A 60,587-nucleotide genomic window follows, 5' to 3' on the forward strand; every position below is an offset into this window, starting at 1 on the left:
CAGCAGCCTCAACAGACTTAGAGTCAGAGGTGGGGTCACAAGGAGATTTGAGGCTATTTGCGATCAGCAGCCTCAACAGACTTAGAGTCAGAGGTGCGACCCCACCACCAGTTAAGCTGGGATGGTAGAATGAGACGTGCGGTGGGCATGCAAGTTTTGATGCCTCTTTCATCATGAATCATAGACGAAAAGGACAGGCGTGCACCATTTTAGTGAGAAGAGTGAAGCGGCGGCTGATTCTTCGAGGCAGAAGATTGGCTTTGATTTGCTCTACTGGCAGCAAAGTATCGGCGGTAGTTGGCAGTGGGGACAGGTTACAGTGGATGGCAGAGGCATGTGCAATCCAGCTTCGCAGATACTTAGCATGGAGATCTTCTCCAGGAGGTAAACGAAGCGCAGGTGTCGCCGCAAAAAATCTTCTTTCAAGAATTCTTATTTCCTCCACTTATTATGGTAAAGAGAAAAGATCTGTTTAGGATGTAGAGCAGCTAAAGTGGAACGTGGTTTCCGAGGTTTGGCTTCAACCCAACTTCCGTCTGGAACCGGACGAGAGGCCCGAACAAACTTTCGAGTGTTGCAAGTAGAGACAGATTTTTGATGACAGTTGGCAGTTTCTAATAGAGCTGTTCTCAAAAAAACGAACCTCGTTTCCAGGGTGAGCCCTTTGTCCAAGAGGTGTGGCGTTAGCACCGATCAATATATTGTTGCACTTACTAGAGGGATAAGATTTAGAAAGATCTAAAGGCTGGTTGGAGGGAGGATGAGTGGGGGGTTTAAAAGCGGAGTTGAAGGTGGGAAGAGACTGATTTCTATTTTTTGGGGCGCCAGAGCTTCCCTCTCTACTCCGCCTTCCCCTTTCGCCCCGACTAATGCATCATTATCTCAAGGAACAAACATTCTTCGCTCGCTCTAATTTTGAAGCAACCGCATCTCTCAAAGCAAACATCCTTTTTCATATATATATTTTTAAACCTAATACGACATAAGTCGAATATATTTGAACATAAACTAAATTTTTGATGTAATGCAGCAATGACATCCAATAATAATCTTATAACACACGTAAGTTTTAGAGAGGGGTTATCAAGCCAACATGAATGCCAACCTATTCAAGGATGGCTAGATTTGTATTAAAATATTAAAATTTAAAAATTATTTTAAATAAAAATAGAATTTAAAAATATTAATATTTTTATGTCAAATATTATTTTTTTACTTTTTAATATAGTATAAATAAAAATAATTATGAATTATCTATTCTTGGTAAGCTTATAAGAGAAATTATATCTAAATATATGAATAAACATCCATTAATTTTTCAAATATTTTTATTTGATAACCTGAATACATTTGAATAACCAGAATAGCTCCTCAAATAAGAAAAAAAATGTTGTAGCTTTGTAGTTGAGGACTTGGCATTAAAACAATCCTGGATTATGCAATTCATTTTTCAGAATCATTTTTCCGAATTTTTTACCTGACATCCAGATTCAAGAAGTATTTAAAACAGATGCGGTTCGATTTTCTGAAAGCACTGAAGAATGTTTGCAAAGTAACCAAAATTTATATTTTACCTCCATTAAAGATCTAATCGGTATTGCAGGTACATGCCTTGACTCGACATGTGACACTATATCTGAACATTTTTAAGAGTGAAAATTGCTATACATTCAATGAGCTTAATGACATTCAGGAAACAGTGATGCATGAAAAAAAAAAAAAAAAAAAAATCACATCACAACAAATATTGATCACATACAATTTATTCATCAAACAGCAACGAGAACCAAAAGTATCTCATGTTCATGTCAACTCTCACAATGGCTTCCTGAATAAAAATGTTGCAAATGAATGGTTCAGCTGACAATAGAAATTTCTATCAGTCTTACGACTGATTCTCTGAAATTTTCAAATAACCTGTTGGAAGGACCGAAAACTAGAGTTTCTATCTCTTGTCATGTAAAACCAACATGCAAGCCTACAGCTAACAGCACATGTATTTTCAAGGATCATCCGAGAAAGCACCAAAACATGGAAGATGTACTTAAATCCTTTGATGAACAGCCGGCTCAGTCATTGGTCCCATTACTCAGGTACAAGGAAGATCCTTCCGTCTTTCCGCCATCTCTATCACATAAATTTTAACAAGTTGAACTGCCCATGTGAAATTTTGCAGCAGAGCACTATCTACAATATGAGAGAGCGCACCAGGGAATAAGGAAAACTTTCCTACACCCCTACGGATACTGGAGAAACAATCCTTGGCATGATCAATTCTACCAGGAATAAATAACAGAACGACTAACAGATGATCACAAAACGATACAAGCAAAGAAAGACAGGAGCATCTAGACCAAAATATTACATGAAGCCATTACAGGGAGGGGGGATGGAGAGGGGAATTGGTACAATAGGAGCAAGTATTTTATACAGAGGACAAAGAAGGAAAGAGAACCCCTACTAAAAGGCACATGGGCTTGCAATTTTCAAGAAAAGAGAACCCCTACTAAAAGGCACATGGGCTTGCAATGACAAGGAGACATTTCCTATTTTTCACTGAAAATGATATGATGCAGACTTAAAGGAGAAACATTGGAAATTTAGGAAATTGAGAATGTCTTGAATTTGCCGACAAGTGAGAAACCCAGCTCTTCATGGAAAGAATGTAAATCTCCAGCACTGGAACTCATTTTATGGAGGAACTGTCATAATCCTGTAGTTTAAGGAAAAGAAGAAACCTGCCCGATACTAGAACTGGTATGTGATGCCTCTGCCTCCAAATTTTCATCACCAGTTCCTATCTGCCGAGATTCTGACAGCGAAAGTCGTCTGGAGTCTCTGGGCTTTCCCATGCCAGCATCAGCAGGCCCTTCCGATGATGAGGTTAATGCGGGAGGTCCCGATGATGATCCTATTAGACGCCGAACGGTCGGTACATCAGCTGTAGAGGATGTTGAAATACCATATGTGAAAGTACCCATGGGATGGTCAAATTTACAATTAGGACCGAATTTGCAGATACCATATCGAGAATAAAAGACGCACAAGGGTTCCCCCTGTAGGAAGCAGAAATACAGTAATAACTTACAATGTCCTTCCCAGGAAAAACAAGTACAGAAAGAAATTTCCCAGCATAAAAGAATCATGAATATCAGATCTAAGTCATTATATACTCTAACAAAAAATACTTAAACCCCTTGAAAGCCAAATAAATACAAAGGACTAAATGCATGTTAAATACAAAGAACTAAATGTGTTTTCTATCAAAATAGATATATATAGATGCACCTATAATGCATTTGTAATAGAAGTCACAAGAAGCCTCTGCGTTCCTAGATTTTATTTCAAGTCATTATCCATTACATGTCAGTTTAAAAGCAATTTCAGATTTTTTTTTAAAAAAAGGTACATTCAAACAGAACTTGATTGAGATACAAGAAAACTGCATGGCTAGTATAACTGCAACGTAACCCTTTAAACCTATGATGGATGCACGCTAGTTAGATTCAAGACAATGATGACCAGTGGACTCAAATTTCTCATCAAATCTTTAAGAATGTGTACAGATGCAAACTCAACACCAAGACACCAAATTAAAGATCTGACTCACTGAAATATATGATCATCAAGACTACAAGCTTCATAGAAGAAAATAAGCTGAAAAGGTTAAAAATAACAAGAGCGGTTCATGCAGAAACAGCTGGAGCGGACATAAATTGAACCTTGTGATGCAGATACAAACTTAAATTACAAGTAGTAGACAAAAGTCTTTTTAATATGCAATTTTCAGTATTAACATTAATAGAGCTGAAACTAAAATTAATTGTATAAAATGAGTTTATTCATAAATTATTAAACATCATTTTTATTATGTCAGATCAGCTCTAAACATGAAGATGGCATGCACACACAACACACGCTCATTGAATTGTATGTTGTATTTAGATATCCTCTAAACCATAGAATGCCGTGCCTTGTTGAACCACCTAGTACATCCTATACTGTACCATTCTGGTGTGGTGTCTTGTACCATACTTACACTTGGTACATCATCTTTTACCGTACCGAACCACATACCAACACTCCAATGGGATGGTACCAATAGCGAAACAACGAACCTTTCTCTAAATTATGCAAGCTTATTCATATGCCATTAGTATCGAGGGGGGTTGTGCAAAAAGATACTAACATTACTACATTCCCTAATGTTAAAATTGAGGGACTCACATGTAGCTTGAAATCTGTGAGCTTCCTATGATTATTCCCTGTCAAAACTTGGTAACCTTTTATCTAGTAATACAATTTATTAGGGGATTTCATGCAGGAAAATTGGAGACAAACCAAGAGTGCATCATTTAGAGTAGTGTTTGGTTGGAAATAGCTTTTGGAAGGGACATCCCTTGTATTGTTGAAGAGATAGGCCTATTCTGTAGAATAGATGCATTTTGGCATTTGGCTGAAGGAATAAGTACAAGGAATTAGTAGAGGGAATCAGAAGAAATTTAATAAATATTGAATTTTGATATGCTTTGGATTTTATCACAAAGATGAGATTGCCCTCCAACCTTTTTTATGAGTTTATTAAGTGAATAAGGGTAAAATGATAATTGAAGCGAATAGGGGCAAGCTGCAAGCCTATTCCTCAATATGTCTATTCCACCATTTTGGTGGAACATACATACCGTGTGGGCCTGCTTATAACCCATGGATATAAGACCCTATTCCATGGCCCTTTTTGGTGTTTGGCAAGGATATCCCCCCATTTGAGGGGATATCCCCCCCACTTATTCTGCAACCAAACACCCTATTAGAGAATAGAGTTCAGTTATATAATAGCATAGAAGATGCTACATTTGACCATACTCTAAAACATGAATACTTTGCTTATATGTCATTATTTAGAAGGGGATATTATAGAGAAAGGGTATTAACAAAAACAGGTTAATTTTAAAAATTTAGTGTGCTTATATTAAAGGTTAGACGTGATTATCCACTTGAACACTAAAACAACTTTCGATCTTGTACTGTAATTTGCCAAAGGGTTTGTGGAGGATCAGTGAGGACACCAATCATGCTGCAGATGGCGTTTAGAGTTGCAGTTATAATAAAATAGAAACTAATGAATATTTCACTATTTAAATGCATCCATCTATGTTTTAGAACAAGTAAATCCATATAGAATGAAAAAAACAACTTGCATGCACCTAAATTATGAAAGTACATTGTAAATATACGATCAAATATAATACAGTAGGAAAATATCCATATGTTGTGTCATTTCACAGAACGTTAATGAAAATGGTCAACGAAGTTTGTTCATGTACAGAAAATGATACCAGATAATGTCTTTCACCTATCAAAAGCTAATTAGACACAGGACAAAGACAACGCCCAGCAATGTCATAGATGTAAAAATAAAAAGATATGGTGCTTGACATGCATAGATCTTTCATCAAAGCCTATATTATGAAGGTTCACTGGATCATGTCATTGCATCTATCATAGGTTAAACAGATGTAGGACAAGGCATTCTTCAGCAATATCATAAACGCAAAAGTAACCAGGCATGGTTCTTGACATGCATGGATCCTTCATTAAAGCAGTAGTAAATTGGGGAGGTTTGTGATGAGACTTACTGGGCGCAGAGGAAGGCCCAATGGACTCAATAAACAATTTGGCACAGGAACCAATCTCTCCCTAGGATGATGAAACTTACAGACTGCACCAAACTTACAATCTCCAGTCTTCATATAGAACTGACATTCAGGTTGGTCAGGCCTCTCAGGGAATATGTTCTCCCTCTGCAGGGCATAAACACCCATAGGGATGGAGCCTGGTCGGTAGGATGAAAATGTTCCTTGAGCTCCTGCACTTGTTTCACTTTGGTGTGTTGTACTGTAATACTGAGCAGCACCTGGTGTTTGTTGTTGGCTGTCTGGGGATGAAGACCCCATCTGCCCCTGCAGAGAGATCGATTAATACTAATCATGATGACCTTGCCAGAAAATCACATAGGCAATCTTTCGAATAATATGCTAAACAAAAACATATAACATAAAAACAGTTAAATAGTGAAACTGATAATTACTATTAAACCCCAAAAAGACGACATGAGTAGCAATATATGATGCACCCACCTAGAGAGACCCTTGACCTCTTTATCTATGCAATATCTCCCGTGAGTGGAAATCTTTCTATACATGAAAGGGGAGTTCAGAGCTCCCCTTTCACGACACATATTGCTACTTTAAGAACTCTAAGCTCCCCTTTGTTGGGGCAGTGCTCAAGCCCCCAAAAAAAAAAAATTATAGAGAAGGATGAGGTGAATGTGGGCGTATTTTGGGAGTTTGAACTCCTAAACTCCCCTTTGTCGCCCCCCACCCCCCCACAAACCCAAAAAAATAACTCAATCACCCATCATTCCATCTCCATCATGTCACTACTTTAAGAGATCTGAGCTCTCCTTCATTGGGGCTAAGGGTGTGTAAATGGTTCAGTTAACCGAAAACCGAACCAAACCGTTAATTATTTTGGTGTTTGCTTCGATTTCTCCTGAAAATTTCGATTTTGGTTTAAAACTGAACTAAAGTTTTTTAATCGGTTTGGTCTTCGGTATTTAATTTGATAACTTCAGTTAACCAAAAACCGACATTATCTAATCCTCTTCAATTTAATATTTAAATTTGGTCTGAGTATTACTTGGATCAGGTCCAGTTGGACCGTGCCAAATCCCATGGTAGATAACATGCCATATTACCCCTTGTATTTCACTAATTCCCGATTGCATGCTATCCACCATGCATATGCTCCGAGATTTGCCATGGACCCTAGTTCACTTGGACCTGGTGCAGTAGTGCTAGTATGCAATAATTTCTCCTAGATTTGATGATCCCCTCACCCACTGTTCCACCTCCGATCCACCATCGTGAGGGTTCAATAAGCCCAAACCAAAATCAAACGCCCAACATAAAGAAGCCCAAAACCAAATTACTAAACCGAATCGAACCAAAATTATTTCAATTTGGTTTGTTTGGTTTTAGGCTACTTCGGCTCGATTTTTGATTCTATAAAATGCAAATTCAGAAGTTTGATTTTTCAAAACTTTGGTTCAGTTTGAACCCAAAAAAACCGAATGCACACCCCTAATTGTGATAGTGCTCAAGCAAAAAAAAAAATCCCATCACGTTCCATCTAAACTCCCTTTGTCAAACAAAAAAGAAAAAATCACTCCATCACCCAACATGCCCCATCCCCATCATTTTTTCGAAAAAAACTCCACATCCCATCATGTCCCATCAAGATGTGGAGATCGCCTAGAAAAATAGAAGGGAGTGGATCAGAGAATGGATGGCCATTATCGAATCTCTAGCAAGGGTGGAGAGAGAGAGAGAGAAGCTGCGTACGGTGAAGTACGTGATGGAGCAAGACTGAGAGAGAGTAGTGGGAGTGAGAGTAAGTACAATAAATAGTGTTTGGATGGTGATGCCATCAAATCTAGCAGAGAAAAGAAAGAAATGAGATTATTTATTGATTTTTTCTGCCATTTCCATTTTAGTGCGCTATTCTCGCACTTATATTTTTTGTTTTCGAACATTTTTTTTTAAAATTGTGGTCTTTTTTTTTGATAATTTGTGATCTTTTTTTTTTTTTAACAATTATGCGGCCAGACAAAGATTAGTGTCTAGTCCGTGTAGGGGTGAAAGTGATATGAATAATATCCGTCTGGATTTGTATTCGTATCCAAATCCATCTGAATATGAATAGAAATTTGAGGATCCAACTAATATCCATATCTATGTCGATATCCATCAAAGAAAAATGGATATGGATATAAATAGACAACCATTCAATCCATATCCAAATCTACTTGTAACCCTATATAATTTTATATAGCATATATTATTTTCTAAGAGAAATATACCATCATATAAACATGCTATTAACTTGATTGATCATCTATTTAGTAATATCTTTGATTCTGTAGATATAAAGTTTAATTATCCAACTTATATCCATAATTATATCCATACTTTCAGTATCTGAATTGTATCCGTATCCATTTAAAACAAATATGGATATGAATTTTTGCACCCGAATAATATCCATATTCGTATTTGTATTCATCAAACAAAACAAATATGGATATGGATATGCTGGTATCCAATCCAATTTCAGCCCTAAGTCTATGCCTTTATTTCTTTACATGGAGCTTAGCCAGGTAGATTGTGCTAAGTATAAGGTTCTTGAAAAAGATAAATTTTCATAATATTCATACTCCGTAGGATTAATTAGATTTAACTGTAGAACGAGTTTTAATGTCCTTTTAAAATAAAGGAGATGGTCATAAAGTAGAAGTGAAATCCATGAAATGCACCAATGGATGGACTAACCTTAGGAATCACCAACTTATCCCTACTCTGCCTACTTTTCTATCTCCATCTTTTCTTCTTGGACTTCCCACTGCCCTCTCCATCTCCTCCATAATCCCGAGAAGAATTAATACTCATTTGAACAAAATCATATACTATATGTTCTTTACTTGACAAAATAACTTTCACAATATTTATGTTATTTTCTTCATACTTTATACAGCCCCGCCACGTAGCATGGGATCCACACTAGCATTCATGAAAGAGGAACTCAAAGGATATAGAAGTCATAGAGATGAGGAAAGGATGTAAATTCTCAGATGGATTCCACAATCCAGAACATCCCAAGAGTGAGGGGATCAATGGCCACCGTTGGTACTTCCAACATATCTTGTTCTTCACTCTCACTTCACTACCTCCAACATGGGAGATATCACATGGTTATGGGGATTGTGATCTAAATAGACCCTAAAGGAAGTAAAAGGATTAAGGATCCTAAATTTACAGCAACAGAACTACTTAATTCAGATCGTAAAACGGCAAGACGGCACGACATAAGAAGTCAAAATGGCAAAATAGCATGATACAAAATGTCCAAAATGTGTTAGTTAATGCTTCAGAACATTAATGGATCAACCACATTCATTGGGTTAGTAATATTTAGCCTCATGCTCTTATCAACTAATAACAAAAATAAAAACAGGTCAAAAGATAGGGTGTCAATTTATATCCCTTGGGCATTCAAGAATGGGAATGCAATTTAACATACCATTAATAAACAAAGCAGATCCTATGGTACAGCAATAAGCAGCCCCTTCAGTGGATAGTAAACAATTAAAAACAAAAATAATCAAGCACAAGAGAGTGAGATTAACAAAATTTCAAGAGGGGAAGTGATCGAGACCAAGATTGGGGAGGGACATAATTTAGGGATTTCCCTTGAATTCAGTTTTACTTTTGATTTGCAGTATCTTTCTTTTGTTTTGTTTAATTTAACTTTGGTGGGTCTTATGAGTGTGAGGCTAAAGCCTAAGATTATATGATCTCAGAACCATACTAGATGACTAGATGAGGTGATCACATGGCATGATGTAATAGTAGAAGCCACAACAGCCATCAAGAGGTTAGTAGAAAACTAAACAATGTAGAGACTAGAAAGTACTGCTCACTGCACCGTTCAGACTACAGTAACCATGAATAGCAACCTACATTATGAAGGATATTGTAGGAAGTCCAAAAGACTCGTAAGCATTGTGTAACATAATCAAATTTATGCAACATACGAATAAAAAAGTGCATCTTTGGTTTCTTCTTCCTTCTTGCCGTATGATCTTGTAATGGAGGTGTGGACCTTCAAACTCTAGGTGTGATTCTTAGGTCATCGAGTGAGTCCAGAATTATCCTTCCTCTCCTTTTACTACTTTCTACTGCCTTCAGTTTTGCTCCTGTCCTTTATATTCAATTTTACCATTTTTTACGTTCACTCCTGTTGCTGCTTTGAACTAATCTGCTGCAAGACCAATACTAGACCCTCATAGCCTGTAGACCTAATAATATGGAAAGCTATTTCCTTGCCACTGTGCCACTGCTAGCCATCTGTCGAAGGCAAACAGCCACATGTCAGTCTATTTTCAGGTCATATCAGGGCTATTGTCACAACAGACCATATTCTGGTATTGCAGCAAACCTAGCATCCTTCCATTACAACCTGTTGCTGATTCCCGCAAACCCTAAGCCTGCAGCCGTAACACCAGTTGCATCTCAGATCCACAGTACCATAGAAACAAATCTGCTGTTACCATCTTTGTTACTTTTTCTTGAATTTATCCTTATAAGACACCAAGAGACCCTTCTTTCCAGCCAAAAAACAGCTGATTGCTCTGCTGCATTTAAAATCCCAAACCTATAATTGAAATGGAATTTTCAGCAATCTGTAGGTCCAAGCTTTGATTCCTAGGCCCCATAGACCCCCACAATAGACTGTCCTACGTCAGGAATGAGTAGAAGCAAAGAAAAATAAAAAATCTCTCACAGGTTAGAACACACCCCACGGACTCGATTAACAAATCTTCCAGTTTAAATCCTCGTATCTTTCAAATATGCCACCACTCATGAAGAGAACTGACCTGGATACACCTATAAGAGATCATCCATAAATATGCCTAATAATTAAATACAGTCTATCAATTTGGATCCAAATTATGCAAAAAGTTTATAAATTAGCCTAGTAACATGCCAAAACACAGTAAACCAGCAATGAGACACAAACCAGATTCATATTGCAATCTCTCCCTCTAGCTGAAATAGTAGGGATTCAATTAATAGTCAACTAATATCTCTTCCAAAGGGCCTTGTAAATGAGTCAGTAACCTGTGAATTCTATAATATTCTCCCTTCATTTTGTACCACTATGGTGCCACACCATAAATAATTGGCTCCAATTCATGCTGTTGCCCTAGAGGATCTTTCTCCCCAAATCTTCTTGCCCAAGTAACATAGCTTACTTGGAGATCAGATGAGACTGGAATCCCCATCACCCATTGACCATTGTCAGATCCACTATGGAATGTATGGGTGATAATAAGGTTTGTCATCTCAGTACCAGATTCGATATTGGTAAAATCCTATCATAATGTCGGTATGCGATTCAGTAAGGTATGGTAGTGTTGGTATGAAGCAGTACGGCATAACAGTATGGTACGGTAGGCCCCGTACTGGACGGTATGGGGCGGTACAGCAAACCATAAATAATAATAATCAAAAGGATGTCAATAAAATATAATAATTAGTTGGGGACCAGCAGCAGTAACTTGCAACATAATAAAACCACTCAATTTGAGGTTTAATGAACATCAACCCACCAACGAGCAATCAAACCATCAATCTATGAATCGCCAAAATCCTTTTGACAAAATTCTTAATGAGGCTATTAAAAAAAACAGCAGTGAGAAGATCCATTACTAAATAAGTTTTAAGAAGTTAAAATCAAGGTCTACAAAACTGGTATCCGTTCCATACACACCCTGCACTAAGATAGGTTTCCAAAACTTTTTCTCACTCCTAGCCACCATAACACCCGAAACTGAGCAATACAGATCGGTACCAAGTGGTACAAGGTCATTCTGTTCAATTTGGATATATAGACCAGTTCGGCTCATGTACCAAATCAAACCTCAGTACCTTACCAATATAGTATGAAATGCTGTGTGTAGGGTGGTAGGGGTCAGTGTGGCAGACCTTAACTATAATAGCTATAAACATGATAAATTGCATTCTTTGATCAGATCATACACCTATAAATTATAATATAATTGGGAGATATTGATGTGATTAAATGAGGTAAGATTGTGATTTTCTTCTTCATTTTCTTCCTCTTAAGTTGATGCTAGAGACTGGCTAAGGATGGAGATACTAAAGCCCTTGATCTTCAAGGTCCTCCAGTTGATCAAAGAAGGAGAAATCAAAAAGGCTCACCTGATGGACGGCACAGATCCTCTCACACATCAGCGTATGACAATAGTCCTTACAATGTAACTTCAATGGAGGGGATTGAATTAGCATGGTAGTTTAAATTTAAAATGATCTATCTTCATGTGATAAGGATATGAAGACCAGTTATTACATGATGAACAAAAATTTAGCATAGATAATGTTGGGTTCAATTTGGTGACAATCATGTTGTGGGTAAACATTGGAATAATGCAGTTAAAAGAATTTATGACAATTCATACATACATACATACATACATACACACACACACATGATGAACAAAAATTTAGCATAGATAATGTTGGGTTCAATTTGGCGACAATCATGTTGAGGGTAAACATTGGAATAATGCAGTTAAAAGAATAAAGAATTTATGACAATTCATACATATTAAAATATTAGCTTTCTATTTAGGTCTATGAGTGTTCAGCTGGGACTACACGATTGGGCCAACAAAAAAAGCACAAGAATCTTACCAAGTCCAAGTTGATGTGCACATCAATATTCAGCTATTTGAGCAATCAAATCAAAGTCAAACATCAACAAAAAGAATATGATAGTACCTCTTTTAGAAGAGAATGGATGATACACAGCTATATATGAAATTTCTCAAGATGACTTGAAGATCGTAAAATAAAATATTTGCTTCCTAGTTAGGTCTTTGAGCGTTATCATTAAGTCTAGCACTGTACATAACAGGAGCCAGAAAAAAAAAAGCACAAGAACCTTACCAAGTCCCACTACTATTTGAGCAATCAAATAGAAGTCAACAAAGAATATGATAGTCTCTTTTAGAACAAAACAGATGATACATCACCATATATGAAAGCTCTCAAGGTGACATGAAGATCCATTATGCAAGAACTAGTTGATATTTTAAATTTTACATTATGCATTATGCATATTCTTATACTTATTTTTCTAGTTCCCAGTAAAATGTGAAAGTCTGACAAAAAGTTTCCACTAGACTTCAAAAAACCAAATATAGCTATGCCAAAAAAAGAGAAAATTGAGTATCAAAGCAAGAAAATTATATGAGAGAACATGATAAGCACATGGTAGAAAGTATGCAGATAGCTAACCTTTAGTGGGACACATCTTATCACCTTTCTTTTCCCTTTTGTTTGGTTCTCATTGCATTTTTTTTTAAATTTCTCATTCTTACTCATATTTGTATTCTCTCTTTTCTCTCTCCGTGACTGCGTTTGGACACCAAATAGCTAACTGGGGGGTGAATAGATTTAACCATTTGTAACCACCCCCTAAACAGTTAGTGGCTAAAATTATCTGTTATTTGGTTCACATTTTTAAAAAGTGAAAAAGTAAAGCAAAAAAAGAGAGATGTTGGTAGTTAACCTTATCACCCTTTGCCTAAATATCTTGATCCACTACTTTTAGATGGTGTTTGGCTGGTTAAAGTGATAACCTCCCCTTATTTACCATTTAACTACCAACCAAACACAATCTGTGCATTTGAGATAAGAGAGTTTGGGCAAGGGGAGGGGCGGAGATGGGGAAGTATGCCTAGTTAGTTTAAAAACAAGGCATACAGTTTATAATTGGATTAAATAAAGAGAAATAATCGGACAAATGTAGAATAAAGAAATTCCAGGCAGAAACTATAATGGTTTAAGGTTCAAAATTTGGAGATGTAGAAGGGCATGTAAGCTGCATTGGTAAAGATCATAAACAAATAAAAATAAGGCTTTTCTTTAAAAAAATTCTAAAATGCACCAAAACAGGGAGGGATGTGGGGGGCGAGAGACAACAAAAAGGAATGATTTGATGCCAATGAAAAATTAAGATAGGAATAAACAATGACAAATAATGCACATATGTTGACAATCATTTGTATTCTTTTCAAGGTTAATTACATGAAAAAGGAAAGAAGAAAACTTAAGACATGTTCTAGTCTTCTCCATTGCATTTAATGAAGAGGCAGTGAAGGAAAGGAGTTCTCTTGGGTCTTGACCTTAAAGCGTTAATGTTGACTAGAACTGCAATCACACAACTTGACACAAAAAATGATCTTCAAGTCTAGCATCTCTTATTCAAATTTTTCTAGCTTTATTGAATCCATATAATCGATTATTTTGTGGCTTTGGCACTATTATTATATTTCAGTAAGCATGAAGGTTGGAGAAGCTGACAAGCATAAACAGATTAGCACAAGAGAAACATGCAGATGAAGAATCTTCTTGGAATTTTACACATCCAGTTCATACCAGAGACAACTAAATGGTGGTGAATAATTTTGTTGTTCCACAGTCCTTGACATCTAGGTACTTCTAGAACATGACATACTTAAAAGTTAAAACCACTTGCCAATATAGCTGCCATGAAGTTTAAAGGGGAAAAGATAATAAAAAAGCAGAACAAAAAAGTAATCAGATAATATATCATGTCTCTCCTCATGAATCATGCATTTTTAAACAAGCAGAAGAAAAGGCCGAGAAAGACTTACAGGATATGGATTCCACCCAGGGACTTGAACCAACCCCTGAGGAAGAATCAGTTGAGTATAACTTGAAGGATCTTGCCATCGAGGGCTTGGAATGAAAGAAGTTCTTGACAAGGACCAGTTTGTCAATCCCCCGGGATAAGATTGCTGCCCAGGGGTTGTCGAAGAATGTACAGGAGGATAAACAGGAGAGCCACGTAAAGCAACCATCGCATTAGATGGTTGTGGATGGTGAAATTTACAGGTGTTCCCAAACTTACACTGTCCAGTTCTTATGTAATATGCACATTCCTTCTCATTCTACAACAGGAAAATCCAAAACAAATGGTCAACAACAACCAATTATGACAAAGAAATATAAACATGCAAGGTAAAATAGCATATGATCAAAAGTAGATACACACAAATCATCACTGCCACTTAAACACTACTAGTACACTTAAATGATAGAAAAATAGGCAAGCAAAAGCATAAAAGATAAATCAAATAGTGCGCACAAACCGGCCGAAGTGGATAGCCTAAAATGTTTAATTGAACTCGCCCAGCAATTCCAGCTTTATCTTTCGGGTGGTGAAATTTGCATGTAGCTCCAAATTTGCATGTACCAGTCTTCAAGTAATACTGAAAAGAGTGGATAGAGGGGAAGTTATATTTCCTGCTCAATATGAAAAAGCCACAAGCAAAGCCAACCCACGATGTAGAAGAGATCCAACTAATGCGGACCAAAGTCCAACTTATTTGGATCAGCATCAAAACTCCATACTCCATAGTAAGAAAGAAAAAACACACCAATTCAAAACAATCAAAATCCTATTGCAATATTTGCCATAAACAAATTAGAAAAATTTATTATCTATTTATATTTATATAAAGCTTGAAATTTAGACCAACCTATACAAAACTTGCCATTCAAACCATTCAGAACATAACATTAGCATTTACCACATGAAAATTGCTATGCATTACTTGCAAAATATGTAACTCAGAGATAAAATCAACCAAGGGTCACGAAGTTTTAGCATATATATAAGTTTACATGACATAAACACAAAATAAGGTGGTATTTTGCTAGTGGGATAACACCAACTTTGGTTGACATTGGTTTGATAACATAACACACCATGTAAATATGAAGGGCTTGCATCTAATGTAAAGGTTATCATCAATATCACATTCCAAAGTATATTACTAATTAGTTTTGCTTAAAGCTTAAACCTTAATTTCCTTGCTGATTCTGGAGTAACAATTTTCAGAACAAAATTTTATTAATTTTTCCCAAGCATAATAATTCATGCAATTTATTATAAATTTTACGACTTCTAGAATGAATCTGATAATCTTCCAAGTTCCAACATGTGTGATGATTCCTTTTTGTGATAGATTTGCAGAAATAAGCAAACAATAGTACTAGCAACTTTCACCAACACAATAAATTCATGTATATGCTTGGTGTGGACTATGGTAAGAGTGATTTTGAATCCAAAATCCAAATAATTGTCTGCATGCATCAATTTCCATAGTTCAAAATATTCTATGTTTAGTGAAGAATACAGTACCATCTCAAGTAGGATTATGTAGTTGGAACGCCATACTTCTGCAGAGAAAACAAACACCAGAAAATCATCTATCTGGAGAGGATGGGAGGTGGTCCCCCACTGTCAGAACACTATGTTTGAATCTTTTTTCCAAGCTTTCAGCAATCCTTTTGTTCACAAAATTCTCTTTCATTAAAAATATTCACGAGGTGCACTGAAATTTGTATTATTTTAAAATATTGAAATATGTGGTTTGCCAAAGATGCTTATGAAAGCATCTAGTGGAGAGGATCCATAAAATATGATACCTTTATAAAAGTACAAAGTGCGTCCCAAAAGTTTAATATGCTATGGTGCTCCAAAGATATCAAATGACAATTTTTCCCCTAACAAATACTACCCATCCATTTAATTATAGACAACCAAGATGGATCAAAGTTAGACCTATAGATAAGCTGTAGTAGCCGGTTTCCAAAGCAACTACTGTTGACAACTGCAACAATTTAAACAAAATGGAAAGGCTATTTTGAATGAATCGTTAAGAACTCTCTACTGATCCCCCCCCCCTTCTAGATTTCATAGGAAAGGTGATGGAAGGCTATTGTTGGTACATGGGGCTATTCTCCTGCTGCTCCACCAATTCTCCCACTTGTTCGGTGGCTGCCATGCTCACCAAGATGCCCTGATGGCATCTACCACCTCTTCCTTGTAGGGACAAGTTGGCACCAGATTGCTTGGATATCGAGGGCCATAAAAGCATGGGCAGCAGTCATGGTAGAGGAGGTAGCAACACCGCCGCAAGCAGCATTTGCCGCATCAAACTAAGCCAGGTGGTTTGACCTATATTGAACTGAATCAACATGAAATCTGCACAATTTGGTCATTCTAGTTGATTCGGCTTATAAAAACCGCCCAACCCTTCAACCGAAGGCTTCAACTAGTCTCCCCCCACCCCACCCACCCAAAAAAAAAAACACACACACACATACACACACCAACTGATGCCTACCAATGCCATCACCCCAAGAATGATCTTGAAGATGACATCACCATCCTCAAACAACGTCGAAGATGACACCACGACACTTGATCAATGTTGAAGTTGACACCATTGCCCTCCATTATGCCATAGGGGCCCTCGCAACATCTCTAGCCCCGATCGATAATAATGGTTAGGGTTTGGGGCTTCTATCTGTCGCCACCAATGAGGAAAGCCCCTCTCTTCCGCCCTCCCTCCCTCCCTTTTCCTCCCTCTCCCACCTATCTATAAGCCCTCCTCTCTCTCTTTCTCTCTCTCTCCCTCCATCCCTTTCCTTCTCCCTCTCCCCCTCTCCGTGAGGCACTCTCCCTCCCTCCCTCCTCATCTCTCTCTTCCTCCTCCCTTTCCCCCTCTTCCTCTCCCTCTCCCTCTCCTTCTACTTGGTTCAATACACCTTAGATTGGTATGGCATGTATACGTACCATATCCAGTAGGTCACCAGCAGATATAACCTTGGTACTAGTAACCTTTACTGCAAGAAGTCTAGCACTATAGTGGTGGTAACCTAATAGATTGTGTGAAGGAGCGAGTGGCATTGATGGAGCTAAGGGTAGTGGGGCTTAAAAGGAGGTAGTGGGGTTGGGGGTAGTGTGGAGGAATACCGCATAGGAAGGGAGGTGAAATAATACCCTTCCATTGCCAGAGGCAAAGGGAGTGGAAGTTGAGAAAGAGAGGCAGTAAAGCATATTGTCAATGGCCTAGATTGAATGAAGGCGGCGAAAGCTCATCACGGCGGCCAAGGAAGGGGAACGAGGTGGAGATGGAGCAAAAATAGAAGTGCATAACCAGTGGAACAAATTGGAAACCACAGAGGGGCAATAGCAACAAATACAAATAACAATGAAGTAGAGGTGGAGCAAAGATAGAAGTGCATAATGAGTGGAACAAACTGAAAACAAAAGAGAGGCAATAGCAACCATACAAATCACAATAAAAAAATAGATAAAAAGGTGAACGGCCATCAACCAATTGCTTGTTTATTTCCTCCACAAAATTACATCTAGGATTTATCAAGAAAATTTTATTAAAAATAATAAAAAAATAATGTAACTAAACCCAAGTTTAAGACATGTCTTACGATTATATAAATGTACAATATGATTTAGATTGACAATGACTTCAAGGACCGCTAAACCCAGTGCTGTTAAAGGCCCTAGGTGCACCTAGGCATTAGGGGTCCCTGAAGCTTAGGTACAAAGCGCAAGACGCAGGCATACACCTGACAGAAGTCAAGCACCAAGAATAGAAAAATAGAGAACTAGCTATAGACAAGAATTTTAGCAAGTAAAAACTAGCACCCTATTATTAAAAAGTAAAAATAGAAAAAGATTTAACTATAGGCAAAATGTCCAGCACGTAAAAACTAGCTCTAACCTAAAAACAATCAAATAAATGCTTTCTAAATTCCTAATTGACTAATCCTCCTCATCATCATCATCAAGCAAATCAGCTTCATCATTTTCTTCTTGTTCCTCTCCGATATCTTTCTCATACTCATCATCTATCTACTCTAATTCATCTACAAGCTGCACTTGGGACGGTCTACTAGATTTTGATCTTGATGATGAAGCTAAAGCTCCTCCTTTGGAAGATGTTTTCACACTAACTCTAGTGCGATAAGCAGGCTATAAGCTCCAGAAGCTTCAGCAACAAGATCCTATGTCAAACCATCATCACTATCACTAAATACTTATTCTTGTTTATCATTTCCATCTGTATGAACTCGCTTCATTCTTCTAGTCACCTAATCATTGCAATCATCAATATCTTTTAATGATATAGGATCCATGTGATTTCGTCTACTATATCGATGCATCCATGCCCGATTATACTCAACAAACACTAGATAATTCAAACGTTGTTGAGCACGCCTGGCTAAAAAATAGAGCAGAGCATGTTAGAAGAAGAAGAAAAATAAGAAGAAAAAGAAGAGGTGGATCGGAGGAGAGATGATTTACATGATGTTAGACGATGAGATGAGATGGAGGTGCTTCTTAGGCAATGAGATGAGATGGAGTCTGATGGAGACGCTTTAGCTTTTGCCTTCTGATTCTTTTAAGCAATTCCAAGAACCTCATGTACATTTTTAAAGTCCATTTGACTTTCAATGATGCCTTTCCAATCCCTATTTACTATAATTGACCTTTCCTATTTTCTAAAAACTAAAAATTAATACTTGCTAAAATCCTGCGCCTCTAAACAATGCAAAGACGTGCGCGTGAAGTGCCTAGACTGCACCTGAGGGCTGTCACCTTACCTAGAGGGTACAAAGGCAATGGTCCTTGCGCCTAGCACCTTTTATGCCTAAGATGCATTTTTAATAACACTGGCTAAACCAAAACCAGACCTTGTACCGACCGATCGATGGTACGGTTTGATATGGATCCGCACCTATCCATGCAGGACCGAACCAACAGGACAGAGAAGAAAAAAGAGAGAAGAAAGAGAGGAAGAGAGAGAGGAGGGACAGAAGAAGATGGAGAGAAAGAGAGGGCCTCCGATGGTCGGAGGCCACCAGAGGCCATCCAAGCTCTTGCCAAGCTCAGTAAGGGTGGAGGGAAGGAGAGAGAGGAGGAGATGCTTACTAGATCACCGAAGGCCCTTAGAGGCCTTTGGACAGACGGCGACGCCGCCGCGACCTCTTTGATGGCCAGCGAGCCAGCACCGAGGGAGGCTGAGGGCGGACTTTCGCTCTCCTTCAGTTCAAAATAAGGGTTTGCTCTTGTTTCATATTTTTTTTTATTTTTATCGGACGAACTGTATTTCAACCGCCTTCAACCTCCCTCAACACTAGCTCACCGACTGTCGAAGAGGTCGCCACAACGTTGCCATTCACTCGAAGGCCTCTGAGGACCTCCAGGGACCCAATAAACATCTCCTCTCTCTCTCTCCTTCCCTCCCTCTGCCCTTACCGAGCTCAGCAAGAGCTTGGATGGCCTCCGACGACTGCCGAAAGCCCTCTCCCTCTCCTTCTCTCCCCCCTCTTTCTCTTCCTCTTTTTCTTCTCCCTCCCTCCGAGATGGCCATTGAGCCATTTTGTATGCTAGAACCAAACCGATATCCAGTCGGTACCACTCAGCACGGCCTGAATAGTCCGATTCGAGATGGTTCAATGAATGCTGGATGACTTTTTTAGAAAATTACCATCATATACCAACAAAACTAACACAAAATCATTTATGCAATGCCACCCAATCTAGACATGACCCACCTCACCTGATCCATTACATTCACCAGGGGGGTCAATGTCCAGCAAGTCTAACATGCTAGCCGGTTGGGTTAGCTTTGGGGCAAAGAAAGAATTGTTTCCAACAGCACTCTGAATGCTTGGCCAGGCACTCGAAAAAGGCAAGGTTAATAACCCCTAGGTGAGACATTGTGAAGTGACACCAAGCATTTTCCTAGGCCAAAGAGGAAGCTGTTCAATTGAGCACCTCCCCCAACACCATACCTTGTATCCCTTTTACACCCTTGCTTTGAAAGTTATGTTAGTTTTATTTTGAAGGCTACTTTGGACTAGTGAAGGCCATACAAATGAAGGACAAACAGAGGAGGCTGGTCTAGAAAGGAGACGAGGAGAATGCTGATTATTAATCTAATGGAGATGGAAGTGACGAGAGTTCAAGCGTTGATTATGAGGATGATGCTTGAAGGCTTGAAGCTACTTTAGGATGTCTAGTGATTTCCCTTTTTTGTTATGTTTTGCTTAGGAACATATTTTGAAAAGAGATATTTGGGTGATGCCATGTTTAAACTTTGAAGCTACTTTACGTTGTAAGCTCTTTAACTTTTGTTCCCTTAAATTATATGAAAAGTGGCATCTTGATGTGATGCCTTGAACGATGTACAGTATGATATTTAATCTCCTAAATGATTATGATTTAGGATGTTAAAACTTGAATGATTAATCTTATAACAATTGTGCTCTTTCAAATGCAAATGTATTTATTTATAATGCATTTGTACAATTTTTCATAACTTAATACCTTGCTTTATTTAGACATGCACCTTTTTGGTGAGGTTCTATTCCCTTGAAACACCTTTTGCTTTTGGCATCCTTAACAACGAGTTCTAACATGATAGGTTAGAAACCTTTAACATATATAATTTCAAATATACATAAATATGCCACCTTCAATGATTATACCCCATCAATTATCAGCTCACGTTGGTAAACAAGAGACACATGCTAATAAAATTAGAAAATAGGTGATTACTAATCAAGTCCGTAGATCATCAAAAACTCTTTAGTCAAATGACTGATCACAAACCATTCATTTGTTGCTCTAATGCTAAATCCCCAATCTCATTCCAATTTCAACAATCCCCCCTCGATCCTACAGAAATCTTCTCTCAACTACCCCACCTCTGGTTTGCCCTTTTCTTAACTGCTTCTCTCCCATCTCTTTTATTCTCTTTTTCCTCTTTCATCTCCCCATATATTACCCTCTGCTCTTCCATGTCCACCTCATCCCTTCCCCTCTACCCTATGCACCTTGTCTTCCTCCTTCCTTGATCCGGAGGATCATCTAACCTGCTGTGGACTAATTTGGCCACTTCAAATAGATCTACATAGGGTTGGAGAGCAAGATTCGCCACATCAAGAACTCAATCAAGTACCGAAACTTTAAGAAGCCATAACTCGGAAAGAGTTTAATGCTGCGACTAAAGATGAAGTTATATAGAAGTCAAGATCTAGCTTCTGCCCAAATTTGAAAATTTTTAAACATTTTCATTATTTTGATGATCTGCATCCTCTTTTAATTAAGAGGGAATCCAACCCGATTTGGGTTGGACTTCACTACCATAAAGAAGAAGTTTCCATCCTCTTCTCACTAGAAAAGGAATCCGATTCAAATAAAGAGTGGACCTCTATATATCAATATAGAACTTGCACCTTTTCCTTTTTTTTAACTAGAAGAAGAATCCGACTCAAATAGGAAGGGTCACACAAGCATAAAATAGACGGTGTAATGCTATGGTTTTAGATAAGGGGAATCAATGGAGCAAAATAAAGACCATAAACTCTACTTTCCCTCCACTAGAGCCCCAACATAGAGACCGAAACAAAGAACATAGACTCTTACTTTCCGTCCATGATATATATGTAGCAAATTTGCGGATCATAAAAAGTCACGGAAAGTAAAGGGATTAAAGCCCTGCTTTCTAAAATTCTTATTATTTATTATTTCATTCAATAGATTTGAGCTAAGCAAGTAGAAAAGAATTCTTCCATCTCCCTAATTGGATCATTCCTCTCCTTTTCTCCTCATCTCCAATCCTAGCATCCCACATGAAGGCCCATTCCCATCACCTCATCAACATCCAACATGATCATCCATGAGGCTCATTGCAATGCTGCCTTATTCTGTGTCTTCCCACCAGTCCCCCTGCCCCAACAGAAGGCAGTCAGGTCAAGGTCAGCAGATTCAGACTGAGAATTCCTGCCCCAAAGGCAGGTCGGTTTTGCTTCAGGTTAAGTCGCTTAGCCTCTGATAGTGCTCAGCAACCCAGCTCAATTTATTGCCATGCTTAGCAATATGAACCAAATGTCAGTTTGACATGACATAATGCCCATACCGTGCTGATTATTAAGCAACATAGGTATGACATAATGTGCCTAGAATTTTTATTTTCTATACATATTAAGCAACATAGTCATCATTACAAACTAAGATTTATCCTAAATCTTGACCAACAAGCCTTGTCCCATTACCGGGTTGATTTTATATATCAACAATGATTTTTCGTAGTTCAAGAATCTCCATAGCCAAGGCAACTTAGCACAGCAAAAGGGCTGGACAGGAAACCAGAGGATAGTTGGCAGGATGGGAGTCTGTTTTTTTTCTTTTTTATACACATTTTGATCTCATGCAGTCAGGAAAATTGTACAAGAATCCCTAAAGAACATATTAATAGATAAAACAAAAGAAAAAAAAGGTTCTCTGATGCAAGTCAAACCATATAAATGTTCAATTAAACTTTATAATATGTATACAACCTTGTCAAGAATATAATTGTTCCATTCATAAACATCTGTGCATCATGTTGTGAGAAAATGCTGCTAAACATGTAGCTCACAAGTTTCTCAATATTCGGCAGCCTATTTACCTCTCTATGGATGCCCATGGCATCATGAGATAACTTCAAGGTCCCGCATAAATAAAATCAATCAAAAAGGCAGCTGAAGTATTTATTCTGTTTATTTTGACTTGAAAAGCTTAAATAACATGACATAACTAAAACATGCAATTAAGCAGTTTCAGGATTATTAATAAATAATGTAGCAATCCAGATCCATCTGAACATATACGTAAAATAATCATTTGCAACTTAGAATAATATAAAAGCTATAGAGCAGCAAGCTACTACCAACTTCTACACTAACGATCACCATCTACAGAGAAGTAGTTTTGGTAACAGATCCCTGGTATGCACTACAGATAATACTACATGCCTAAGAAATGAAGAAAAAGATGGAAAACAACTTGTTCAATTCTGAAAGTATATTAAAAGATAAAAGCTTTACCTGACATTCAGGTTGCCCTACTCTTTCAGGATAACCCCCCTTAATTCTAGCAGCAGCAATAGCCTGACATTGAGCAGGACCTCATCAAGACCATCAAACATGTGGAAGTGTAGACTTATAGGTATAAAATCAAACAAAAAAATAATACATATATAAAAGGTCACTGAAAGTAAGTACAAGAATAATAATCTAAGGTGTTTTAAAATCATTATCAATAAAAATATCGATATGACGATATCATCCAGATGCATGAAGAATTCTGTTCTATAATATAACAATTTAGCTAGAGGAATCTAGGAACAAATCCAGCTCCCCTATATGCAACTAATGATAGTGGGATCAATGAGAATGACTTGGACAATCATGCAATACATAGGTTCTATTTATTGCATGAGGACTGACATGTCCTTAATGATCCATTCTGATATTTCTTGATTATTCTGGGGCCTGCACTGCTCCTAATTTTTCTCCTTTGATATAGAAACCACAATTTAAGTGAAGAAGGATTTGAATTAGTTCTATGTCAAAGCTTCCTTTGTTCCTCAACTATCAATGAAATACTGATTGTTTTACATACAAAGTTACAAACAAAAGCCACTTAAGTTCCTACTGTTCATTTTAAAGCAGAAATATGACTCACTTTGCTGTTGGAATCTGTCTTTTTATGTAAATTATAGCTAAATTTAACCATCCCAATTCACATCTTCAACCCCTTTAACTGTCTTCGTCGCTAAGGCCATCATCTCAACAATTCTTTTGCTGCTTAGCATTATAATGAGAAGCTTCATGCAAACAAGTTGGGCCCACTATATGCCATTACCATGGTTATCAGCATCTTTTTGCCTCTCTCCAGCATCATCCAAATCTACCTACAGAATTACATTGTCACCCGAAATGCACTTTTGGCACTACATGCATTAACAACACCAGTGCATCACCATTCTACATACCTCTCCTTTATCATCACAAACGGTTCTTTGATGGAAATTAATTTTTCTTCTGTCACACTAAAGAAAGCAATAACAGCCATCTGATCCAAATTGTTAAATGATCTTCCATTTATACAAGCAGAAAGCAAAAACAGAGTTCTATTGCTCTATATATTTATCTCGTTAGTGTTTTAGCAACCCCAAAATTCCTTTCTAATATAACCAAGAAAGGAAAATTTAAACTTTCTTTTCCATTTACATTCTCTTTCTTTGATAACATAAACAACAGAAAGAAACCTCTGCTGAGGAAAAAAATGATTTGCACCTTTGTGGCTCTGAAATAAATCACACAAGACTATATCTGAAATGACCTTTATTTCATCCTTCTATCCACCTAAAAATCTCATGTTATGAAGGAAAGACCAATAGTCTGTCCCTATTAAACTCAAAAAGCCATGCTTTGAAAACTCTCTGTTCATATTCAATATAGCATCAAGCATGACGAATGCTAAATGTTTAGTACTATCTATTTGGACCAGAACAGAGATACCATAGAGGCAGTGGCATGTAATATTTATAAGTAAAATATGTATAGAATTTGTCTAGATCATCTTGAACTGATGGTTGGCAATTATGAATTAGTTCTGTTCTATCCAATAAAAGAAATTTTGAACTGTGGTTCAAGATGGATTTTCATGAAATCTCTCATGTTTTCATTTTCGACCACTACAACAACAAGGCCATGAGCTTGGACTCCAGAGCTGACATAGAAAACAACCCTATCCATGTCTTCTGATCAAACACAAACTATAAATTATTCTTTGTATATAACCCTTTCTGAGGGTGTTGCAAAGATTTAGTAGTCCTTATGCTTCTAGGTTAAATTCCCCTATTTCAGCCATGAAAAGAACTAATAGGAAAGCGAATCTTAACCCTGATGATAATGACATAATATAATTAGAGGTTTTCTATTTTAAATTATCAGGCTAAATATGAGTAAAGAGAACTTCTCTCATATGGTCTCTGTAAAAAGGTTTTGGATTTTCTAGCCAATCCAATATGGTTTCAAATAGTTCAGGCATAAAGCCACTAAAGAACCAGTATTCATATTTAGGTGGTGAAAGCTCGAGCTCAAAAGATAGGTAGTGTAGATCCCAGCATAGAAAAGTAGATTTGAATCTTTCTTTTTTGCCTTCATTATCAAGCTTGCCACTTTCTGATGGCACCACTTCCCATAGGTAGAGCACATCACATTCTCACAAATCACAATGCCTTGGACCATCACACCCCCCCCCCCCACCCCCACTGCACAACAAAAAAAAAAAAAAAAAGGAGAAAGAAACTGACTTCAACCTAAGAAATTAGGTCTCTCACTCCCTCTCTCACACACAGACAAAACATCCTGTCCACTGATCCTTTATATCTCCCACCTCACCACCAAAGGTGCACCAGCATCTCCATCATTCATCACCCTCCATCTCCCACTTCAGCCCTATTCACCAATATTATTTCACAACTTTTACATGTGTTCAGATTGGTCCAAGTTTGTCATCCTATAAACTAAGGAACTGCAGGTCCTCCAATTAGCATTGTTTTTGTAACATTTTCGTTTTCAGATGCTGATTTGGTTCTGCTAAATAGAAAATATCATCCATGATTCTATTGAGCATTTTCATTTGCTTGCTTATTTGTATCTCTGAATATATGTTGTTAAATCAGAAACTACAAAGCTCGGTTGTTAGTTGCCAGTAGATCTCAAGTTTTTTGTCTAGCATAGAACATTAAGTTTTAATTGAGAGGTCTATCTGTTCTCTAAACACCAAAACGTAAATTTTTCAAAAAAAAGTTTGGATTCTTCTACAATTGAATAACAGGCATCAACCAATGTATTAAAAAAAAACTAGATCCCATAGTTTTCACTTTTTCTATCATATGAAATAGAAATCTTAACCATCCCAATGTGGCCTTATTGGTAGAGGCAATCCTTGTTGGAGTGCTCCACCATGCTCGTGCAAGTACAGCTAGCAGCATCTCAAAGTTGGACATACTCTGAACATGTAAGGCAAGAAATAAGTGATGCTAACTTAAGCTTGGGACTAGGAACAAGCAAATCCGTTGTTCTTTATTTATACCAACATATTTCAAAAAGAAAAGGAAGAATATAAAGAAAGATTGTTCCCCAATCATTATCATAAACAGTAGGCAGAAATCGCTTTGACAATGTATTGGAGAATAGACATGGGAACTTTCAGAAGAATTGCTTCAAAAATCTCACAGTTCAGCTTCATTTATCAAAGAATAGTTAAAAATATGAAACTATATACAAATAACATTCAATATTCGCCTATTAAAGAATATCAGAATCCTTTAAAGCCAATTACCTGGTTAAGAACATTTTTAGGAGTAAAAGTGGTTAATTTTGTGATGCATATAATACAACCTAAGCATGACATAGGAACTTGTCCTTCATTCTCTTGAAAATTTTCTTGGCTCTGCCCTCCATGCCAAAACTCAAACTACTGAAACAACCAAGACCTAAGTTGCTTCTATAATCAAGTTACATTAACTAATTAGGAAGGAAAGGTCATGATACATTGAATGCATGGTTTGCCGTATGACTCGAATTGCCCAGTATTGGGCATACTGTACCATACTGGTAAGGTAACAATACAGTAAGAGGCTTGATATAATACAGCAGTAACTGCACCAACACATCATATGGTTACCATCTTATATCCAGCAATGTACCATGTATTGGTATGGGAGTTACCATACTAACTTGTAGTCTTGTACCATATGGGTGCGGTACTAGTACAGTGACCAATTCCTATACAACAAACCTTATTTCCAAGGAACGAGCATACAATGTATGATAAAATTAAGAGACCTAAATTTTAAGCTATAACACCAAATATTCTAAAGAGCATGCGCATGACAGAAGTTATAGAGGCTTTCTGCACTAGTTGTTGTCTCATGTGTTAAGCATTCTTTCTTATTCAGTGCAAAATCAGCTCACCAACAGACTTGAATCATCATCCATACTGTTCCTCCCCCTCGAACTGTTGCATTAATTATCAAGACAAAGGCTCGTGATCCCACATGTGTGGCCGCATATACCTTCTTAGCAGTCAGTCCTTTCACATCAACAATTTGAATACATCTAGCATGCTCAATCCATTGGTTCATTGATATAGTGTCAAACTGTTGGTGTACCATCAACTTTGAGTCCAAGGGGGTCGCTACAAAAATTAGCATGGTTGTTTACGTTAGCAAAGCTAGGATTTTGCTCTAGAAGGTACAACATCTTAAAAATTGTTTCTAATTAAGATAAAATTTTAAAGTTGTAGGCGTCGTGAGAAAACAAGCATAAGTTTAAGCTCCTAGATTCCATATTGCTAATTTCTATGAGTGCTGTAACTTAATCGAGGAGATCATTTATTTCCCTACTTCTCTATCACTTTTTCTTCCTCGCCTTCTTTTTCTGCCAACATAAATCAGCTAAACATTGATACAAATAGATGTGGATGCTCTAAAAATGAAAATGTAATGTAAACAGTAGGTATAAAGTGAAAAGTTCTAGTCTCCAATGCGAGCTAAAGTATCCATACTATTCACAAGCAAGTCAACTTAACAATCCACTACATAATCATAAGGGTTAAATTTATCCTAATTTAGTGAAAGTCTATACATATATTCTCCCATAATAACTAACCTCACAATTATTTGCAGAAGTGGGGCGGCACTTGGTTGTTTACATAGCATGCATGCATTCCACTATACTCATCTATCTTATGTTTCCACCAACATTCTTTGTTCTTTTTATGAATTTATTCCTTCATAAGAAGGAACTAGGACATACATGGCATGCTAGTCTATGCGGGTAATACAAATGCATGTAAGCATGCCAATTAGATGAGTTGTTCATTTCCACACTCACTCTCAAGTCTAATTGTTAAACTATTCATGAAAGTAATTTACCAGTAGGAAGAATAGAGAGCAAACAACAAAGAAAGTAACTCTTCGTTGTACACATAATATACACCTAAGATGATGGACAAACAAGTAAACATAGTATAGGTTCTACATTTTCTCAAAAAAAAATATGGATTTTACATGGAGAAATGAATGGGAAACCAACAATTTATACTTCTTAGCTTACAACGACGTATTCAAGAAACAGGAAGAAGACAAAATGCCATCAATTGCCAAGATGTGCATTGTATATTATATCCATGAATTGCAATGATGGGACATACATCTGATACTTGTTCAAACTATGAAATTTCAACTATTTATACACTTTTGCACCGTATTTTCTTCTCCATGTGACCATCTAACTCCCATTTGTAGATTTACACCTTCTTTTCTGTTTATCAAAGGTAATTTAATGGAAATGAGGCAAAATGATGATATCACGTCAAGGATCACCAGTGTCAAAATGACAAATTATGTTACAATAAGAATAATGCTGTGCCCCAAAATCATATAGTTGTCCACCAAGAATCATACTAAAAACTAACCAGAGTTTGTTCACTCCGTTCAAAAACTGTCAACCAGATCATGCTCCCCCCACCCACCAAAAAAAAAAAAAAGCTTGCTTCGTCAAAGAAACTGATGCCCATATGGAAGCTAAAGTCCGCATAATCACAATGATTCAACAACACAATTGCACACATTTGCAGGCAACTGAACGGAATGGCATATAAATGAGGCTATGTAAAAAGCCAGTGCTAAATAGGAAGAGAAGATAGAAGACAAGAACAATTCAAGACATTAGTGGCCAAATGACTGTGCAGTTACAGAAGCTGATTATACTAACAAATATCATAGTCAAAAAAGACATCAAAAGGGACATAAGAAGGAATAATCACATTGGACATTTCAAATTGTCAAATCCAACAGAGACAATCAAGCAGGTATTTGAAATTACCAGCCTTCTATTGGGTGGGTGATTAAATTTACAAGTCATTCCAAATCTACAGAGGCCAGTCCTGATGTAATAACCACAGTCTGCCTCTCCTGGCCGCTCGGGATAGGGTCCAGATTCCATTGATTCACTCCCTCTCAAATTCATTTGCCACATTGCCTCTGAAACAGCACCAGATTGATAGATTTGTTTTATAAAAAAGATCATGAACATAAATTTTCTTCTTTCTTGAAAAACAAAAAAAAAACATCAAGGGACGACCCAGCTGAACTTTTGACGGAAAAAACAGAATCTGTAACGGAAAAAGCGACTTGTTGGAAAATTCGAAGCCATTTACAAACCAAAATAAAACGTAACAACATGAACAGAGTTTGAAAGCTGCGATCACATGAATGCGACATAATAATTTTCAACTTCCGAGATCAATAAGCCAATTGAACAGAAAGAAAGTAACAAAAATTACCATAAGAAACGCAGTAATAGTTGAAAACACGAAATTTACCGAAATAAATTAAAAAGCCTCCATTCAATAAGAAAAAAAGATCAAGACTCCAAATTTCAACGTTAAACCAGACGTGATTCCACCAATCCAAAGCAAGACCAAAGCTTTCTCAATTCTTTTTCACAAAACGGAACAAAGACGGAGAATTCCGTCAATGACCGTACTAAATGGAACAAAAAGAGCCCCACTTCCGATCCATCCACGCTGAACTCCCAAAACAAGGGACAAGGCAACAAATCCAACACCATCAGCATTACCATTACTACAGTGGACGGAAGGAACGCAAGAAACCCTAGCCCTGACCTTCGTCAAGCGATGAAGATCCCTCCGTCATGGCCGCCGGCGGCCTGACGCCGTGCATCTGGACTCCGGTTCCCTCGTACTCCATCCACCACCTCCCATCAAAGGATCCCCGCCGCACCACCCATTCCCCTCCGCCGCGCGCGTCAGATTCTGGCTTCTTCAATCGCGGAAGACGAGGAGGAACAACAGCAGCAGCAGCAGCAGCAGCAAGAAGAAAGAACAAGGAAGCGAGAGGAGAAGAAAAGAGAGGAGAACGGGGGGAAGAAGAGCAATAGCGAGGAGGAGGGCGAGGAGGGGAAGCGCTCTCCACTCCACAAACGAGGAGAGGAATAAAAACCAGCCATCCGCTCCGACAACCGGTCGTTTTCTCCCCCCTTTTTCCACCCGCGCGAGCGAAACCGAGCTAAAAACCTAGTAATAATAATATTAATAAAACCACTATTTAATATTTGTAACCTTTAATGACGAGGAGAAATCAGTTAAAATATTAATTCCCCACTCCGCCGAAACCGGAAACCGTTTCTTCAAAGCGGCTCCCCTCTCCCCTGTCTCGCGCGCCACCGTAACGATCGCGTTGTCAATTCAATATTCGTGCGAATTGATGGAATGGATGGTGAGATGAGATGGAGTGGGTTAAGGTGGACCGAGCCGCGGGAGATCGGGGCGGGGAAGGTGGGAAGCGTGGGCGAGAGAAGCGGGTGGGGTTGCCGGCTTTGGCATTTCGGACGCCGGAACCACGCGTGCAGTGACCCGGTGGGACGGTGGGGCCCAGAGGGCAAAAAGGACGGGGGAGAGCGAGCCACGTGGACGATTCGGATACGGTGCACTTTTTTCTACCCTTTCCCACGTCCCATACGCCGACCAGAAACCCACCCTCTTCTACGCGACTGGGGCCCACAGACGTGGTGGTTAACTGGTTGTGCCGTGCGCGTTGAGGGGAGTGAGTGGGTGCTGTCTTGGTTGTCGAAGGAAAGGGTGGATGTAAAAGTGGGTGACGTTTTCTTTTCGTCGGTTTGGTCCAGCCCGGCGATTCTGTCGTGCCGTTTATGGGGCTTTGCCCTTTCCGGGTGGGGGTTCGGCTGGGGCGGCGCGGCGCGAAGGAGAACGGCTCGGCTGGGTGGGTGGATTTGGGTGACGTCGGAAGATTCACATGTTGACGGGACGTGATGAAGTGGTTTGACTTTTAAGTATTGTTTTTAAAATATAATTTTTTAATAATTAATTTCGAAAATATCCCCAACCCCATTTATTTCCGAATCAACCTTCTTGCTGCAACGCATGGATTTACGAATTCAACCAACTATTATAAAATCAAATTAGTTGAATTTGTGGGTTCAATCCAACATTTTAAATGACTGATCTGACAAAAAAAATAATAAAATATTTTATTTAATTAATTTTTAAAAAATTATTTATAAAAATAATTTAATTTATTTATCAAAATGATGTAAACAGCATAAACTGTCATTCAAAATAACGTTTTATGATGGCTACGTCACCATCCTATTCCATCCAAATTTTCATGTGGACGGAAAAAAAATAAAATAAAATAAAATCATCAAATCAAATGATATTTTTTAAAACATCATTTCAAATGGCGTTTTTGAAAACGCCGTTTCAATTGACGTTTTAAAAAATATTATTTTATTTGATGATTTTATTTTTTTCAAAAAAAAATAAAAATAAAAAAAATTTTAATTTTAATTTTTTTAAAAAATAAAAATTTTAATTTTAATTAAAATAAAAATTATCATTTCAAATTAGTATCCTCATTTCAAATTTTGATTAAAAAAATATCTAAAAAAAATTGTTGTAAAAAAAATAAAAAATATCATAAAAAATTTAAAAAAATAAAAATAAAAATTTTAAATTTTAAAAAATAAAAATTTTAATTTTAATTCAAATAAAAATCATCATTTCAAATTACAATCTTTTTTTAAATTAATTTTTTAAAAAAATATCATAAAAGAATGAAAAAATGAGAAAAGAATAAAAATTATAATTTTAAATTTTAAAAAATAAAAATTTTAATTTTAATTCAAATAAAAAATATCATTTCAAATTATTTTCCTCATTTAAAATTAAATTTTTTAAAAAAATATCCCAAAAAATCTTAAAAAATTAAAAAAATAAAAAATATCATAAAAAAGAAAAATGAGAAAGAAATGAGAAAAAAATAAAAATTATAATTTTTAATTTAAAAAAATAAAAATTTTAATTTTAATTCAAATAAAAAATATCATTTCAAATTACTTTCCCCATTTCAAATTAATTAATTTTTTTTTAAAAAATATCTTAAAAAATATATCTTAAAAATTTAAAAAAATAAAAAATATCATAAAAAAATTATAATTTTAAATTTAAAAAATAAAATTTTAAATTTTAATTCCAATAAAAAATATCATTTCAAATTACTTTCTCCATTTCAAATTAATTTTTTTTAAAAATATTTCAAATAAAAGAAAAAATTACCTAAAAAAATACCATAAAAATAGAAAAAAATGGTTAAAATGAGAAAAAATTAAAATTAAAATTTTAAATTACAAAAAAAAATAAAATTTTAATGTGAATTCAAAAAAAATATCAAAAATATCAAAAAAAGTGAAAAAATACAAAAAAAATGAGAAAAAAATAAAAAATTAAAATTAAAATTTTAAAAAAGATAAAAATTTTAACTTTAATTCAAATAAAAAATATCATTTCAAATTACTATCTCCAGTTTAAATTATTAATATTTCAAAAAAAATATCTTAAAAAATTAAAACAATAAAAGATAAAATAAAAAAATGAGAAAAAAAATAAAAATTATAATTTTAAAATTTAAAAAAAAATAATTTTAATTCAAATAAAAATCATCATTTCAAATTACAATCCCCTTTTAAAATTAATTTTTTAAAAAAAATATCCAAAAAAATATATTTAAAAAATTTTAAAAAATAAAAAATATCATAAAAAATAAAAAATAATAATAAAAAAATAATAAAAATTATAATTTAAAATTTAAAATTATATCGAAATCTTACCGTCCTATATCGGCCCATATCGCATCGTATGTAGCTGTTCGTGCCCGTACCAGATCGAGATGTACTAGTGCGGTCCGATTCATCTCATATATCAAAAAATCGGCTTGAACTTTGATGGTTCTCCATCGACTTGTCTGATTTAGCTTATTTTTAGATATTTTAAAAAATATAATTAAATTATTCGATATATTATTATTATTTACGTTATAATTTCTATAGCCCTTTTAGCATAATTTTTTCTCTCCTAATGTTCTGAGACACATTAGAGTATGTGTATCCATATCTACAAAGCATAATATCCGATCATTTGAAATTAAATAATATAAAATAAAATTAATAATTAATAATATTAAATAGAATAAAAATATCAAGCGTACAAAAAATAGTATAATAAAAGTTTCAAAAATACTAAGTACAAATCTAAAAAAGACTAAGTCCCACAAGGACGTCATGGTGCCTGTGGTCGCTTGGACCTTCTCAGGAAGATCCTCAACGGCTGCTCCTACTCCTACTATGATGGCTCCTCCCCTATATCAGTGGAGATCTGCTGGTCATACTGCTCAGGAATAACTGATGCTGTCGGATCATCTACGGACTGAGCGACCCCCTCAACCCTCTCATCTGGATACACGGATGGGTCTGAAAAGAAAGTGTTATACTCATATGGCCAACTGATATCCGATGATGTCATCTGGAGAATGTAGGAAGAAGAAGGCATTGCCATCTGTGGATCAAAAGGCGGTGGCATCTGTGCAGCATCTAGTGATGACATCTGCAGAATATGCAGTGATGGCATATGTGGAACATATGGTGACAGCGTATATCTCATATTTGGCACATCGGTTGCTCCATACCAAGGCGCACAGCTATATGGGTCAACACCAATCATCATCAATATTTCGAAACTTGTTCTCTCTATCTCAAGCAGTATCCGAATCCATTCATCCTCATCAGTCGTAGATAAAGCACGATGAGCATCCAACACAAGACCCGACATAGAATCAGTCTACATAATAAAAATAAAACAGTCAATATACTGTAAAATATAAAATAAAAATATAACACAAACAACATAAACTAATTTTTGTAGTCTTACCAAAAGACGCACAGCAGAACTCTCGCCCTCATATCCAGGAACTGCATACCGAGGCTATCCAATGACTCGCACTGTAATACTAAAAAATCAAGCCATGTAGTCCTCGGTATATGAACAGTCTCTCAAAATGGGATCACCATGAACAATGTGATCTCGACATGCATCCCAAATATCGATGTACTTTGCATATATGATACACCAATCAATACGAGCTCTTTCTCGTCGATCAATACGATAAAATTTCTGACTGGTATCAAACTGCCCTAGGATGTCCTGAATCTGACAAACTGCTGCAAGACACGATCGAAAAAATGCCACTCTATTATATCAAAATAAATAAGTGGCACTCTAGCAGTCCATATGTCATGTCCAACTATATATATCTGCGGCAATATAGTCAATATCTCATCTGTATATGGCTCCTACAAAAATTGATAGAGTTAAAATAAATAAAATTAGTAAGCTAAAATTTTAATAGATTATGAATACTGTAAAATGATATTTGTAAAAAAATCAAATTTATCTATCTATATGTATCAATTAATGTATCCAACTGGCATCTATAAATCCGTGCCACTCTCGTCGATACGTGATGAATGTTGAATATAACGTTCCATCTGTTTCACAATCTACTCATGTTAAATAAATTTTATCGGATTTAAAATAGTAAGTTTCAAGTAAAAAAAGTAATATTTTTATACCTATATCCCAATGGTCCGTCTAGTCTGAATGGAACATCAGGATCATACTACTCTAATGGCATCTCGAGCAACTGTCGTCGTAATAGACTGATAGTCGGCATATGCTCCCATACCCAAATTTGCAAATTTCAAAAAAATCATACATGATATACCCAATGTGAACTATAATTGAATATTAAAAATAAAAATTTTTAATTCACATACCTGTAATAATACAAGATAACTATCAATCTCGCTCTGATCAGCATAAGAACTCCGACACATAGCTCTATACAGACAAGCTAGTACTGCACTATCCCAACTGAGTCTACGAGCGAGTCTAAATCCTCTAATAATGGCAAAAACATCAACTTCATCTTATTCGATGAAGTATCAGATAACAGGACACCACTTAACAATTGCAGCACCTGACCCCTAACATACTGCTGCACCATCTTCTCTGGTGCATCATCCTCAATATGAAAATATCGATAACGATCATCCAAATACTCAATCCTGAGTCATGAATGATCGAAAAACTGGACGTCGGGCTCCAACCCTAACAATCGCAAACACAAAGCCTGCCACTCTGAAATGGCAAGCGTGAAATCAACTCTAATAACTAGATCGCCATCAACTGGTAGTCTAGTAAGGATACTGACATCCTGTAAAGTGACGGTCGCCTCACTAAATGAAAGATGAAATGTGTGTGTCTTTGGACGCCATCTCTCAAGTAAAGCAGTAATAAGACCAATGTCCATCTGTATACAATCAATCCGATATACTCCATAGAATCCAAGATATCGTAAATAATCCAGCACTCTACGTGGGATATCTTTTGTCCTCCAAAAGTCAGCATCGGATCATCGTAGACGAAGGTGTCAGGGCTCCTACAATAAGATATAATAATTAGATAATGTATATAATTTTTTTTAAAAAAAATTAAACAGTTAGAGTAGGATTGTAATGCTTACACCGCCATCTAAAATAGTCTGTGATCGATGATGCTCCTACAATGTAAGAATACGGCTGTTTCGAGAATCGAGATTCCACGGATCGTAAGCCATAATACGCTAATGAATCTAAAATAATGATATTATCACAAGTGTATTAAAAAATAAGAAATATGATAGCCATTTATTTTATGAAAAATATATTTTAAACATAATATTATCACACAATACAACTTAAATACACAATTCAGTTCATCTCTGGATATTAAATAAGTATATTCAAATACAATCTCACAGAAATACATAAAACAATGATGAAAATGCCAAAAGGGTTTCTTTTTTTTTTTTTGGATCTTAAGGTTCAAAAATGCCAAAAGAGATGGTGTTTTAAAAAATGCTATTCCTTTTGATATTTTTATTTCAAATTTTTTTTTATGGTATTTTTAATTTTTTTAATTTTTTTAGTCATTTTTATGTGATTTTTTAATAAAAAAATAATTTAAAATCAGAATAGTAATTTAAAATAATAATTTTTTATTTGAATTAAAGTTAATTTAAAAAAAAATTATAATTATAATTTTTATTTTTTTCCCTTTTACTTACTTTTTTATGGCATTTTTTTAATTTTTTGGAATTTAAATTAAAATTTTTATAATTTAAAATTATAATTTTAATTTTCTCTTATTTTTTACGCTTTTTGACATTTTTTAGGTATTTTTTCCTTTATTTGAAATATTTTTTAAAAAATTAAATTTAAATTAATTTAATAATTTGAAATGATGTTTTTTATTTGAATTATAATTATAATTTTTATTTTTTTAAATTCAAAATTATAATTTTTATTTTTAAATTAGAATTAGAATTTTTATTTTTTTCAATTCAATTCTTTTTTCTTTTTTCTTTTTTATGATGTTTTTATTTTTTTACATTATTTTTTTTCTTTTTTTCAGATATTTTTTTAAAAAATAATTTGAAATGGGAGAGTAATTTGAAATGATATTTTTTATTTGAATTAAAGTTAAAATTTTTATTTTTTTTAATTTTAATTTATAATTTTTATTTTTTTTCCATTTTTTTCACTTTTTTTATGGCATTTTTTATTTTTTTTAATTTTTTTGTTTCAATTTATAATTTATAATTTATAATTTTTTCTCATTTCTTTCTCATTTTTCTTTTTTTATGGTATTTTTTATTTTTTTAATTTTTTAAAATTTTTTTGAGATATTTTTTAAAAAAATTTAATTTTAAATGGGAAAAATAATTTGAAATAATATTTTTTATTTGAATTAAAATTAGAATTTTTATTTTTTAAAATTTAAAATTATAATTTTTTTTCTCTTTTTTCTTTCTTTTATGATATTTTTTAAAAAAATTAATTTGAAAAAGGGATTGTAATTTGAAATGATGATTTTTATTTGAATTAAAATTAAAATTTTTATTTTTTTAAAATTTAGAATTATAATTTTTATTTTTTTTCAATTTTTTTATGATATTTTTTATTTTTTTTACATCAATTTTTTTCAGATATTTTTTAATCAAAATTTGAAATGAGGATACTAATTTAAAATGATGATTTTTATTTTAATCAAAATTATAATTTTTATTTTTTTATAAATTTAAAATTATAATTTTTATTTTTTTATTTTTTTTTGAAAAATAATAAAATCATCAAATAAAATGGTATTTTTTAAAATGTCATTTGAAATGACATTTTCAAAAATGCCATTTCAAATGTCACTTTAAAAAAATACCATTTGATTCGATGATTTTATTTTATTTTATTTTTTTCGTCCTGTAGAAACTTTGGTGGAATAGGGTGGTGATGTGGCCATCATAAAATATTGAATGACGTTTTATGCTGTTTGCATCATTTTGATAAATAAATTAAAAATTAGATTATTTTTGTAAATAATTTTTTTTTAAAATTAATTAAGTAAAGCACTCAAAAATAATAGGTACAATTCATGATTTCATAATTTTATTTTATTTTTTAACAAAAAATCCGTGGTATTGAGATACAGGTGGTCTAATGGATGCATCGAGTGGAGGGATAGAGAGGAAGCATGGGTGGAAGAGTCCGTTGGAGAGGGGGGCACAGGGGATGCGAGCGCGGCGATCGTGAGATTGTCATAGAGAAGGAGCGCGGAGGATGGGTTGGAGTACTGGCGTCGGGATGAGGGCTGAGGGTGTGTGTGGCCGCAGAAAAAGTCGCAAAAGATCGGGTGCGAGCAACAGGACGAGGGAGGATGAGGATTTGCGCAAAATCACAAGAGTTGTTGGGAGGGTGGGGTGCAAGCACCAAGGTGTGAAGTGTTGGTGGCGACATGGAGCTGCAGCATCTTGGAGGGATGGTGTGGGTGCTAGGGTGGGTGGTGCACGGAGCCGTGGATGGGGGGTGGGGGAGCGCAGAAGCGCGGCAAGGAGGGAGTGGGCATAGGGGGGTGAGAGGGGTTGGGGGAGAGAAGCATGATGGGGGAAGGCATGGGCAAGAGGGGTGAGTGGTGGTGGCGGGGCTGCACGGAAACGCATCGTGAGGTGGGGACGTGGGTGCTAGGTGGTAGTGGGGCGGGCGCTTAAGAGAGGGAGGATCACGGATGGGCATGGGGTTGAAGGGAGGATAAGGAGGAGCAGCGATTGAACTAAGAAGCCACGGGCAGTGGTACGAAGAGGGTGGGTGCGGGGCGATTGCGAGAAGACGAAGGCGGAGGACCTTGGGGGGTGTGGGGGTAGGGAAGAAGGAGCAAACGAAAAGCAAAAAAACATCACCCACTATTTTAGATGATTTCAGTAAAATCATGGGCTAAACTCACTATTTTAGGCTAAACCCATGATTTTATTCTAGACGTAAAATCGTAGATTAAACCCATAATTTTAATTGAGGTGACACTGAGATCATGAGTTGAACTCATAATTTCATGTGTAGATGGTAAATTTTAAAATAAATTGAGATTGTAGATATTTTTAGAATTAGTTATTAAAAAAATAATATTTAAAAAAAATTCAACTTTTAAACATGGTGGGCGCACGAGTACACATATTTTTGTTTTTATAGGATCCTTTACGGTATGCACCACTACATGATGCCGAATAATCATCATTAAAAAATAAATCACGATCAAATAATGTATTATATATAATATATTTTGTTTGGTGGCTATATATAGTCTAATAGCAGCTGTTGAATATTGTATAAAATAAATAAGCTGATGAAGCTAAAGTTTTAATTTTATGTAGAGTTAGATCCAGTTCGGGCTTAAACAAAATACGCTGATGCATATTGGAGAGTTGCTTGCATGGGTGAGAGAGAAATTAGCTTGATTTTTTGAGAGGCGTCATTGGTTCCACGGGATAACTAGTTGGTTTTTTTTTTTTTTTTTTTTGAATAAGATGGATAATTCAAATTCGTTTAATATGAATATATTTAAGATAATTAAAAAATAAAAAATTAGTTGGTACCTTCTATTCAAGGACTTTAGTATTGTACTTTTCACATGAGGACTTTTGCATTGTACTTCCCACACGAGGACTTTGACATTAAAATTTCTGTCTCTCTCATTGAACAGGGAGTGGATGAGACAGGCAAGTATTGGCTGGATTTTATTGGGAGGCTGGTTCCATCATATGAGTACCTGGGTACTGAAATTTTTATTTTAAATTTTTTTGATAGATAAATATTATAAAAAAAATTAATATTTTTTTGTTAATCAATTTATTTATATTTTTATATTTTAAGATTGATAAATTATTTTTTCATATATAATATTTATTTATAAAATAAAAAAAAATATCTACCTAAGAAATGGATTAGATGAATAAACTATTTTGTCATCATCAGAAAAAATAATATTTTTATTTCATTCTTAATATATTTTTAATTCTATAATAATAATATATAATATTTTTTATTATAAAAATTATCCACCATCCAATCTAATCTTATCCTCTTTGGGTTATACCTAAGTACTCATCGATGACTCTACAAGACTATCTTGGATATCTAGGAGAGATCCAAGAAATCGAGACAGATCGGTTTTATGCCATTAGTCTTTTGTTGACTTTGACTTAGATATTTATTGACCCTGTGGTCGGAATCTTGCTGACGATAAGAAAGAACTCTCATAATGACACATCGATATTATATGGATCTCAAGCCACCAGCCTTTTTAGCCATATGGGTGATTAATTGGAATCTCCCAACAATCTTCAAATTATGGATAAAATTCACAATTGACATGCATAACTAACTATCCTGATTCATAGGTTAGTGAACGGATTTCTTATCCTAATGGTCTATCAAATCATGACTTAACAATCTAGGGAATTAGGGCCTAATGGTCTATCAAATTCCAGCATAACAACCTACAGCTCTATCTCTATATAAAGAGGTAAAAAATGGACCTTCTGGATAGGTTCTACTTTAGAGAACAATCCATGCTCTTGCTCTTTCTTTCTCTTTTTTCTACTATTTTCAAGCTTCGACTGACTTAAGCATCGGATGATCTCATGTTAGAGAACTTTCGATGAGTGTGGGCTGATCTTGTAGGTTTTCTTTGGCGTTTTAGTCCTCGAATTGATGCCGAGCAGCCGCATTCGCCTCGACTCGAAATTTTATAGCAACACTATCTTATATATAATATAATATTATATTATTATCAGATCATATTATGTTATTTTTTAATATAATATATTATTATAAAAATATATTATTATCATATAAATATCTTATTTATTATTATAATTTAATATTAACATCTTATATTATAATAAAATATAATTTAATGTAATAATATATTATTTTAATATGTATTAATATAATTCACTATATTATAGTATATATTTTATTTTATCATATATATTATAATTTATTATCTATATTATATTGTATTATATATAACATATATTAATTATATTTTGTTAATATATATTATATATTATATTTCATATAATAAAGAGTTTTCTGAAAAATATATATAGAATTATAAATCTTAGCACCTTATCTGGTAAACTAGTAATGCAAAATAGCATGGATAATAAATTTCGGAGCCATTTCTTAACATATAAAAAAAAAATATATATAAATTATTTTTTATCTAAATATTATATAAAAAATATTTATTTAAAAAATATAAATTTTTAGATAACTTTTATACCCTTAAAAGGAAAAAAAAAAGGCCTTTGATCGTATCCTTCATGCTTTTGCATTAAAATCTCCCTCTCTCTCTCTCTCTCTCTCTCTCTCTCTCTCTCTCTCTCTCTGGGCATTGTAAATAAATAACAGAGTATGCAATAAAATGAACTAGCTTGATGGTTGAAACATTTTGAATATTTTAACCATTAGATTTTTGAAATAAAATAGAGACTTACTAATAATTAAAATTTGTAAAATAAATATTTAAAAATACACCATATAATGTGCGAACCTAGAACATATTCATAGTACTCAAACCAAATGAAGTGTATAATAAGGGCATATTTTGCTAGAAAAAAGAGAATGGCCCAACAATTGTCTCACAATGCCATTTTCTTTTCTAACATTTGAAAGGGCTTACTTCACCGTATAAAATCATGTTGAAAGTATATAAAATTTCTTAAGTTAATATATAATTAGGATCAAAGCAATGGTCATTTTTCACTATCGATATTTTTGAAGGGTTAATTATCAAATAAAGGTCAACTCCGTTTTCATGGTTTTGGATATCAACTTTGTAATTTGTTTGACAAACATCCTAAACCTTAAAATCTGTAAGTACTCCCAAAAATATTTGATCTTGTTATCATTCTAAAATCACGTAGCACCATAATAAAATTCAAATTCATGAAATTTCCTAAATAGAAAAGGATAGCAGCTACCTAGGCCGAGTCCTAGTGTATAAGGTTTTTCCCTTGAGCAAGTGGTTTGATACCAAAACTGCTAGAATGTCAAGATAATTGTATAACTAGCAACTATCCTTTAGAAGTTGCTCATGGAAATTTATTAAAGTTAAATTTCTGCTGGTTCATTTATTTTCTTTAGAAGTATGATGAGTCTCTTTAATTTCTCCAAACTCTAATATAATTCTGATACTTACGCAACTTCTCATTTGAAGCTCTTTAACCATTCATTTAGTGAGTTCAGGCATAGCCATATGCTACAGCAACGGCCATGATATATTAGGATCCATATATTGCAGGGCATCATACCATGTAGAGTATAAGCCCAGTGCATTATAGATTGTCTTGCAATACACAGACGACTGTGATCATAGAGACTTATATATGAAAATAATCCTTACTGTTATGGTGTAAGAAAAAAAAATATCATTGGTCCCATATTGATTGGAGTCAAAGAGAAATCTAACTTATACAGAAAGGGACCAACTTTCCCACGTAAGATACCTTTTAAAGGGCAAAATCATGAGATCCAAATTGACTCATACAGCCTCCAGACTATGAGCCGTAAATCAAAGCGGATAATACGTCACGTGTCGAGTTATGAATCTGAGTCCTTGATGCTAACATTAGCACTAGAAGGAGGGCATCACTCTCAAATTTAATGGACTGCGGCGTTAGACTGTGGGGCTGAAAGGACCATCCAGACATGGTTTCTAGAGTACATAGATTCTTTCTTGACTGGAGGCTATATTGTGGTGTAGAGTTTATATAGGAAGGGACCATCCTTTCTACATGAGGTCCATTTTAAGGGGCAAAACCATGAGGCCCAAAACGGCTCATATAGCCCCCAAGCTATGGGCTATAGGTCAAAATGAATAATATCTCATGTACCGAGCCATGAGCCCTTAACTACAACATCTATCTTTTCTTATGTGCTATTAAACTAATGACAGGTGCTCACAGTTCTTAGTAAACATACTGGAAAATATTAAGTAAATGTTAGATGAACAAGAGCCATATAATGAACCTTACATATGATAATTTTTAACATATAATACAAAAATTATTAGAGTATAAAAACAAATATATATAGTTTTCCTAAAAATAAAAAAATACATGTAAAAAATACATGTAGATTTTTCTTGGGGTCAAATTATATAAAAAAACCTGCTCATTTGGAAGGAGAGGGATGTAAGCAAAGTTAAGGGTGCATTTGGCTCACGATCAAAATCGGAATCGGAGTTGAAATTGAAAAGGATTAGAATCAGAATTAGAATAACCATATTCCTCAATGCATTTGGTTTGTGATTGAAATTGAAATTAAAATTAGAATTGGAATAGAATTTGTATATTAGAAGAGAGTTTGGAATTAAGTTTTGATGGTTAGAGCATTCTTATTCCCTCTTAGAATCGAAATAAGAGTTAAACTCCTGATAACCAAGTAGTTAGAATAGAGCCATTTATTTTCATTCTCATTCCAAAGTCCCTCTCTGTTTGCCCCAAGCATTTTTATACCACTTGGAATAAAGTTCATTGCATGGGCTCGTGAGATTGTCTAAAGACGCGGACAACTCACTTAGACCAATTGTATATCCTGTTTTTATCGAACAAACAGGAATAGAGTACAACTATTTCATTTCAAACAAACTTTCAAAAGTTGCTTGACATGTCAACCTGGCACCATTTGATCACTGCAACATATATTTTGCCAATAATTGGTTGATATGGTTTGTCCCGCATTTTACCTGTCCGCCGCTATGCATATAGGATGTTTTTTTATTAATATTCTATCTAAAACTTCAGATATTTAAATGGACGGAATCAAAAGTATATAAGCATCACAAGGATCCTTGCCCTATCCTACATGGAACTACTATTCCTCAATGCTCTGTAACACTAGTCTCTTGTCCAAGTAAAAGAACCCATCTATTCTATCTATTGAAATTATATTTCTATCTTGGATCTATTTTTGTTTTCTCAGCTACCCAATATCAAAATCAATCCCTTTCACCACCATGCAGGGAATTGATGATCCGCCACGCGTCTCTAAAAGAGCATATATCTTGTCAACTACCACCATGTTCATCAACCAGTCACAACCAAAATTCTGCTAGCATGCATAAATGTTCCAACCAACTTGGAGTACATGATGTTAGCCCACTTGAAGTCCATAGTGGCATCATTGCCCATCTTGATACAGTGCATCATTACCCACTTGAAAGAAATCAAGATTATTAGAAAACTAGCTTGCTCATAACAAGCAACTTTGGACCTCATCAAGTAGTATTGGACCTAATTAGTGATCTTTACTTGAATGTGTATCCATTTTAAAATTTATATCTTAATTGTATCTTAATTTATGGATCAAAATCATCAGGTGAAGCGCTCCATTTTCTACCTGGTTTACATTAGTTTTTATGATTGTTAAGATATAACAGTGTTTTTTTTCTTTTTCTTTTTTCCTGATAGGGATGTGTGGGCATGCCTGGGCTTTGGAATCTCCCTCACTCACAGCCTGTCTCAGCTAACGAAAATCCGCTTAAGGCGAACGAGCCGAGCCGCCGGCGGGAACAGGATGGTACCACGTAAGAGATGACGTAAGAAAGTACCGCGTTATGACGTTAGGAAGGGCCGGTGGACTTACCCACCGACACCGACGCGAGATTTTGATCCAATAAATAAATGAATGTACCAAACGCACTCTGCGTCCGAAGACCCAAAAATACACCATCCTTTATCTGCCACGTGAAGCGGGCCCATATACAGTGATAGTGACAAGTGGTTGAGTTAGAGTAGAGTAAATTGGTGTAAGATAGTATGGAGGACAGTTCATGTCAAAGGTCACATTTAAAGATGATAAGAACCGTGTAAAGCGTTGGATGACACGTGCCGGGTCTATCCGTATTTCTTCGTCACTCAGTTGTACGATCTTTTGGAAGGTACATGTAGATCTAAGCATTTGATTGCTTCTGCTTTGATGAACCAAGGTTGAACAGGGGCCAAAAAAAAAAAAAAAATGTTTTGGAGGTGGACTTGGGGACGTGATTAGGTGGTTGCCGAACGGCGTTACTACGGCAGGATGATCAGCATCTGATTTTGACATACACATTAAAATTATTATTGATAATTCATTATTTATTTAAAAATAATGTTTTGATTTTAGTATTATAATGTTGTGAAGAAAAATAATGGATAATAAAAAAGCAACGATGAATTGTCTTTTTCATACATTTGCCATTGGATTAAAATTTTATTCTTGAATTATATAGTCACTTTTGGAGAAAATTTGATCATTTAAATAATATTTTTTAAAAACATCATGTGCAAAAATATTAGTGAAAATTATAGCTATTTTTTTGTTGTAGTATATAATTAGCATGCTAAATAATGTATCATGATGATTATTAATTTTATCTTCTATTATATATGTGTGTATTGGGCATAAATAGCTACGCCTCCGGCTTAGCTCCTCATATACTAGCAAAATTTAGTTAGAATCTTATATTTTGCATATTCATATATTTTGTTTTAAGTAATTTATACCAAGTACATTTCTTTTCTTTTCTTTTTTAAGCAATACATAAATACATATGTACATATGCATGTCTATACATACACACATATTTGTATATCTTCAGTTAAATAATGAAAATCTTATATTGATTATTCAAATTATTAGATGCATTATAAGAATTTAGATTTTTATTGACGAATTTTTAGTAGCAAAACATAAATCTAGTCACTAAAGTCTCATTTTGAGTGACGATAATAAGAAATGATCATCATAAATCATTTTGATCAATATTTTTAATGACGAAATAAAATTTTATCATGAGATATATATCTTTTATGACTATTTTTTAAATTAAATAAAGCTTTTTATTGAGAAAAATAATTTTAGAATCAAAATTAATTTTGATCAACTTATTAGTGATAATTTTATAATTTATCACTAAAATTTATCTCTTTAGTGATGATATTTTAAAATAGTCACTATAGATCTACAATTTTAATGACAAAATTTATAAAGTAGTCATTAAATATCTATATTTTTAGTGACAATATATTATATTATCATAATTTTGATGTCGATATTGATGTTGGTTAAATGATTGATGATAATTTTATAATTCATCGATGAATTTATGTCTTTAATAATGATAGCTTAAAATGGTCACTATATGAATATGTCTTTTAATGACCAATTGATAAAATAGTTATTAAAATAAATATTAGTTAATATATTAATGATGATTTTATGGTTCATCACTGAAGCATATTTTTTTATGATGATATTTTAAAATAGTCATCATAGGTATATAATATTAATGACAAAATTTTGGAGTGGTTATTAAAAATTTACATCTTTAGCATCAATCATTATGTTATTACTAAAATTTTACATAGTCTGAAGAAATAATCATCAAAGAAAATATTAATTATAATAATATTTGATTAATACACATATTAATTATGAAAATAAGATATGGATCTTGATTTTATACTTAGTATACTATTAAAATAAAGCTAATCATCATGAGAATTAGAGTAAGATTAGGGAATCATAAGTTGTACCTAATACCACATGATTTTGATTAAAAACTTGATAGATTTTTTGAATGTATTAAACTATTAAAATTCATACGTCCTGTCAAAATTTACATATTTTATATTTAGCTAAAATTTTTTGATGGATCAAATATTTATTTTCGACTTGATTTGATCTAATCTATTTAATGAATAAGTTATATGAGTTAAAATAGTTCAATAATTAGAGAAAAATAATTTTTACTATAAAATATACTGTCAAGAAGCAATATATAAAAATCAGATAATAGTTTAAAAATAATTACTAAAAACTTTCATAAAGACTAATTTAACTAAAGATTTAGATCATCGATCTAATTTAAATAAAATATGTAGTACAAAATATTAAAAGTATTCTATATTAAATACTATTACTTACTAATTACAATATAAATAAAAAGAGTTATACATTATCTGGTTTTAAAAGGCTTTAAAAAAGAAGATGATTAAATTTTTATAAAAAAATAATTGATAAAAAATAAAATATATCATAATATATTTGAAATGATCATCTAGTGATAAAATATTTATGATTATTAAAATTTTTCACTGATGAAACTAGAAAAGTTTGTGATCAAAATTTTTATCACTAAAAACCTAAATTCTAGTAGTAACATGCATGATCTATTGCTTCCAAACTGCTTATATATTGAAAGTCATATAATTTGGAGATCTCTAACCTATATACTATAAGAAAAAATAAAATTAGAAATGAAAAAATCTATTTCTAAATGAAGGAATTCCATTGCTAAATGTATTTAGTAATGGAATAGAAATAAAAAAATTCTGTTTCTATTTATCCCATTGCAAAATCCATTAGAAATAAATTTTTGTGTCCGTTTCTAAATTTACAAATATATTAGCAATAGAAATATTTTTATTTCAAATTAGCAACTAAAAAATATCTATTTCAAATTAACAATAAAAATATTTTCATTTCGAATTAGCAATAAAATATTTTTCTATTGCTAATTTGAAACGAAAATATTTCTGTTGCTAATTTGAAATGAAAAGATATTTCATTGTTAAATAGAAATAAAATATTTTATTTTTATTTTATTTTTAATTAAAAATAGAAATTTTATTTTTAAATAAAAATAAAAATATTTTTTATTTCAAATTAACAATGAAAATGATTTCTGTTGCTAATTTGAAACAGAATATCTCTTGATTTTTATTTAGAAAATGGAAGCAGCTTCTGTTACTAATTAGAAATAAAAATAACTTTCATTGCTAACAAAAATAAAAATTTTATTTTTGTTTCATTTCAATTCAGATAAAAAATAAAAAAAATTATTTTTTAGAAATGAAACTATAATCTATTTCAAATCAAAAATGAAATTCTATTTCTAAATTTTCAAAAATAAAAAAATAAAAATTTTTATTTATAATTTTCTACTTAATTCTATATTTTATGTCCAATATTCAATTAGAAAACTAAATATGATAAAAAATATATTTTATTAATATAAATAATAGATACAATGTAGCATTAAAATTCAAATACATCAAATAGTCTGATAAAAGAAAAATCTAAAATCTAACTGTAATCATCATCATCTTCAACAACATCATTTGGTGGAGTATCTAGATCTGAAGATATAAATTTTGAGCAGCTCACCATCCGCTGTATTATCTCCTCTATCTGGCGCATCCAATCTTGCAACCTCTGCTCTCTCTCTCATTTCGCTCCTCATTTTGCTCCTTCAATATAGCAATAATCTGCTAGAGCTCCTGATTTGCAACAGCGGTCTCCTAAAGCTACTGATTCTGTTCTATCAATTTCTCTCTCAGCTGTTGAAGCTCATCCTCCAATACCTCTGAATGCATGCGAGATGACGTAGCTAAGGATGATCCATAAGATTACTAAGGATAAAAAGCAGATGCCTGAGAACCCACTCCATACACTCTATGCTTTTTCTCTCCCCCAATGGCCTCATACCAAAGCTGACTCTCATCCACAGTAGGAGGCTCATTGCATCCCTCTTGTGGCTGAGATATCTGCTCCTTAAGCATATTATAGCGATCCTGTATCATATCAATTATCAAATATTATCCTCAAAATTTATCTCACAGTACAAATATTAAAAGATAGTCAATTCAAATGCTTATTCACTTACATAAATCATCTTTGGCCATCCATCAACAAGTTCACCGTTGGCCTTTCTAGTATGGGTCACCTCGAATAGCTCATGTGGGAGAGGTTCTCTACCATACTTCTCTCGCTGAAAAAATTCATCAATTTAAATAACTTACATTAAAATCAATAGACACATGTAAACATAAAATAATTAACTCACAAATCTCTGAGCATGTCGTGTATAGGAAACAGAGCCCCCTGTATGGCGAGATTGTTGGTGAATGTAGGCGATTTCATGTATGTATTTCGAAATTTTTTTGAATAAATTATAGTAAAAAATAATTAGATTAATCTAATTAATCTAACATTTATATAATCTAATCATCAAATCAATCTACTCTAGGATCTATGCTATGATATATTGTATATAAAATCAAAAAAATATTGAAGATAAAATCAGCATACATGCATGTGAGCAGTAGATCACATATACTTCTAATTTAAGTTCAGAATTTGATACCTTTGTATGGGTCGATGATCGTCACTGCTGAGAGATATGATGAAGGATATCCTTACTGATTTTTCACAGTCACACATGCATCCAGTCTCTACGAAAAATCTACTCGAAGCTTTGATCCAATCGATCTTCTCGGGAGTGCTAGCTCGTATGAAGATCTTCTTTTTAGCTGATCTGAATCTTTTCTTCAAATTTTTAAAATTTTCTAGAAATTGAAAATGTACTTCTGAAGGAGATGAAGAGGTAAAAGAAAGATGGAGAGAAAAATAATTTTTTTCTTATTTTTTCTCTCTTCCAAAATCTTGAGGACCAAAATCTTAGAAACCTAATTTTTTGTGCACACCCCAAGAGAAGATGATCCTCCTCTATTTTTCCACACCAAGAACTCATGCCCCAAGACCCTTAACATGTAGAGAACTCTCTCTACTCCTTATACATTCAAAATAAAAATAAAAATCTCTTTTTATAGGTATGTAAGAAATAAGGGTGAAGAGTCCTAGAGATCATGGGCTCTTGATGTTTTGTCATCCCTACCCAAAAATTCATACCAAAACATGCCAAAAAAATATGAGATGCCCTTCCATATTTTTTCATGTTAAATCAGTTCTCCAACTAATTTTTTACAAAAATCTCTATAAAATGTCACACATATAAGGAGAAAAAAATAAGTTGGCAGCAAGATCTTAGAGATAATGTCAAATATTATCTATATGGTATCCTATTTCAAATCAGATTTGAATATATCATTTAAAACCTGATCTTACCCAAATTTGGACATGAGATAGAGAAGAAAAAGACTCTTTGATATAAAAAATCTCATGCAAAAACTATTTATGCGTGAGGATATATGGCATCAAAGTGGGATGCATATGGGAGAAGAGTCCTATTCCAATAAGGACTCTTAATTTTCTTATTTGAATCTAGACCAAATCACATCTGGTTTAGCTCAAATAAAATATATGAAACTCAATCTAATTAGGTTCATAAATTTTTAATCAAATTTTAATCAAATTAAGAATTGATTGAATCAAAATCCTGATCAAATCAGGGATAATTCTTCTTTAGCGATTAGGTCATCTCATAACCTAATCGGATCAAACCTAATTAAATCTAATTTAATTAGATTTTATTTAATCCTCTTTACTCAATTAAATTGAGCTAATCAGCAATCTAGTTACTAATTACTCTTTCATTAATTCACTAACACTTCGTGAATCAATTTATTATAACTTTTGCATAAGGTTAACCATCAATCAAATTGATGATTAAGCCCTTGAACGATTCTCAATCGTTGATCGGCTATATGATCAGTCAGAAACTTCTTTTGAGTGTGATCCCATAGATTCGAATCTAAGTTGGTAGCATAAAAATAATTTTCTGAATCAATTGATATAACTATCTAACAATGATGACTCAACATCCGGATAGATCGAATGAAGGCGAAGATTACCGTATAATTTATCTCTTTAACCCTAATGATCAAAGAGACCAAAGATTTAACTATCAATTCTAGATAAGTCATTCACATTATATTTTAATCTTTTTCAAATCCATCACATGGATTATCTGGATTCAGATTTTGCTAAATTAAAATACATTGATACATTAACTCTTACTAATTTGGAGGGATCAATCCCATCTTGACTTACGTACCAACTTAATAAGTACTTGACTGTATTCAAAAAACTTTCGTTACTAAATTAGAAACTCAGTTAGTCTGATATCAAAGTACAGTGAGTTGCTTGCAAGTCACCATGGTGATCTCAGGTCGGAGGGATATTTATATCCATACCCTTCATGCGCTATCTTTGATAGCAGAGTACTCCGCAGTTGGTCACGTTCCATGACGATGTACTCCTGCATCTCACTTGAATGTCATACCAGTATCTCCATACCATTTGATTACGAGGACAACCAATGCATATGGCATATAATGACCTACACTTGATATTACTATTATCCTGGTAATAGCATATTATTTGATCGTAAATCAATTTAAGGACTATGAGATAAATCTTTCTTCATCGATCAAAGTAGTCCTAAAGACTTCATCACAACATAGGAGTTCATTAGAAGATGTAATCTTATGATGAAAAAGTCAAATAACTTTTATTATTGATCAATTCATATATATTTATAATTAGCACAATCATCAAACGATTGACTTTAGGATATATTTTCCAACAACTTCCACTTGGACTAAAGCCAATCGGTATAGTATCATATACCCATCTTCGATTTATTATCTCAGAACTCTTAGATACCGAGGTTTTAGTAAATAGATTGATCAAATTTTTTTTTCCATTGATCTTCTAAAGATTGATGTCACCTTAATAGATTTTTTGAATAAGGTGGTAGCGATACAAAATGTCTAGTAAGCTAATGGGACTTTGGTTCCTTGGCATGAGCTATGGCTCTGGTGCTGTATAATACAGTAGGACCATCATCGAAAGGTGTCACTTCTAGCTTGTCAGTGAATCTGTACAATCACATAGCTTTCTTGCAAGCATTGAATGCTGCAATGCATTTTGCCTCGTAATCTGAATTTGACTATATTGCTCTGCTTGAAATCTTTCTAGCAGATTATTCTATTATTTAAGATAAGGATGTATTCCGATACATTCTTACTATTATTATATCTAACTAACAATTGAAATCAAATTTTATAAGTTTTAAGTTAAATTCTCAATAATCGAATCATCGATCCTTAGTATTTCTTAAATACTTAAGAATAATCATTCAGTGATTCTCACCCGAATCTTATAAGTATCCACTCACTATCCTAGTGAGTATACCATATCTGATCTCATACATGGTGTATATGATAGAATAAATTCTACTCATAAACACTCTATGTACGTTGAACTAAAAAATTCAAGCAGCCTCTTAGATCTATCTCTATAGATCTTCGTCCCTAAGATGAAGGATACTTTTCTCAAAGTTCTTTATGGAGAATAATAATAATAGCAAAACTTTTATACCCTGTAATGTAAGAAATATCATTTTTGATTAAAAAAATTTTATTTATATACAAAACAAGAAATACACTCATAGAACTATCAATCCATTTGTATTTACAGGATTTTTCTTCGTTCTCAATGAAGCCATGCATTTTAATCACTTATCAAAATACATGTTTTAACTCCAAAATATTTAGCATTATCACAGGAGAAAATATTTCGTCATGATCAATACTATAATGTTGATAATATCTTTAGGTAACTAGACGAGCTTTGTAAGTTTTCATAAGTTTTTACCTTCTCGTCTGCGCTCTCTAATTCTATTAAAGATTCACTTACACCCTATGAATTTTACTCCTTCAAGTGGATCAACGAGTGTCCATACATCGTTGACCTTCATGGACTCAATTTTGGACTTTATGGCTTCAAGCCACTAATCGAAGTCGGATCTCTGCATGGCATCCATATAGACAATCAGATCCTTATTGTTCTCATCGAGTTAACAGAATCACGCTACAGACCTAGATATCGAAGTATCTATCCGACGGATGCAGTACTCTATCGGATCTTCTTAATGGTACTTTTACAATAGGTTCCAGATATGATCTAATCAAATCCGGTTCGATGGGTTCACTGGATTGTGTTGGTTCTTCTACCTATCGAACTTCATAAATTCTATATTAAAGACATCAGTACCTTCATCAAGGTATTCTTTTTCTAAAAAGAATGCCAAACAACTTTTGTTCTTTAACAAGGCAGAAGTTATATTCTTTAGATTCTTTGAGGTATCCTACAGAGTAATATATATAGGATCGAGATCCAAATTGATCGGTCTGTAAATGCTTGGCATAAAATAAATACTCCCAAATCTCAAGATATGAAAGTACCGATTTATGTCTAGTCCATATCTCATATGGAGTCTTTGCAATTGATTAATTCGGAATCTAGTTTAGAACATAACTAGTAATCTCAAGAGTATAATTCTAAAAAGAGATTAGCAGACTTATAAACTCCATCATGGATCGAACTATATCTAACAAAGTCGATTTCAATAACAGAGAATCCTTATTCTCTTCTAGATATGTCAAAAAACTCACCGGAAAGGCATTCTCCTTTTTGATCTGACCGAAGAGTTTCAATACTCTTTCAGTTCGTTTCTCTATCTTGTTATAGAATTGTTTGAATATTTCAAATAATCTAAATTTATGGTAAACATATTCTAGATTCAATACATCATTATGTATTAGTCTTAGAATATTATTGGCTCGTTCATCTTTTTCAATAAAAAATGACTTGATCATCTTATTAAGGAGATAGGATTGATCGGTTGATAATAATTCACAATTATTAACTTCGAGAATTATCCTGTTGATCCTATTCTTGCTTAATAACCAAGCCTAAACTATGCCAAAGGTAGGCTTCTAGGACATAATTTACTTTAGGAGTTTGATTGTTGTGTATATATGCTAACAGGCTGTGATTATTCGTAAATACTATTTCTCAGTTGTCTACATGATTTTGACATCATTCATAATGAAGACAATAGTGACAATCACTAAAATGATATTGATAAAATTGAAAATAAGCTCGACGATTCCTAAAACCAGGATTGAAATATGACTTTTATCTCCAATGTTCAGGAATCTCTTGCTGTTTTCAATCTTTCTACTAACCTGAAGTCATTACAATAATTTGCATGGACTTTTGATATCCAATATCGAGCAGTAGTGTCATAGATAGAAAAATTACAAGTGTTATCATATAAGTAACTTGTCCAGCAATTTTTTGCTGATATCTCTTTCTTAGCCTGTTTGGATCAAGAGACTCTGCCACACTAGGTTAACTTTAGACTCTTTTGTTAGTTCGGACTTATTAGCCGAAGCACGACTGTTTTGCATCTTTTTTTCTTTTTTTTTCTCAAAGAATTGTTGCCCACTGAAGATACATCTTCAGAGATGTAAAAAGAACTCTTTCAACATTTGAAGAATTTTCTCCTACTAAGCATCATCAAATTTACAACTAAATTCATGATTTTTTACTACTCTCAAAAACATCACACGGTGATATGATCATTTGGCCACTTCTAATAAGTTTTTTGATCGCATCATGTGTGTTGAACGTGAAAACTTTAGGTGCTGGATCCATAATTATATGTAAGATCCATTCGTGCTCTAAAACTATTTACAACTTTCGATACCATCTATCGAAATTGGGTCCTATAAATAAGTTACTATCAAATAGCGAATGGAGCAACGGACATCTAGCCATAACTAAAGAAAAAACTCAAGACCTCTATGTTTATGAATTGATTAAGTCTAAAGACTTGAACTTTAGTCTAAAGGTTCTTTCACTATTTTGATCGAATTGGTAGCTTCTACCTTCAATCCAAAAAATTACCTTAATTCCTTAGCGAGTACTAGAATTCACATAGACTACATACATGTCTAAGGATGGCTCGATCAACCCATATGCATCTATGGATAGGTTTTCCATCAATTATTTCTTCAAATAATTTTTAGTAATTAATTTTGATCCAGATTTCATTTTAGTAGGCGATGGGCCTCCACTGAAAGTCTCAATTAGGTCAAACCATTAACATGAACCTACTTAGTGATTCTAACTAATGAATGATGAGGTCGAAGATGGTTGATCATTCCAACCATCATCAGATAGTACAACAGAGTCATCATATAATAAATGATAATTTCATCATTTTGAGAGAATACCAGACGAATGGCATCTACAATGTCAATCGAAAATAATGGACCCATTATCATTCACCTTAATGGGAGCCTATAATCTAATTATCCTCATAACTAGCTCATGTTAGAGATCTAATAATTTAGAGGATTTAATTTATGAGTCAAGAGAAGAGAAGAGATCAATTAGTAAACCACAATCTTCGTACTAACTTCACCAAGTCATTGAATTGGATTAAGATCATGCTAGTTGAATTGGCACCTAGATCAGTCACACTGATCAATCTTAATGGAATAGATCAACTCGAATTACTTAGCAATCTAATCAAGACATAATCCATTAAATTAGCCAGGTAAGTGAGATCAGTGGGAGGGTCTGCTAAGCTTGCCTTATACACCATCAAAATGACCAGATAAGCTGCTCCCAATTAAAAACCACCGATCGAAATGCCGAACTTATCTTAGACACCAATTAGTTAATTAGTTTTGATTTGACCAACCTAATGATTCGGATTCAACCACTGAGCTATAATCAAGGTCCATTTGGTCTAATCAAAGATATGGACTTGACCATCTATAACTATTGTATTAGTTCTAGAAAAATCTTGATTTAATCTTGTTACGGTCAATTTTTCATCGTCTGTCGTCGGGAACGAACACCTGTAAAACAGCATCTGCACAGACCGAATTTGTATCTGGCGGGGATCCTCCGATGCTTAAGTCAGAGAGAAAAGTTGGTAAATAGGAGTTGAATATAAACAGTAGCAGAGTTTTGGCCAGAGTTGGCTTACCAGCTCTGTTTTCCTTACCTCCTTTTTATAGATGAGGTTTTTGTAACCGTCAGACGTGGTCCCATATTTTATGGTGCTAAATCATCGGGCCATAATCACGTAGTGGATTGTTAATTCTCACTGATCGTGCCGTGATATGTGGCCGATAACCGTTCATGATTGTTATGGTATATTGAGCAGATTGGCTGACCATATGTCGGTAGAACCAACCATATGTCGGTAGAATCCATGAGCGACCGTTGGCTAGTAATTCTATTATGCTGATGGTCTAAGTCGTCTACTGTCAATCGATAAAAGTCGAATCATTAGTCGGTCAGCCGCAATATGTCGATGCTGTTCGCTTAATTGGTTGATGAAGAATCGAAACCACATATTCAGCCGATGTAGAGTCAGAGTTGTATTCCGATCGGTCGGCTATTGTTGAGTCAGAGTTGGTAATTGGTTGAACTGAGTCAGACTGTTGGGATAAGTCAATCGACCCCCGACTCAGTTCAACCGACTACCGATTCTAACTCAATAACAGTCGATCGATCGGACAAACAACTCCGATTCTACATCAGCTGAATATGTGGTTCTGATTCTTCATCGATCAATTGAGCGAACCACACCGACCTATTGTGGGCTGACCGACTAATAATTCGACTTTTATCGATCGAGAATAGATGATTTAGACCATCGGCATAACAGAATTACTAACTGACGATCACTCATGGATTCTACCGACATATGGTTGGTTCTACTGACATATGATCGATCAATCTGCTCAACATACTATAACCATCATGAATAGTTACCGGCCGCATATCACGATGCGATCAGTGAGAATTAACAATCCACTACATGATTATGGCCTAATGATTTAGTACCATAAAATACAGGACCACGTTCAATGGTTACGAAAACCTCAACTATAAAAAGAGGTAAGAAAATAGGGCTGGTAAGCTTACGCTGGGCTAAAACTCTGCTACTGTTTATATTCAACTCCTGTTCACCAATTTTCCTCTCTGACTTAAGCATCGGAGGGTCTCTATCGGACACAAATCTGGTTTGCGTGGATGCTATTTTGCAGGTGTTCATTCTCGACGACAGGCAACGAGAGTTGGCCGCAACAAATTGGCGTGCCAGGTAGGAGAAGAAGATAACTCGTGATGACGAAAATCAGAGCTCAATGGTCAACAACAACTAGATCTGTGAGGCACTCTTTCCATCGGGAAGAGGCTCCTCCCCTACCTTTGGTAGCAGAGCCCAGTTCTTCACAACCCATGGTCACCATGGAATTTCAGATTACTGTAATCATTCAGCAAATGAACGTTCTTACGAAGGCGGTCAGAAGCCTCCAGCAGTAGCAGACCCAGCCACCACATCCACCGACAGAGCAACCGATGGCGCATTTGGTGCCATCCAGGCACAGCCACCGTGTCAATCCCCGATTCGAGATTGTGAATCGAAGGTTATGGCAACCATCACATACTCATAAAAACTCTTCCTATAAACATGCAAGACATCTTATCACGATACCAATACTTCACAACGAAACAATTAGTCAATAATTTAAATCAAAAAGATAATAATCTAAATTTTAACTTTAATATCTCAATAACTTTCACAATGTTCAATAAGCCTTACATTAAATTCAATAAGACTTTCAGTCTAAATAAAAGTATAGAAGTTATGCTTCTAATCACTCTTCCATTCATATCTTGTATCATCTAATTTCTCAACATCTGTAAAAATAGTAAAAAAAAGAGGTAATGAGCTAGACAGCTCAGTAAGCAATGATCACTTTCAACAGATTTTATCAGGTATTTAAGTAAATAATTATTTATAAAAATAAGCATATAGAGTGTTGGAAAATATGTCCCAAAAAATCAATCGTCAAGCTGTTGATAGTTGAGCAACCAAGTATTGTAATTAATTTGTTAATAAATAAAATATATTTGGCATTTTCATCGTAAGCTTTCATCTTCTAATGAACTCCATTGTTATGATGAAGTCCTTAGGACTATTTAGATTCGATAAAGAGAGGATTTATCGATTAGTCCTTAAAACAGTTCACGACCAAATGATAGGCTGTTAATAAGGACGATAGCTTCTATCGAGCATAGGTCGCTGTAGGCCATATGGGTTGGTTATCCTCTTAACCAAAGAGTGTGGAGACACTGGTATGGCATACAGGTGAGATATACTGGTACATCATCATTGAACGTGACCAACTCCAAGTATTCTGCTGTCGAGAATGTCTCTGATGGGATATAGGTATAAGTGTTCCTTAGACTGAAATCGCCTCAGTGACTTGCAAGCAACTCACTGTGCTTTGGTACTGGACTAACTGAATTTTAATTCAGAGACGGAAGGCTTCTGGGCACAGTCAAGTACTTGTGAAGTCAGAGTGTGATCGAGATGGGATTGACCACTCCAAGAGTTGGAGAAGAATGGTGGCTGTATTTCAATTTAGCAAAATCTTGGTCAGAGTAATCCATCAGATGGATTTGATATTTTCAAATACAATGTGGACAACCTGATCAGAGTTGACAGTTGAACTCTAGGGTTCCTATGATCATTTTGGTCAAGGGATGAATTATATGAAAACTATATCCGCATGGATTCTAAGGATGTTGTTCTACACATTCGACCTATCCGATCGTCGGGTACCATTGCTAGATGGTAACTTCGATTGGTACAGAAATTTATTTTTACTACCGGCTTAGGTTTGGACCTATGAGGTCACACACATTAGAGTTCATAATCCGATCGGATGGTTGATCAATGATTAAGAATCGTTCTAGGGTTAAATGATCAATACAATCGACATTTAACCCAGTGCAAGTGTTGCAGAGGATCGATTAGTAATTCGATTGCTAATTGGCTTAATTTGATTAAACCAATGGGCTAAGATTAAGTCTAATTAAATATGATTTAATTAAATTTAGTTTGGACTTGATTGGATCAAGTCCAATTGGTTTATTGGATAAGCCAAGTGCAAGAAAAAACTAGTCCTAGTTCAACTAGGACTTGGATCAATCTAATTTCTAATTTGATTAAAAATTAAATTAGATTTAAATCTAATTTAATTTGATTAAATTAAGTTCTTAATTGGGTTAAGACCTATTTTAATTGGGTTGATCTAATTTTGGTTTGATTTAGTTTGAGAAACCAAATTAAAACAAGTCATAAGATAGAATCCTAGTAAGACTAGGATTCCACCTTGCGCCACATAAGCCTTCCCCACGTCCTCTCTCTCATTCAACGCCAATCTCCTCTTATTTAGAGGATGTGGAGGCCAAAGCCTACTGATTCGGACTGGGGCAAAATTAAAATTACTAAAAATTATTTAGAGAAATAATTGGTTATGAACCTACCCTTAGATGTACATGGGTTGGCCAACCAAAGTTGGACTTGTGTGCAGTCTAAGTGGATTCTAGGACCCACTAAGGAATTAGGATAATTCCTCGAATTGAAGGTAGAGGCTACCAATTCGAATAAAATAGTGAGAAAAACTTTTTGATTAAAGTCCAAATCTTTAGGTTTAATGAATCAATTACTAATTAGGTTATGATTTTTCTTTGTGCAGATATGGCCACTTCTCTATCGCTCCAATCATTGTTGGACAATGATAAGTTGGTGGGACCCAACTTCAGTAGCTGGTACCGAAAGTTGAAGATAGTCCCGGAGCATGAACGGATCCTATATGTGATAACGGATCCTACACCTGAGGAGCCAGCTATCAATGCACATGGAACAGTCAGAGACACTTACCAAAAGTGGCTCAATGATCGGATCACGGTGTGCTGCATCATGCTGGCTGCCATGAGCGACGAGTTCAATCGTAGATTTGAGATGGCTCAGTCAAAGGACATGCTTCAAGTGTTAGAAGATGCCTTTGGCACACCCGATGACGTGGAGAGACACAAGACTAGTTGTGCCATCTTCAATGTCAAAATACGGGATGGTGCCTCTGTCACTGATCATGTATTGTACATGATCGAGCTGATGGAACGATTGAGCAAGCTCGGCTTTCCCTTGCATGAGCAGCTTGGGAAAGATGCAATACTGAACTCGCTGCCCAAGTCTTATCTCCCATTCCTCACTTATTATAGAATGACAAAGCCTGAAGTAAACTACCACGGATTACTGAGGTTGCTTCAGAACTTTGAGAAAGATCACCAACTCCATAAGGAGTCGGTGAACTTAGTGGGAGGATCATCTTCTGGTTCTCGACCCTTTAAGAAAGGAAGAAGAACAAGAAGAAGAAAGTAAAGAAGGTGCAAGTTCAGGCTGGGACATCTGTGCAGGGTCAGACCAAAAAGATCAAACCCGATAAGAGTCAAGCTGAATGCTTCTTTTGCAAGAAGCGGAGGCACTGGAAGAGGAACTGTCCCCAGTACATTGCCTCCCTGGACCCGAACAGGTAGAGAAAGTAGCAAGTTTTGCTGGATAAGGTATTTATATGATAACTCCTGTAATTTCTCTATTGTGATATAACTGACTGGGTATTGGATACGGTAGCCCTTACTATATTTGTAATTCGTTGTAGGGGTTGCAGGTCAGTAGGAGATTCTAGCAAGGCGAGAGGTTCCTGAACGTTGGAGATGGAAGACCAGTTCTAGTTCTAGCATTAGGAATCTTGAAACTTGTATTTGAATCCCATATCGTTGTTCTTAATGATTGTCATTTCTGTCCTAGTTTCTTTTTAAATATCATTTCTGTAGGCCTTCTGGCCAAAAATGATTATGAAATTTCAATAAAGAAACAAATTTGTAATATCATTAAGAATGGTGTTACTATTTTTTGTGGACATTTGAACAATGGTGTGTATATGTTATCACAACCTGTTAATGTAGTCTATTCAACTGGCAAGCACCCTAGATTAGATAGTGTGTCAGATATCTACTTATGGCACTGTAGGCTAGGTCATATAAACAAGAACAGAATAAACAGGTTGACTCAAAAGGAAATCTTCGAAGTCAGTGATTGTGAATCACTTCCAACCTGTGAGTCCTGTCTTCTTGGTAAAATGACCAAGTCACCTTTTAATGAAAAATGTGAGAGAGCTACTGAGCTCTTGGGCCTAGTACATACTGATGTATGCGGGTCCATGAGCACCAGTGCTAGAGGTGGATATTTCTACTTCATAACTTTTACGGATGACCTATCCCGATATAGATATGTCTATCTGATGAAACATAAGTCGGATTCATTTGAAATGTTCAAACGATTCCGAAGTGAAGTAGAAAAATAAACTGGGA

General features: G+C 34.6%; 1 protein-coding gene across 5 annotated transcripts; it reads right to left on the minus strand.

Moving 5' to 3' along the window:
• Positions 1-1,735: 1,735 nt before the first annotated feature.
• LOC105051202 (zinc finger CCCH domain-containing protein ZFN-like) lies at positions 1,736-30,476 on the minus strand. 5 transcript variants are annotated; one of them, XM_019852842.2, is made up of 7 exons: positions 30,085-30,475; positions 29,283-29,440; positions 23,424-23,486; positions 14,822-14,941; positions 14,324-14,620; positions 5,637-5,960; positions 1,736-2,941 (listed from the first exon to the last, which is right to left on the minus strand). In XM_019852842.2, exons 1-7 carry the CDS (start codon positions 30,167-30,169, stop codon positions 2,915-2,917), a joined length of 1,074 nt encoding a protein of 357 aa, XP_019708401.1. In that variant the 5' UTR covers positions 30,170-30,475; the 3' UTR covers positions 1,736-2,914. The 5 variants fall into 5 exon arrangements, with proteins under 5 accessions (XP_019708401.1, XP_010929825.1, XP_010929827.1 ...); XM_010931523.3 differs by having other exon boundaries at positions 1,736-3,056; XM_010931525.3 differs by having other exon boundaries at positions 1,736-3,056; positions 30,039-30,178.
• Positions 30,477-60,587: the final 30,111 nt, after the last annotated feature.

The sequence above is a fragment of the Elaeis guineensis genome, chromosome 9, assembly GCF_000442705.2.
Source record: "Elaeis guineensis isolate ETL-2024a chromosome 9, EG11, whole genome shotgun sequence".
NCBI lineage: Eukaryota > Viridiplantae > Streptophyta > Magnoliopsida > Arecales > Arecaceae > Elaeis > Elaeis guineensis.

What these genes read in the sequence shown, in the direction of transcription:
- LOC105051202 (XM_010931523.3), bottom strand. Translation starts at nt 30,169, where the DNA reads ATGGAGTACGAGGGAACCGGAGTCCAGATGCACGGCGTCAGGCCGCCG. An exon ending in TAGGCTATCCACTTCGGCCG is followed by an intron (nt 14,621 to 14,821) that starts GTTTGTGCGCAC and finishes TTCCTGTTGTAG; the next exon opens with AATGAGAAGGAATGTGCATA. An exon ending in CTGGGTGGAATCCATATCCT is followed by an intron (nt 5,961 to 14,323) that starts GTAAGTCTTTCT and finishes ATCTCTCTGCAG; the next exon opens with GGGCAGATGGGGTCTTCATC.